This window comes from Patagioenas fasciata, chromosome 1 (assembly GCF_037038585.1).
Source record: "Patagioenas fasciata isolate bPatFas1 chromosome 1, bPatFas1.hap1, whole genome shotgun sequence".
NCBI lineage: Eukaryota > Metazoa > Chordata > Aves > Columbiformes > Columbidae > Patagioenas > Patagioenas fasciata.
This window is the reverse complement of record NC_092520.1, coordinates 158,329,032-158,401,120: the sequence shown is the minus strand read 5'-3', so window position 1 is coordinate 158,401,120 and position 72,089 is coordinate 158,329,032. Positions and strand designations below refer to the sequence as shown.

General features: G+C 43.0%; 1 protein-coding gene across 1 annotated transcript; it reads right to left on the bottom strand.

The window, feature by feature from the left end:
- Positions 1-22,637: 22,637 nt before the first annotated feature.
- On the bottom strand, positions 22,638-49,411 carry ISX (intestine specific homeobox). The gene is made up of 5 exons (XM_065836249.1): positions 49,240-49,411; positions 41,702-41,944; positions 28,272-28,423; positions 23,545-23,661; positions 22,638-22,874 (listed from the first exon to the last, which is right to left on the bottom strand). The coding sequence occupies exons 1-5, from the start codon at positions 49,409-49,411 to the stop codon at positions 22,638-22,640; spliced, it is 921 nt and encodes a 306-aa protein (XP_065692321.1).
- Between the last annotated feature and the right edge of the window lie 22,678 nt (positions 49,412-72,089).

The window sequence follows — 72,089 nt, the reverse complement described above, 5'->3', positions numbered from 1 at the left end:
GGGAGAAGCAGAAATGGCACATAGTGATAGTGCAGAAATGCTGCCTGACCCTTACGCAGGCTCCAGCTGCCAGATGAAAAGGAGTGGGTGCTGTGGAACTGTGGTGATTCTCCAGTCACACTACCCCTCACCACCCCTGTACTGTCTATAAAAAAAAAAAAAACCAAAACCAAAAAACCAAAGCCAGTAGACGTGCACTGTATTTTTGTTATCGATAGTCCTTGCTCAGCCCTGAGACTTCTCAGCGGCAACACGATGATGTTTGGACAGTGCTTGCATTGGAACCAGAGAGCCCTGCTTCTTACACTCCCTCCACTGTCCTTTACCACAAGGGAAAAAAGCCCAAATAAATCTGTTTTTAAAGCAAAGAAATCTGACAGCAGCTGGAGAAAAGCCCAAAAAGTTGAAATCCGCCATCAGTGTGGGAAAGGAACAAAGAGAGAAATTATGGCACACAGTCCTGACAGCTATTTCTTGGCAGGAGATGAGCGCCTGTGCGTCTCAGATAACTTTGCAGAGAAAGTAAACACTATCAGAGCTCAGCGGAGAGGAGCTTGGAGACAAAGGCCTCATCCTTCTGTTGACCCTTGAGGGACAACTAATGTCCTCACTGCCCAGACTGGCACATCTGACCAGCCTCCCCACACTTTCCAAACCTCCCCAGCGGTGGATGAGGAGCTCCGTCTTTCCATCCTGCTGTCTCAGATGGAATCAGTGGCTGCAGGAGGTGATGCCTCTAGGAGCAGAACTGGATCTGACAGCGGTGCCATTGCTTTGCTCCCTGTGCTGCTATCTGATGGTGAGAAATCATGGGCTGGTACGATCAATCCCAGCTGGACATGCAGCCCTACGGTTGTCTTTTCCCGATTTCTAAGTACTTAGTCATATTATCTGAGCATACTTGGTACTTGCCTGATGTGTGTGCCCAGGTCTTTTTCATCCTCAGGCAAGGAAAAAGTTGACATATTGCCTTGACTGTAGATATTAAAAGGGGTCTGCCTTTGGGCAGGAACAAATTCTCAGGAAATCCTTAAAAAAACTCCCAGCAGTGTCAAAAAAGTGAGAAGAGACTGAAGCAAGGGCTTTATAATAGAGTGACTCTTCCAATCAATTGGCATGAGTTAATTAATTAATTGCTGCAGTTGCAATGGCATTCCCTCTGGCTGAGTAATCAGGAAATCAGCCACCTGAGGCTCTTAGGGAGTTAATTGCCTTAAACTTTGTTAAAGCAGAGTGATAATACCATTTTAAAAATGCCATCAATGCACATTTCTTGTCTTTTGGGATCTCACAAACCAATTCTTCATTTTGCAGAGCAAAACCTTTGGAGTTTTACTTGGAACAACAGAGTAATGGAGACAGATGAGGTGGAGAAACAGGGAGCAAACTGTGAAATACAAGTTCTGTACCATCTGAAACAGAAACTGCTGGTGAATTTGAAATACCCTGAAACTCTCCAAACTTTCAGTGTCCATCCAGACTCCTATTCTTTCTTCATTTTTTTTTGTCCAGCAGGGAGTGGAGTTTCCCTACTCTCTTGGAGTCGCTCTTCTCTTTTAGACCCTTTTCTTTCATTCAACCTGATTTTATCTTAGAGAACTGCTGGCAGAAATGAGAGAACTATTCTGGGAAGAGCAGAAACCCTCCTCTCTCCCCTTTCACAGCTACCTATTTCTTAGACTGAAGCTGAGCATCTCTGTACTTCAGACCTCCCTCCCAAGTGAGCTCTTTGAGACGTCTGGAGGACACTTGGTCCTGTGTCAGTGGAAGCGGGTATTTTTGGCTAGAGCCCCTGCAGGTGTTCTTTTAAGGAGGCAAAGCAGAGAGGCCTTTGAAAGATGTCAGGCTATCCCGAGGCTAAGCTGGCCCTGCTCCAGCCCAGTAGTGGCAAAATCACTGTCAGATGAGCAAAGGCTATCCCTGTTGTACCTCTGGCTATCTGCCTCTCGGGCTGTCTGTCTCTTGTGCTTTCTCTGCAGAATCTGCTTGTTTGTCTGTGGCTGTAACACTGTAGTTTGGCCCAGGCAGCTGCCCTCACTCCTGCTGCTCTGGCCTCCCATCTGTACCCTGCAAGGTTTTGACTCCCTGCCAAGTGATGGAGTGGGGAAAATTCCTGCTTGGACTTCAGCACTCTGAGGGCTCCCTAGCCAGAGAAAACTTCACCTTTCTTTGATATTTCTAACTGAAAACAACCCACAAAAAATGAGCTGGAATAAATAAACAAAAGGAGGGAAACAGCATTGTCCCACCAAAGTTCAGCATATGAGAGACAGTGAGTGCATATAGAAAAACAGCCATTGAGAACCCGATGATATCGGTGCCCATCATTTTTATAACAGTTATTTTACGATGATCACAGTTGTTTTATGATGTGGGGTTTTTTGTTTGTTTGTTTTTTTTTTTTTTTTTTCGTTTTTCTTTTTTTTTACTCATAAAGCCCTTTGAGCCTTGCCGTTACAGCATAATCTCAGGGTTTATTAAAAATGAAAAGAGAGCCTAGCCCTTCAGATGATGGGAATTATTAGCCCTACAGCCTCGCAAAAGACAAAGAGACCAAAAGAAACTCATGTATTAATTGATACTTCTCAACTTTCCAGAGATTTTTCTAGGGCCAGATTCTTAATTCTCTTATTTCTTGAGGCTGCCCAAGCTGGTATTTCCTTCCTTTACCAGCATAAAATGTTCCTGGTCTCTGAGGGCCTTCTGGGGAGGTGATGAAGGGTTGGGTGTCTCACATCTCCCCGCTGCAGCCCTGACATGGGGCTCCCAGCACGGGACGCTGCAGTTTTCAGATGCAAACCACCGTTCGTCCCTTCTATCTTATCTAGCAGTCACTTTGTGTGTGAGCGCATACATATATTATTAAATATAAACACAAACCCCAGGCACACGTTTTTATCCTTAAGTAATAAAATCTAATGGAAGAATTTACAGTCATGGGTTATAAAGCAATAATAGTTGTAAAATCATTTAGCAGGGTTCAAATACAGGTGAAAGGAGAAGTTCAGAAGTTCAGCACCTAAATACGTTTCCTGGCAGTTTCCTATGACAAACAGCAAATCCCCTATTGACATGGCACCAGTAATGAAAGGCCAGAACTGTTCTCAGTTGCTCTGCGTGTATTTTCGAGTTCACGGCTTGTTCAGTTTTATTACTCTTTAAGTGCACATCCTACAGGTCAGGTTATTCAGAGGGATGGTAGTGAGGAATGACTGAAATGAGAACAAGAATCCAAATTTCTGTATGGTGCACCTCTAGGCCCAGTTTTCTATTTGAAACATAACACACACAGTGGATCAGAGATGGAGACCATTGACAATACCTGGAGGGAAATGGGTGGTGCAAGCAGGCCTGGGCACTGTTTTTGTTGGCACCTAATGCCCCTCCTAGGTGACTTAGTTGACATTTCCATTAAAATTATTAGGTATATATTGCTTAGGTATATATTGCTTATATTGCAGCTTCTGCCATTTCTAGCAAGTAGCACTTTCCAGCAACTACTGCTTACTACATGTGGCCATTCTAAGTTGGGCAACAGCTTTGCTAAATGTCTTCACCATGCCAAAGCTTCAAATACCTGTTCTGTCCTTAAAGAGACTGAGCCTGTCTTCTTGTGTCTCTGTTGGTTTTTGGTTTAAGAATGAAAGCAACTAAAAATCTAGGCCTTGGAAATTGCATGAAGGGTGTTAGGGGGCTGACTGTAAACTCCAGGTCCCTCTTGTCATGTGGTGCCAGACCAAGGCACTGGGACAGGAATCACGTAGGAACCCCACAGCAGCTGTCAGCTCTGCTTCTGCTGTTGCATTACTTAACATCCTACCTGAACTTCGTCCTAACAATGTAGGCAGATAATAAGTTTTAAGGTTGCTCACTGGATAAGAAGATAACTTTGCCCTATGCTTCATTTCGTAATTATTTTTTCAAAAAGAAATGATAAGAAGGTGTGAGAGGTACTATAATAATAAACAGAGTGTACTTTCAATAAAAAAAGGACTCAGTTTCTTCAGGGAGAATTTCTCAGCAGGCTAGCAGAGAGGAGAGGGCTATGATACGTGCAACACAAGAACTTTAGCATTTCTTGGTCCTTGACACTTTTTAACCTAATTAACCCTGGCAATCTAAACTACTTAGAGAAAATCAAGGTTGTGCTCCCAAACAACCCCCAATTACTGGCATATCTGAAGAAATATTGCCACTTCCTCAAGACCAATCAAACACTCATGTTTTTTCTAAGAATTCAAGAGGTTCCCTGTCGTAATAGGGTGCGTAAAACTTATCTAAATGGCCTATGCCGTTATTGAAACAGGCTGCCATTTTGTTGTGGTATTTCCACACTCTGGGACACTTGCTATGCTGAAGCAGGCAGCCAAACAGCTAATCCCCCAGCAAACATCCAATTAGTCCTTCTGCACATATGAATGCAGTATTATTTCCAGTGTCGTCGTCTGCACTAACATAGCAGAGGGGAATGAGCTGCCAGGAGCAGCTTTCTCATCTGCTGCCGGGGGTTTTAGAGGATGCCATGGCCAGGCAGTGTCTGAGAAAGGTGTGGAAACCTGGGCTGGGAGCAGCTGAAGGGTTTCTCACATGGCCAGGCTGTCCTTGTGTTTGGAAAAACATCAGAGAAAGCTCTAGCTCCGGAGGCAGTTAACACACTGGCAGTTTTACTTTCTTTTGCCTGCTTTGCTCCCTCTGCCTTTCCTCTTCCTTACGTTCTGTGCTGTTTCTTTCTTGCTTTAGTCCTAACTCCTGGTGTGAGTTGTTTTTCATGCCCAGCTCTTCCCTCAAGGATGGGTCACAGAGAATAAGCACAGGGTCACTGGCTGCAGAAAAAGGGCACCACTGAGGATTGCCCCTATGCAGCAGTTGACAAAGACCTTCAGAGAGTTTATGCAGTCTTGGCCACAGACAAATGGTGCTAGTGCAGAGTAAGCTTGCTAGGACTTCTTTGGAAGGCAGGGAAAGTCAGCATTTTGGCTGCCTGGAGGGCCCTGGTGTCTCCCTCTGTGTGCTGTCCTCTGTTATATGTGAGTGCTCCTGGCTGCAGAACCTCTGAGCTGTGTTTGGACAGGATCATCAGCTGAGAAACACACAGACCAAGAACTGCTGCCTGTCTGGGATGGGAGGTGGCTGGGTTGGGCTTCTGGTGCAGCAGGGTAAATCCAGAGAGGAGAGTTTCCTGGGAAAAGGTCCTGTGCCTGGTTTTGAGGGGCGCAGGCAGGCTGAACCTAGTGGGTGCCAACAGAACTGTGCACTTGCAGAGCAACAGAGAGCCTGGCCCTGCATTCAGCAGGGGTCTGATTAACCCCATAACTACTTGCTTCCTGACACTAATTATCTACCCGTGGTTTTGACCTCTTTTTCTCATATATGCCTTTACCCTCTTCCAGTAAAATTTTGCAGATGCTCTAAAACTGTACACTGGGAGAAGAAGACAAGCAAAGCCATCCACAATTTGCATTCCCGCTGGGATCTCCAGGTAGCCTCATTTTCCCGGGGGAACATCTCCACTCTCTATGCACTACTGCATGAGTCAACTGGGACAAAACAGCTCCTGCAGCTCCATAAACAGCCAAGAAGCAGCACCACACGCACGATGGCTCATGCACTCTGGGCACATGTTTATGGAACAAATTTAGCGCCGACTAAAGCAGATTAACAACTGTTTGCAGCATTTTATCCACATCCTCACTGTCCCCCAGGACACCATAAGCCAGTGAGCGAGCTGTTGACAGCACAAGAGATCAGACCTTACAGACTTCGCCATAGCTCTTATCACTGTGAACGTCAGAACCTGCAAGTTGAAATCGGTGGCGTGTGCCAGGACTACCAACGCTGTTGTAAAGGCTTCTGGGGGCTTTAATTCCTAGCCTGGCAGATGCCAGATAGAGGGGGACAACACACTGGCAAGGAGAAAACAAGAAAGTGTTATGGGTGGGAAAGCAGAAATCTAACTGCCTTGTCTGTAAGGCTCTTTGTGGTGGATTCCCAAGGAAGGAATTTGCCATGGGTCAGTTTAGCCTATGAAAATTGGCCCTCCCTGCAATCAGGAGAGACCCTATATGGGGTGGTTTAGAGCAACTGAAAAGGAGCCCATGTCTTTGCAAGACCTGTTGAGGGAGCCTGAAGTTGTATTTAACGGATGAGTTTAAGTGCCGACCACAGCACCTCCAGGGGTACTGGTGTCCCGGATGCTTTAAAACTACAAGGTAAATGAATGCAAATAGCATCACACTTAAAGTAAATGCTAGGAATGCATTATAAAGTGCTGCTTATTAAGGAATTGAAAAAAATTACCCCTTTCTTCATTAAGGAAGACAAGAAAAAGAAATTCTTATTGTGTAGACACAGAAGCAGAAGCTGGAAAAGTTGGTCAGCTGTTCGCACTATATTTTTTGCCCAGGAAAGAGGATGATAAGTGTGGTAATGTTTCTCACTTATCACTGAAATGGAATAGCAGAGGGTCCCATTGAAACACTTGATGGTTAAACCTTTTTATGGGCCACCTTATTTTTCCTTATTTAGCTTCATGCTCCGTTTCAGCCCCACCAACACTCCAACTGGTTTACAACCTCCAGGGGTCTTAGCAGTCATGGTATAATTGTAAATGAGTTAAGCTTAATTGCTGCTGAATGCCTCCATTGTCTTGTACAGATATCAGGAAGGTCTCTCTCTGCTCCCATCTCACGTGTATGGTGCAGGACTGGGGTCATGTAGCAGGTGGCGGATTAAAAAAAATAATGCAAAGGCCACTGGCCTGCATGGTCAGTCAGATATTTATTTCCAGTCTGTGGAGCTAACTGGCTTTCTTGAACATTTTAATAGGTTGATGCTGCTCAGTGGGTTTGGAAGGTGCTCACCTTCAGGAGCAGGGCATGGACACCAGGCACTCCCTCTGGCTTAGTCATGCTCCCCAACCTCTGTGGAAATCCGCATTATTTGCATTTTGCAACCTTAATTTCCTAATACCCTGGCACTGCCAAAGAGCTTTAAGTGCAGTTCCACATGGAGTGTGTGGCACTTGCAGGTCACTGCTAAATTGCACTTTCTAATTAGCACCTGCTCTGTTGGCCACACTGCGAGGGAGCTGGGATCCTCTTGAGCTGGTCCGAGGTAGTAAAGCTTGTGCAATGAGCAATTTGATGAAATGAGCTCCTTGTTCCCCATTTTCTCACCCAATGGGCAGAGCAAGGTAGTGCAGTCAGCTAGAGGAGCAGACATCTCCTGGGGAAGCAGTGGTGCAACAGGATGTCCAGCTCCTGCACTGATCTATATATCTACCCTTTGCACTATAGAGAAATGGTAAAAAATCTGCAAGAGCAAAACAGGGCTCTAAAGTAGGGTCACAGTTTGTAAGTGGTGCTGCTCAAGGAACGCAAAAGGACTGGTGTGGTGTATTATCACACATAATACCATTCCTGGCAGTGCTCAGGGGGTGTGATTTTGCACCAAGCTTCCCCAGTGACTGCCAGTCCCCTATAAATGTCCTACCTCACCAGCTGAGATATTTTGGAACAGCATCTGTTTGGGTCAGGGTGTGTTTGGCATGTGTTTCTTGGTATGCTTGCACTGAAGGACAAATACTAGACTAAACAGCCTTTCAGATGGCAGGAAATTCAAGATGTGGGGCAATAGGTGGTAAAACGTTTATTTTGCAAATGAAAATTCCAACACTTGGAGGATCATGGTTTTGTTTCATTTCTCCGTGGCATTTTTGACTGGCATGTAAGTATTGCCACTGTGGTGGGCAATGCAACCATTGCTTAGAGTAAGTGTTAAAGTTACTGCTTTTTTTTAGTTGAATATTGTCACGGAGGGGAAAAAAAAAAGTGATGTAAACAATAAGATAAAACTTCAGGCAATATTTAGGTTAAACCATATTACCAAAGCAACACTAATTCTGGGTGGGAGAGCTACATGCAGTTGCAGAGCTCAACAATAGGAAGGCAGCTGTGATGCATTCAGTTAATGAACACGTTCCTGCTGTCACTAGCCCAGGTGCTGCCTTTATACTACCCACCTAACAGGGAGAGCAAGGTTGCTTTGAGATTTTAACATAGTTCCTTCCTAATGTGTTGCTTCCATCTGAGTGTGGCTTTGAGCTTCAGGTATTTTTCTAGCCTCAGAAGAATACTCTGGGGTTTTGAAGCCATTCCTGCTTGGGGAAAAGAAGCCATTAGTGCAGTCTTGTATGGGAGCTAGCGTTCATGCAGGGTGGTGGCATCCTGCTTATTGTGATCCTGCGAGATGTGGCAAGATAAATCATCTTAATCACAGAGCCAGCAGAGAACGTTGCTTTCTCCCCTCACATTTCCAGGTGACCCAGGTGTAACAATGAAAGAAATTGAAAGGACTTGTAGCTGTTTCAGCAGCAAGATTTAATACACCATAGGATGGAAATATAAGGGAAGCATCTGTCAATGTGTTGGCATTTTAAACCAAGGAGAGGAAAAAAAGATGAAAAACGACCAACAAAGAAACCTTGAAGTAGACAAAATGGAATCTAGCTGAGAAAGGCTGTACAGAAAGGACATCGCTTTGCTTTTGCTTAGATTTCTTCAGCCATAAACTTGACTTCACAGAATCACAGAATGCCAGGGACTGGAAGGGACTTCGAAAGATCATCTAGTCCAATCCCCCTGCTGGAGCAGGAACACCTGGATGAGGTTACACAGGAAGGCGTCCAGGTGTGTTTTGAATGTCTCCAGATTTGACCCATAGGTCTGTGCTAAGTCCTCATTGCTCCCAGAAGATTTTTGCCTGAAAAGTCAGAGGCCAATTTACAGCTGCGCAATTCCAGGAGGCTTTGTAGGAAACCCTGAAAGTGTCCTGGTGGGTTTCAGGTACTTTGACTATTTTCCTAGGTGAGTCAGCTCTGTGCAGAGAAAAGCTGAGCTGAAGCAGTGCTCTGTAAGAAGACACAGAGGGGTGGGTGTTAGCCCATGGCTGATGTCCTGTGCACCTCCAGGGAGCCTAGATGCTTGGCAAATGCTGTCCCCCATTTTCAAGGATTCTTGCCCACGTAGTGATGTCAGACTGAGATCACCAACAAGTGAAGCAAACATCCAAATTTTGTAAAATACTTCAAAGTTTGCTTATGTGGTTGACTTTCTTGGTGAATGTGGACTGCTCTTCTGGAGGAAAGAGCTGGTGGGTTGCAAATCTTCTCAACATGCCCACCACTCCCTTTCCAAGCCTGGAGCTTGGCTCTCTGGTGAAAGGCTTCCTTGAATAGGGGAATGATGTTCTGTGAAAGTGAACACAACCTATTTAATAAGAATTTAATAGGCTAGAGTAACAGCCAGTTACTTCTTCTTGGAATACACTCAGAGTAACTTGTAACCCTGCAATATCTATATACCAGATACTCATCTCTCGGCCATGTTGGTTGCAGGCATTTCTGGAGAAACTTTCCTTTTCCTAAGCTTATCTAGATGATTTCTTCTGAATCTTCACCCGCAAGCAGGATGCAGGGTGACAAGCCCTGGGACTGAGAAACAAGATTCTTTGGAGATCAGCTAAGCAGAAGGACTTTGATTTCTGTTTGGGAGTTAGTGTGGTTGTATTTATGCAGTGAAACTCATCATTGTCAACAGGGAAACTCTGAGGACTGCCTGACTTTCCCAGAATTTTTTTTGTTGATCTTTATTGGTAAATAGATCTCAAAATTGATGGCCTGTGTAGGGAGAGATTTTATTCTGTTCAAGTATGTGTGAAAGGGGAGTAGGAAAGGGTGTATATGAGACACAGGCACACATGGGCAGTGTCCAGGGAGCTGTCCATGGACCGCTTGAGCCAAGGAGATGGTGCCTTTGCTCAGGTGCAGCTCCTGGGCAGTGCGTCTTTGGCTTCCAGGCCGAACCTGGCTGGTGTCTTGCCAGGGTGTTGCTCTGCATTGGCTAAAACTAAACACTCCTCAGCTATCATGCCAGCTTACTGTGAGGTGACATTTAGCGTGACTCGTGGCCTGTGCTCCACGCTATGTAAAAATGTCAACATGCCATTTGGCTATTTTGGAGCTGGAGGAACAGGTCCTATCCCTGGGAGATGTATTCTGTTTGATTTGTTTATGGACCTGTGCTCCTGCTTTTAATTTTTTTACACTGGGAACTTGTAATGAGTTTAGAGAGTTAAAATCAAATTTTGAAGGGTGGCTCTGCACTGCCAGCAGAAGAGAAAAATCATCAAGAGTTTCTTGTCTACTGCTAGAAAATGCTTTTCATCACCCCCAGGGAACTGTGACTATTGGAGCCCATGAGTGATTCTGGAAGCAGCAGGCAGGCAAATCACTTATTTTATTAGCTATATTTTGCAGCCCAGTATGCTTGTACAGTAAATACATATTTTGCATAAAGTCAATGGCTGATGCTGTGCTTTTTATCATGGACCACTATTTTTTACAGCTGCTCTTTTAAGTGTCAGCACTGAGCATTTGTTGGTGTCATCATCTGCACTTTACATTGCTATGTGTGCTGATATAACTGTTCCAAAGCTTTGTACTGTGACAGGGGTGTCACAGTTATTTGGGAGAGATGGAACCACACTTTGAACATTTTTCACTCTTTGCATGGCCGCATTTATGGTGTTTGTAAAATTCTGTGCGATTTTATGGCACTTGTAAAATAGCGACATTTTATGGCAGTTGGGAAGTGCTGTGAATTCAATGAAAAACGAACTACACTGGTTTCAGTGGAAGAGTTTTCCAGTGCCACTGAGAAACAAAAAACCGCACCTGAACTTTCTGAGCATAGTAGAAGACTCTTTTGAGGACAGCAGCAATTAAAGCATTTTCTGCCTTTGGCATGTAAGTGATTATTCTTCCTGTGGTAAACAGTATTTTATGCTTTGCATGATATGTATGAGCAAAGAGTGCAGCAAGAAAACCTCTGTTGTTAAGAATTTTAATAAAGCAGAACCTCAAGGAAACTATATATTTATATTCACACACATATGTAAAGGAATCATCATGTTCAAAGGCTGCCTAGTCCCTTAAGTTGATAAAGTTAAAATTTAGCTCTGTGCAAAGGGCCAGAGAAGGGGCTTTGGGGCTTGTCTCTGCTTAGTATCCTCCATTTTAATTTGTGTCTATTTGCAGGATGTTAATGCTCCTGTTTGTCAGAATTAAACAGGAATGTCATTAAATACTGCATTCATTTTTATTCTTTGCAGCTGTGTAACCTTCAATAACTGTGGATAACTCCCCCCACCTCACCTCCCCTTCTTACAGGCTTCACTCTTAGCCATAATTGGATAAAAATCCAGACAGGGGCTGGAGGTGAGGTTTGTAAGAGCTGCTAATTAGCTGATGCCATCACATCAGAATTACAATCCAGTTCCTTGGAGGACCCCAAAGCTTTTTCTCCCCAGCTCTGAGACACATTCCGAATTTACCCTCAGAAAACAGGGGCAGATGATTAGTTCTGACACCTTCCAGTTCCCTCACTGAACAGGCTGACACGGGGTGGTTGGTTTAAGGGCCTTGGCTGGGATTAAAGTGTTTTCTTTCTTTTTTTTTTTTTTTTTAAACTTAATTGTATTTGTTATTTTTTATGGTTAAAATGATTCCCAGACTAATTCAACTGAATCTGAAATTTGATGAGGGAAATATCCTCTCCAGAGCTTTTCATTTTGGGAGGAAGGGAAGAACAACAGAAGCTCTGCTGATGATAAAATTTGATTAGAGTTGAACTACCATTGATTGTTTTGATTTCATTTGTGTTTATCTTTTAATTAAGCTGTCTTCATCTGATTTTAATTTTTTAAAATGATTCTTTTGTCCTCTTTCTTTACGTATTATTCAGGACCAGGTGTTCTGTGAGCCTGAATGGAAAGGTGGAGTGCTGCACCCCTTACATACCATTCTGGATGGTGAAAGCAGCCTTCTAGGAAGATAAGTATTGTTAAGAGATATATGTCTCATTGAGGATGGTATCCAGATCATGCATGAGGTAGGCATTGCAGAGCCAATGGTGTAGGTTCGTGGCCACATCTGGGCTTCTTGAATAAGATATTTAGTCTCCCTATATACTCTATGGAGAGATTTAGGTATGCTTGAAGACCAAAAGCCTCTGCATTAATCGTAGAATCATAGAATGCTTTTGGTAGGAAGGGACCTTAGAGATCACTTAGTGCCAACCACTGCCATGGGCAGGGACACATTCCACCGGACCAGGTTGCTCAAAGCCCATCCACCCTGGCCTTGAACACTTTCAGGGATGAGGTATCCACAGCTTATCTGGGCAACCTGTTCCAGTGTCTCACCACCCTCACAGTAAAGAATTTCTTCTTAATATCTAATCTAAATCTGCCCTTTCAGTTTAAAACTGTTACACCTCGTCCTATCACTACACTCTCTGATAAAGAGTCCCCCCCCATCTTTCCTGTAGGATCCCTTTAAATACTTGATGGCCACTATAGGGTCTTCCTGAAGCCTTCTTGAGGCTGAACAACCCCAAATCTCTCAGCCTGTCCTCACAGGCGAGGTGCTCCAGCCCTCTGATCATCTTCATGGCCTCCTCTGGACTCAATCATGGCCAGACCTCAGACCTGTTGGTTACAGCGTTTTTTCACCAGGATGTGAGCCGTAAGTTTTCTCTGCTTGGAGGAAGATGGGATGCACAGCTCTGGTATGGGGTAAGAGGGTAATCCCTTTTCAGGCTGGATCATGGTGCAGGCAGAAACGCAAAGGCTGTGGGACCAGAAGGAAAGTCAACATGAAAGACCCTGACCAGGACCTAGTTAGTGGTCAGGGTGATCTGTTGGGAGAAGCTGGACCAGGGTTTGCCTCCCTGATCAGCATCCTCTCCATGGAAAATGAAGACACAAGATTAATTTTGTTTCTAGTAAATACTTATATTGAGTAAGAACCAGTTATTGCATAACAGCATGATAATACATTTCCTTGGCTAGTGTGTGCTGCAACAGATCCGACAAGAGCTGCAAAGACTTGGCTTCCCAGGAGGAACTAATTTTCATAGCTCCTTCAGCACCATGGTTCACTGTAACATGAGTACAGATTTAACTTTATTAAAGCAGCGTATCTAAGGTAGCTCAGCTAAACACAGAAAATACGAGATGCCACTACACGCTGTTTTTTTCATGAGGACAGAAGCTTTAATATTGGAGAGCAATAAATTGCCTGGAACGACATTATGTCCTGGAATGCTGTGCTAATGCTGATCTGCACTTGAGTAACTCCCAGTGCAACATCAGCGGGCCTCCAGCTGTAGTTTTTTTTCAGTGAATAAGTGTTAAAGTTTTTCCAGCGTACACCGATCTCGCTCTGCCAAAGGCAATGGATGGTTTCCTGTTTTCCTGCTGGTAACAACAGAGATCGAACCAGGCTCTCACAGCTACTCATCATCCTTCCGGATCCATCCCTAGCACCCAGTTGCAAAAAGCTGAACAGCAGATTTTTACAAGGTCCAGATCAGAAGGCAGTGTTTGCTGCAGAGCACCCTAATTGCTTTGTGAGTGGTCATAAGAAATTACTTGTTTTGTGTGTAGTTCATAGGTTTCAAGAGTCAGCAAAGGCTCTTGATGCCTGGGGAGCATTTTGGGTATTTGGGGGTTGAAAATGGATCTGCTTTTTGCATAAGACAGATTGTATCCACCTCAGAATTCAGTCAGTCCTCAAAGAGTCTGGGTGAAAAGTGGGGGAATTGTGACTACCCAGGGAGGCTGGTGTTTCTGCAGGATGAGGACTTATTCTGATTTTTTGTTCTGAAATAGGCGTAGGGAGGAGGCTGTGACTGGAGCCTTTGCACAGAGGAGGAAAAGGATAGTGAAGGTCATGGAGGGTTCTGGTGGCCAGGGAGACATCAGAACTAGGAGATGATGCCAAGGACAGAGAGGTTGCCATTGAGAAATGACAGCCTATAGGGTTGTTTGTATGAGCTGGAAGAATGCACACAACACAATGTGGAGTAGCACATGCTGAAAACATCCAGTGCGGATCATCTGAGCATTCGTTGGTACTGGGCTGGGTGTTCATTTGGGGTTTGATCCAGTGTGGGCAGTTTTGTGTTATTTTGCTCCCAGTTTCTACAAAATAAGCAGTATTATCAGTTGAATTTGTCTTTTGGCCCAGTAGACTCTAAAAAGTTTAATTCAAGAAATGCACATGTACATATGCACCCACATTTGAAAACACACCTACACTCATCAGATATAGCTATGTATATATTATTCTCTTGCTGCCTTTTAGTAACACACAATATAATTAGATAATCAAATACATCCTAGTCTGATCAAGTTCTTTCCATCAGTCAATGAGGGTTCATAGCTCTCTGCTCTGCATGGCACGAAGGATTCTCCTCACCACTCACCCCCTCACCACTGATGCTCCACACAACACCACAGGCAAAAGCTGAATAAAGAAAAAGCTATCAAGGTAGCTAAATTGGACACTGAAAAGGATAGAAAGCCCCAAGAGGGTGGAGTGAATCCTCAGCTTTGCTCCCTTTTGTGCTGGCATTGTGACAAGAGTCCTTAATTAAATGATTGCACAATGCTTTTTTCCCTGCGGGATCAGACTTCATTGAATGCACAGGATGGAAGGACTTACTGAAAAACAGGGCTTAGGTAAGACTTGTTTTATTCTCTTTATTATTAACTGTGAGCTTTCAGGCCTTAGCTGCTGCCTCCTCTGGTATTAGAAGCATTCTCAGCCCACCCGGCTCTCTGCAGTGCTCCACCTTGGGGGTGTCTGGGCCCCACAGACTCGTGTATTGCAGGGGTGTGCAATCCCTATAGTGCAGACAGGAACTGGGGCACAGGCTGGCAAAAGCTTGGAGCACTCTGATCTTGGCATACCACTGTCAGATTTTGGGGATCTCATTTTTGCGGGCAGGCAGTGCCAAGTAGTGTTGCAGTGTGATCCATCTGAGGCAGGCATGAGGAAAAGGAGCCTTGCATGAGAGAAACCTGCAGTTCAAGCCATCAGCTGAGCATCCCATATAAACAGGTAGAGCCAAACCTGCCTCTCAGTCTGCCTCAGATCTGCTCTTTGTCCCTGTGCAGTCCACTGCTCCTCACCCATCCTGGCTCCATGAACTCACTGGCATCACCTCTTGTCACACCTCCCTCGCTCCCCAGCAGCATCTCCTCACCCAGCCAGCCCATTCTGCCTCTGCCAGTCCTTGTCCTATTTTCCCTCTCCAGCCACAACCCCTCCCTGCCACCCTACCTTCTCTGGGGAATTTGGTCCTGCTACTAGGCTTGAGGAGGTTGCTCCACCACCCTGATCCTGTCATTGAGGTGGAGGAGCATTCAGAAACCAGGGGAAGAGGTTCTCTGGTAGCTGCCATGAGAGTCAGGGCCATGTGTTCTTCACAGCAAGCCAAGAACTGAGCTTGTGGGGGAAGCTGTGCTGAACCATGAGGCGTTACTAGGGAGCACCGATTCCACAAGGAATGGAATTGCTATAAGATGAAGGACACAGAATAAGATTAAACCTGTGCAGATCAATACTTTTCAAAGACTTATACTTTGGCCAGACAACAGTAGTTGGTGACAATGATGACAAAGAGCACAATTAACAGAAAAGACCACCTCCATGCGAGATTTCAAGCTCCTTCTCCAAGCGCGGTTCACAGAATCACAGAATGTTAGGGATTGGAAGAGACCTCGAAAGATCATCTAGTCCAATCGCCCTGCCAGAGCAGCAACACTTAGATGAGGCTACACAGGAATGTGTCCAGACGGGTTTTGTTCTCAAAAGGGTACCAGAATTTCATCACCATGAGCAAAAAAGCACACTTTCCCCAGCCTCAGGGCTGAATTGCTTGGATTTAAGACATCGGTCTGAGGCAGACAGATAACACAGAAAAGTGTTAAGATTTGAAAGTTAAAATTTGGTAACATTCAAAGTGTCTGAGTGCAGGGGAATTGCCCTCAGGAGTACTGTAAAATGCCATAAATGAAAGATTGCCCCAACACAGGCTGAGATTTAAGACCCCTTGGTGGGGATCTGCTTTTCCTCAACTATGAGAAGGATAACCCTGGGAATCATATGGCAGACTGTGAACACCCAATGCCTATTTACTCCTCCTCTGGGCAAATGAAGGAGAAAGCCTCTCCTGAGTAGCTTCCTACACCAGCAACCATTTCATGGCATTGAGGGGGTGGTTTGCACCATCTGGTGCCCCTGAAGGAGTGCACAACTATTCCTGCCTGGGAAATCCTGGCAGCATTGTATCAGACAGCCCTAAATTCGGAGCAGCAAAGAGATTAGTAATTTTTCTGTTAATGCATGGAGGAGACAAAGGAGAAGGTGAATAGCAAGGCTTCGGAGAGTGGAAAATTAGTGGCAGGCAAGGTTGATATTGCTGAGAGCCCTAAACGTTTTCCTAGCTTCAGCAGACACAAACAAAGCAAAAGGTACCATCCCAGAGTCAGGAACATGCTTCCTGCAGAGAAAGAAAGAAGTGTTCAATTGGCTTTTCCTATTGTTGAGGAGCAGACGAAATGGCTCTTTTCTGCTATCGGAAGCATTTGAAACCATTAAAAGCTGACAAGGGCTGGGGTCTGCAAGGCTGTAAATAGCAGCATCTATATTTAATCAAAGATGATGAAGGATTCAGTGAATTTCTGTCCCATAAGTTTGACATCAGCTGTGTGACAAAGACAGGGAATGCAATGGCAGAGAATGTGACTATGGGAGTTTTGAAATGCAGAAAAAGGGGCAGCTGCTATGAATTCCTGGCACGCAGTTCCTGGCTGGTACTCTTTAATTCTTTAACAGCCTGCAGATTGTTCAGGTGGCCAACACGTACCGCTCGATGTGCTGTCCCAGTAAGGGTTATAGCGTCAACGTGAGCTACTCCATGAGGGGACATCCTCTCCCTGAAATGCCTATGAAAATGGCTGTCTGAATAATGAATAATTGGCTACTTTGAGACATAGATTTTTTTTCTTTGAGCTGATTAATAAAAAATCTGTTTGGGTTTACTTTTAAAGCATTTAATCTAAACCCCCCTTGTGGCTTTGACACGAGGTTCATTTTTGATCAAACTCTGGAGTCCTTTCAGAAGCTCCAGATCTGAAGAGCTGGAATGAAAGGCACTTTGCCTTCCCACCCTCTCCACTCTGCTGGGGTTCAGGAGGTCAGGGGCTCAGTTTTTATTGCTAGCTACTTGAAAATAAAATTAATCTGTACAAGTATCTTTGCATAGACACTGTAAATGATGGATTTCAGCAAAAGCAAGAACATGTCATGGAATGGCATAAAAACTGGCCCAGGAACAGAGCAGGTTTGCATGAAGACACAAGCAAGGAGGAAGTTCCACAAGAGGCCTTCTAGGAAGAGCCAAGATTTCCTGGTTAGATAAAAACCCACCTGAATTATTTCACCAACCATTTATATTTTGAATTAAGCCCTTATTTACACCCAGTCTTGGTTGATCTCCCTGAGATGCACCAGATGCACCAGATGGGCTCATTTGGTCCCTGAGCTAGAAGTGATAGCATTTTCTCATAACACAAAAATACACCAAGCTCCAAAGGGCAAAAAGGGCAAAAAAACAGAGCAAGAAAATAGAAGCAGGCATTTACATGAGACCTGTAGTCCAGGCTAAGGGGAGATGTGAGGTAGCAGGGGAAGGATACTTTGCAGTTGCTTTGCAAAGTCAGGTCAGAGCACAGAGTGGGAAAATGATGGAGAACGTGGTCAACAAGCATGAAGAACCAGATGTTTGGCTGCTTTAAATCACAGCTTTTTTGACCCAAGGTCTAGTGTATACCTGTTTGGAATTGCACAGCAGGCAGCAACGTCTCTGCATGCTCTCCTTCTGACTGTGATCAGAACACGTGGTAATCGCAGGGGAAAAAAAAAAAGAAAAAAGGAACCTTTAAAAGTAAACAACCCCCTCCAAACCCCAGTTCTCTTTTCTAGCCGCCCCCACAAAACAACAGCAGCAACAATAACAGAAAAGCTTTCTAGAAGCTCCTGCGCTCTCTTACCGTGATACAGTTAAAAGCCATCCAATCTGGAAACTCCAAATAAGATTAAAAAAAAAACCCCATATGAGCTTTTCATCAGAAGAGCAATCATTGCACACGTGTCTTCTTGCTCTGCCCACTGGTATGCATTTCAGTTTGATATGTAGCAAATTTTCTGCAATAAATTGTCTAAATAAGAGTCAGATAGCCTCATATCCATTTTTTTATGTGGGACCCTTTTCTAAAGCCCAGATTTCTTCCTGTCATGCCCTCCTCCCCTTCAGTACCACAGGGCCCCTTCTCCCAGGTGTCTGATACGTGGACAAAGCTGTTCCCAACCCTGCCAACTTGCCACCCTCTCCATTGCCATCTCTTTGGACTTTGTCTCAGTCTCCGCCCTCTTGATTGGTGCTAATTTATGTCGGTTCTCGGACCTTGGTCATCCATCTAATTGTTTTGAATCCAATTGAGAATTTTGCCCTCAATATCTATCTCCCAGAGGGATTTACAAGGAAAGTTTAAGGACATCAGATAGGAAGGTGAGCTAAAGGACAAGCCAGGGCAGTCTGAGGGCTCAGAGGTTTCTGTGGTGTACAAACATCATCAGCAGGATTGTGACTTCCTCGTGTTGAAGAGGACTAATTTCCCTGAAATTGGTGGCATGGCTCACTGATAAAAGTCAGTGTGAAAATGGAAATTGGGGCCATGAACCAGGGGGAGGAATTGGTCAGGTTACAAAGGGTTTTATGGGGGATTAAAAGATGAAATTGCCATATGGAAAATGCAAGTGGAACATCATGGAGATCTGTGAGACTGCAGAAGGGTCTCTTCTGAGGGGTCTGTAAGCCCTGTGGTTTAAGTCACTTGAAATCAGGTGAGGCAACACCTCTAAGGATCTACCATAAAAATGGATCTTCATTTTTGTCAGGGACTGAGACAGGGGCTCTCCTGACACTCATTTCTGAGATTTTATTAGGCTAATGTGATCTGATCCAGCACACTGTGGCAACAGCTCTCCAGGATGTCCATCAATGGGGACCACGTAGCTCCATGCTGTCACCTCTCATTGCCGCTGCCTTGGAGAAGTGACTCAGGTCCACCAAGGGAACTAAATGCTATCAAGACTGGATTTGAGGCTGAGCTCTCTGTCAGGTCCTTTGAATAGAGATGACAAACACACATTTTCATTTGAGAAGTGGGACGAGTCTGCTGAGAGGTGGTCAGGGTGTTTCTGGCTGGGACAAGTGCAGCTTGTATGCTGGGATATCTCATGGACTGGTTCTCTCTGAGGCAGCACAGCCAGAGCCATATGCTGGTTGTGAGAAGTGTGATTCCTTTTTACCCCAGCCACCTACTCATGGGATACCACAGACTATTACTCTGAAGTTAGGATAAAACTAGGACTGTGTTACTATCTGCAGGTCCTGCTAGTGTGTGATCAGCTTCCTTGGATGACTTGTTCCTTCAGCAACCCTTTGACAGGTTTAAGATATATTTAGGCCCAAAGCAATCCTATATGTCTGAAGGATCGTGTTTAGTGTTTCTCAAAGACTGGTGTGTCCAACCTGGCATTTTCTGGAAACATCACGGCATAAACCAATGCAAAAATAGCATCCTGAGGACCAGAATAGCCATAAAACAAGTGGATAGGTAGGGGGTGCAGAGGAAGGAAAATATACAACTATTAGATGAGATGGGGTGAAAGTGGAAGAATAGGAGATGTTGGAGTTTAATAAGATGCCAATGCCAGAAACTGCCCCACTCCATGCTAATTTCTTCTTCATTGCACCTCAGAATAAAATTAAGAAATTGATGAAAACCATGGTAATAGTATTAAGTTTCTCTGGGATTTGTCCAGCTGCATATGGATAGAGATGCTACACTTACCCTGAAACCTAAATTTGCTGTTCAATGGGAAACTCTGAAACTTCATAAATAAACAAGAAAGCCCAAGCAAAAATGTTCTACATCAAAACAAACCCTCCAAGTACTGAACCTGCTAGCAAAAGAGGAATTCTAAGGCTTTGATTTTACAAGATTAAGTTGGTGAAGTTTGCTCAGCAGCTCTTCTTCTCACCCCTTTGTTTCAAAACAGGGCTTCTAAAGGACCTCAGAGGCATGAAGCAGAGCTTCCAGATTCGTGGCAGTCATCATAATACGTAGAAACCCTGGGCATGGAGTTATCAGACAAACATGTGGAGTGGACAGAAAGTAAGCAATAACCCTGGAAAGCTGCTTGGTTTCTATTAAGAGATTGGTGAAACCCAAATACACCTTGACCAAGAAAAATCATTACGTTATGATCATCTCAGAATCCTCCTCTATGCCACACAAATATTCCTGCGGGATAAGCTGTCCCAATGCAGGTGCTGGCTTGCAGCCCTTGTGCAGAGTCATGCCCCCGTAGCTTTACATGCCAGTGTATATATTAGAGGTAATCAGTGCACAGGGGCAATTCACACCCTGGAAACGGTACTGACACGTGGACTTCACTTAGCCTAGAATTCTTATTGTGATCACTTTTTCTTCTTTAAAGGGAGCCCAGGGTACTCAATTCAGGAGTGCGTGGCTGCATCGTAGTCACCTAGAGTCGCATGAGGTGAACACTGTAGATAATTCCTGTTGATTTTAATCAGTTAGGTGCTTAAAGCCCTTTGTCGGAGCTGAAATTTAGTCCTTATCTGACCGGACTGTCCTTCAGATGACAGATGACAGGGATGAAGAGGATATAGAAACCCAAGCAGTTGTAGTGAAAAGGTCTTGTGTAAGACCTATAGGAGGAAGAACATGGTATATCTGTCTGCTGCTGAACAGTTATACAGTCATAGAATTATAAATTGTCCTGAGTTGGAAGGGACCCACAAGGATCATCAAGTCCAACTCCTGTCCCTGCGTATGACAACCCCACAGTTCACACCTTGTGTCTGAGGGCTTGTCCAGTCTCTACTTGAACACTGTCAAGCGTGGGGCCATGACACCTGCCTGGGGAGCCTGTTCCAGTGCTCCACCACCCTCTGAATGAAGAACCTTTTCCTAATGTTGAACCTAAACCTCCCCTGGCACATCTTTCTGCCATTCCCTCGGGTTCTGTCTTTGGTCACTAAAGAGTTCAGCGTCTGCTCTTCCTCCTCCTCATGTGAGGTACCCATAGACCACAATGAGGTCTCCCCTCAGTCTCCTTTTCTCCAGGCTGAACAAACCAAGTGACTTTATTTGTGGCCTGGAGAAATGAAATCCATATAGGGTAGAATTTATCTTTTCCCGTACAGCAACCAGCTACTCTCTAGCTTACAGGTCTCCCAAACATGAAGTACATGGAAAGCTGGTACTAGCCAGACAACAAGACAGCTATTGACTCACTGCAATCTATTATGTAACTAACAATTAGCAGCTAGAAGAAGTCTGAAGTCCTGGCAACTACAGTCCGGCCAGAGGGATTTCTTAAGTAAGCAACCTGTTCAGAGTCATTAACCTACCTGCACTCCAATGTGCACAGGACAGCCTCCCCAGCAAGCCTTTGGGTCACTATTTGCTTTAATTTTGGACTCTGTCATGCATGGCCACCCTTGTAAGTGATATGCCTGGGAGGAAGAGCACATTTTAATGGTTTAGCTCAGTGGCTTCCCTTGTCAGTGTGTAGTATGTGCTGTGGCTGCAAGACAGAAGATGGTGCAACCCTTTAAACGGTGCTTTCCAACATTGCTTCTCATGAAAGTCAGGGGAAACATTAATGGAAGCATGGAAAAAAAAGCACCATATGTCAGAAGGAGATGAATATTATGTAAACAATGAGGCATACAGACATTTTGTAAGTGGGCAAGCAGATCTCATTATTGATCTACAATTAAACTAAACTGTGGGGTCATACCATCCTATTATCTCTTGCAGATTAAACTCAGGCTGTCTCTTTTCATTATTGTTTCTGGTGGGGTTTTTGAGTGTTCTTAATTCAGGTCAAAAAATGAGAGGCTTCCTCATAAGCATTTTAATTAACCAGATGAAGAACTCTTCCCCCAGAGACTCATGATACCAAATCCAGGGCTCAGCACTGCTACCCCTTTCAGATTGTTGTATTTCAGCTCAAATTGTATTTGTGCCCCTTTGTTCAACTCAAAACCACAGACAGCAGATCAAACCCAACCCCCTCCCTCATTGACTACTTGGGAAAAAAAGTATCTTGAAAGTTTGATTTTTTGACCTAAACATGTGCTTTGCACCCCGCAGCACATGAGGACCAGAATGTATGAGGAAAGCGACCTAAACCTGCGGAGGAAAGACCTTTTGGCTGTACCTTGGGGCTACACACACCTCATTGCAGGCATCTTGCCTGCCCAAAGCCACCAGGTCAATAGGGTCATCCAGCGTTGTCTCAGGGCTGAGTAAAACCCTAGTCCTTTTGCAGGGCTGTTCGGTGCTCCGTCCTCCCAGGGAGAGGATCTTAGTTGATCGGCTGGGTTTCTACAGAGCACGCTGCTCCTTGGGCAGATGGAAAGCTCCTTCCCAGTCCATGGTGACTCTTGCCCATGTTTGCCAGGCTGTGGTGACTTGTGGTGGCACTCCTGCAGCAAGCTGACCTCACACCACAGGCCACCCATCGTCCCAGGAGGCTTGTTCGAGGAGAGGAACTGCACACTTCCAAAATAGTCACGAGTGAGAAAAGCATGCCCCCAAAGTTTCCCACTCCCCCATATCCTCCTCTATGTGGAACTGGCGCAGATACTGCTCCTTTCCAAATTGTGGGGTAGTGGTGTGCCGTCAGAGGGGAGGACATTGAAGAGCAAGTACGGTTTTGGGAAAGGTAGCAGCTCCAAGTGATGGGGGACGAAGGAGAACGTGCTGGGGAGCCAGGCAGTTGTCAGCTGCCCTTGCGGTGGTGAGGAGTATCCCACGGCAGGGATGGTAGCAGTGAGCTTTCTTGGCATCAAGCTAGGAGCCTTTCAAGAATAAAAATGAAGTCTCAGGTGAATCAATACAGACTTTTAGTTAGATACAATTTACGACCAACCTTGTTTGTTTCCCTGGTGCTCGGTAATTAAGAAGGAAAGTTTAGAATAGACTCCCTAAAACCTGGTGACATGCTGTCACCCAGGAAGCAGGGTGAAATACCTTTTATTTTAGCCACGGAAAAACTCCTGACAGGGAAGAGTCTGTGTGCCAGATAACATTAACTGCCCTAGACTTAGCAAGGACATGGATCAAGGGCAAAAAGCACTGATCAGCCTGACAAGGCTGGACATTGTAAAGAAATACTGACTGTCTATAAAGAAGTATGGCTTTATAGTTGCAAATGTGATATTTCTTCCTGTTCAGGAAATTTCTGGTGGTAAAGATTTTGATCCAAAGTGTGATTCATGGTAAAATGGGGAAGGATCATCTGCAATAGAAACCCCATGTCATATTCACAGAATAGGTTTCATTTCATGAGAAACACTTATTCCTAAAAGTGTGTTATTTGACTGAATTTTCTGTGATTTATCTTCATTGTGTTGCCATTTTTCTCTTTTCCAGTCCTCCTTGTCTGGCATAGTCCCATGTGAAGAGGTGACCTGATGCAGGATACCGCTTTCTCCCTCAGTGGCTTTATATGTAGCTTCTGATACTCACTGTGATATCTGACTTTGGAGCAGGAATGAAGTCAGCTTCTGTCAGACGCTGAAGGCCACCAAAGTTGCCAAATTTTTCATGTTTCCTCCACTTTGCTCGCTGGTTCTGGAACCAGATCTGGATACAGGCAAGAAAGAAAAGGCTCAGAAATGAACAGGAGATGAAGGAGGAACCGCTCACATCCAGCTACTTTCCCTACTGCGTAAGTGAGCATCAGAAAACATTGACCTCCAGTTCAGCAGAGCCAGGGACTGAACCTGAAGGGAAACATTGGGTTCAACACAGCACCTTCGCATAGCTTGTGGGATCTCTGCACTATCACGACAGCCTCTTTTCTCTTGCAGCTCACAGAGAAGCTAGGATCTCCTTGTTCAAGGAAAGACAGTGGGATGTGGTGCAGCAGCTCTTCCAGGGCTCTCCTGGGAAAGCAGACCCTTTTGTGGTCAAAGCTTTGCAGCAGTCAAGGCACATGACATTCTGCTTTCCCTAGGAAGTGTGATTTGTTGCAAGATAGGACTCTTTCAACCTGTTTCCCAAGACTGGGAAAAGAACCACCAAGATGTTTTGCATCATTCATGGAAATGTAGTAACAGGATTCTTCCTATATTTAGCTGGTAACATTTTGAAATTCATGTAGGGAATCTAAGCAAAAGACCCAAGGAGATGCCACCTTCTAAATCACTCAGTAGTCTGAATATGTTATCTGCGATCTCTTTTGCACTGGAAAACACATAACTAATTTTCTCAAGGGAGTTTCTTTCATATGGCAGCTGATTTGACCTGTCTGGTTTCTGGGTGAGGCGCTCAAGTATTTATTGTGCAGCCACAGTAGTGCATCTTGTTGCACTGTTGTGAAAAGTTGAATCCCCCTTTCATTGTAGTTTTTAGCTGGCTTAGGAACTTACTGTTTGAATGCAAAAATTTCTTCCTAGGTGAGTGATTCACATGAACACAAGGTGCTATTGATTGAAACCAGCTGCTGCTGGATGTAAATATGTATGTATCTTAAACCCAGTAATGAGCAGCTCAATTATTTCTTCAACTCTTGCCTAGGAAGTAATGGGAATGTCAGGAGCCCTCTGTTATATTGCTGGTAGTTAGCAGTATCTGAGGTTACTGAAAGGACAGTCCTGTTTATCTGGCTTCGCATGTGTTTGAAAACTGCTTAATCTGTATGAACTGCTCCATTCCCTTTCTACCATGCAGGATGAAACAGCAGCATAAAAATGACTCTTCAACACCAACAAAGTTATTGAGGGCAGAGGGGGGACTGAAGCCAAAATTCACCCTCTGAAGTGCACCTTCCAAAGTCGGCACATGGAACAAGTCCTCACTTCAGGGATTTATTTTTTTTTTAATAAAGGAAAAGCTGTGTTTACAGACCAAAATGCTCTTTTTTGCTCAATCAGATCTCCAGCACCCTTACCCCTAAAATGATTTCTTGATGCCTGCTCTGAATTTCTTTTACTGGGATTTAAAACTATTCCTCCATGCTCTGTCTGCCACAGATAACAGGGTACTGATATACTTTATTGTCTGCATGCTACTAATCTCCATTTTTCCAGTGTTCCTGAGCTACAGCACTGAGACAGAGCACAGTATTCCAACGTGTGTTCAAGAAAGTCACACCAGTACTTAAACCAGGGACAAGTGCTTGCTTAATCCTTCCTGAGACTTCACAAAGCCTCCTTTCTCCTCCCAGTAGTCAGCAGGTTGTCCAAGGAAACAAGAACCAAAATAGAGTGCAGAGGCAGGCTGGTGTGCCCCATTGTTGTAGGAACTGCCTCCATTTTTTGCTCTGTAAGATTGCACCTTTGCTGTTCTCTTGCAGACACATAACCAATGATTCGGAACTTGCTGTACTAAAGAGTCAGCCTTTCAGTTATTTTCCAGTCCCATAATCTTCTTACCATTTCATTGCACTACCATTAAAGATTTTACTGATTATGTAGTCCAAATTCACCTTTGTGTCGGTAAATGGTTCCTGTGAGACATCACCTTTGAAATGTCCTCGTTTGCAGTTGGACACCTGTTGCAGACCTAGTGTTTTGTCTACTAGCATGTGCCATCTTCATCTGCTCTGTTTTCTTGATCCAAGGCAAGGTCCTTACAGTCACATGCCATCGATGTTATTACTTTTGTCAACCAAATACACAGGAACATAGAACCATAGAATCATAAAATTATTTGGGCTGGAAAGGACCTTTTATAGATCGTCTAGTCCAACCCCTCCTGACATTGGCAGGAACATCTTTCCCTAGATCAGGTTTCTCAAAGCTCCGTGCAACCTGACCTTAAACACTTCCAGTGACAGGACACGCACAGCTTCTCTGGCTAACCTGTTGCAGTGTCTTGCCACCCTCATTGTAAAGAATTTCTTCCTTATAATCAATCTAAATCTATCCTTTTTCAGTTTAAAGCTGTCGCCAATAATCTCATCATAAAAACATGAGTTTAACGACATCTATTTTCCATACGTCAGTGTTGATAAGAAATATATTACCCTTTATTTAATTATTTGTTTACTGAGACTCATATCAGATTTATCACTGCTTTGCCAGAAATCCATGTTTGGCTGACAGGCCAGTCATTATCTGGTCATCCTGTTTACCCTTTAAATACTGACATAACATTAACTTTCTTCAAGGCCCCTCGAACTTCTCTTGTGCTCCAGGACTACTAAATATCAACACTGATGACCCAAAGTGCTTCTCAGGCAGCTTTTTAAGAACTGCTAGAAGCAAGTCACCTAGATATCTGGGTTTAAATATATCTGTCTGTAGCAGCTGCTGTTCAACATTGTCCTTATGGAAAGTGATACTACCACCTTACTTGACATATTTCCAAGGATAGAGCAGAAATTATGACTGAACTGCTCTGCCATTTCTACATTATCCTTGACAACCTTACTGTTTCTATAAAGTAACAAATATAAATATAGTTGTTCACTTTTTTTTTTTCTGTTCTTAATGGACTTTTATTGAATTTCTGATGGTCCTTAGTTTTTCTTACCAAAGCTTTGACCTGTATTCTGCTGCTTTGCTTACTCATTTTATATATATATATATATTTTTTTTTTTTTTCCTAACATTTACTCATCCATCTTTCTTCATTTTGTGTTGCATGTAGGCATGCACACATGCAGGGATATAATTCCATCTACCCACTTAAACTATTTCACAGCAATCATAGCTTTCTTTCTTGATTGGAGGACACAATCTTTTTGTACAGTTATGGAACATTTCACTTGGGTTGCCCAAGGGCTGCTCACTTGTTTTTTTTTTTTATTCAGTTAAATTATCTCACTGAAGTAATTTGACTTATACTGCTTTTTTCTTTGTCAAAACTATTATTTCAAAGTACCAAGAGCATATACAAATTCTCTGCACTCTATTTCATTTATATTTGACAAATGCAATCAATTAAAATACAAAAAATTGCAACTTGTACCATAGCCACTATTAATTTTTAGTTCTGTGGTCAATTTATCAGCCAAGATGAGGTCAAATGCAGAATTCCCTATGTCGTGCATAACACTGTCTGAATTGGGTATTTGCCAACTGCAATTCATACACAAGGTGCTTTTAACTTCCTTTGTGTATATCTCAGGTTGATGTTATGTTTCCCATGATAACTCTTTTTCTTTTTTTTTTTTTTTTTCCCACTTCAGATCATAAATTACTTTTTAAACAGAAGATTGTCCTTGTCCTGTTCTTTCATGTGGTTTGCTGTTCTCTTTGGAACACTGACTGATAATCCAGACTGTGCTTTATATCATTGGAAATGCATTGTGGGTGCACTGATATCACTAATGGGCATATTATGGGTATGCTGTTCCAGTTTTCCCTGTCACCTAAGTATGAGGCAATATCACCATAGTTAGTTAATTGTCCCAGGCATGTCATAGTCAATAAACTGCTCTATGTTGAACTTTGATTCTTAGAGTGGGATATGTGCATAGAAGTACACCGATGACTCTAGCATTACGGCAAGGATAGAAACAGCCTTGTGCAAAAATAATCAGAACAGTGCCTAGTAAACAACACCAAGTCCCAATACACAGTTATGTATAGATATCTATCTATATATGTCTATATAGATATCTATCTATATAGATATATAGATATGTCAATGTAGCAGATTTCTTGCGCAATGAACATTTGAGGTCAATTTTGAGCTCAGTCAGCAAGACTACATTACAGCTGGGGGGAACTGGATTAGTTTTCATGCACTGAAATTACAGCCAGGGCATTTATAGTCTCTGATATCAAAATACAGAACAGTAAGCAAACCTCTTCATTTGGGCAGTTATTTTCACCTTTTTTGAGACCCTGTAGAAGATAGATGTGGATGACAGTTTGTACTGGATGTACATTAGTCTATGAAAGGTTGATAAACGATTAATAAATATATTCATAAATGGCCACTCTGTCACTACAGAGTCCAACAGGTTGCTCATAACCATCTGAAACTCATATTTTCTCTGCATTTAGTATGTTTAGAGCTCCTGTTAACCCTTTGATGGATCCCATTTGACTAGTTCCAGCTGGGTGACAAATACTTTTTTCCCTATGTGTAAAAGGAGAGCAGTGATACTAGCTCCTTCTGTAAGGTAACGGAGAGGTCACATATTTCATTACCATTGTCACCAAAGCATAAACTGTTAAGAGCATACTCTGAATAAAGAGTTGGTACAGTAAGCGTAGACTTTTGGAGACACAATATACCTGAACTCTGGCTTCTGGGAGGTTTATCTTTGCTGCCAGTTGATTGCGAACGTGGATATCTGGGTAGTGAGTCACCTGGAAAATCTTCTCCAGTTCCTGGAGCTGCTCTGCTGTGAATGTTGTCCGAATTCTCCGTTTCCCTTTCCTCTCAACTGTGGAAAAAAGGAAAGATGTATCACATTTTTTAGGAAAAGGCCACAGGGCCACAAGAAGGTTCAGATATCCAGCATTTTCTCTAAATTGCTATGCAGCTGGAATGGCACCTCCAACACCTTCTAGAAATCTACTTAACATAGGTGACTGTCTCCTGACCCAGAAGTGAATGTGAATGAATTCCTTTATCATTCAACGAGTGAGTCAACAGTGCCCATTTACCCCATTAATGCACTGTGTGTCAACAACTATGAAACCCGATGTATTTTAATTTTAACCACACTAGCCCTGCAATGGGTTTGTCATCAATGTCTTTTATTGTTGGACCAATCATTGACCCCTTTTTGCTCTTGTCTGTCACATGTACACATCTGTTGTGATTTATAATCACTTATTAACTATTTGTGAAGAAACCCTTAGCGTAAATGAAATGAACGAGAAGATACTCCATTCTGTCTTGGTGCTGTTCTCATGCCTATAATGAATCACCATTTTTATTCAGCTCATAAATTTTCCATCCCTATCTTTTCATGTCATACTGTTCTTACTAAGCTTTCCTCAAGCTCTAAGGTATTATCATATTCCATTGTCACTCTATAGATTTTGACAAATTTACTCCTCCTCTATGCCAGCAAGATCAAAGAGTACCCAAAACGTGTGACCGCTGTGGAGCGAAGCCAACCATTCCAGCCTGACTGACTGCTGCTCTCTTCCCATACCTTCCTTTAACAGTATTTAGGGGTAGCCAGCAGTTTCACTGCAGTGTGACAATGGTGTTAAAAATGTTACCTTACAAAGAAAAGTCACGGTACTCTCCTGACTGCACCGTTGTGGTGTAGGGATTTTCTAAACAAGCTTAACCTTAAGAGCTACAAGGCCTTAAAACAAATGGATCAGAATATGGGGAACTTTGGGTGCTGTGAATTCCTAAGGGGGGTCTTAAATTGCTCCATTCTTTCACCTACTGTGAAGCAGAATATAGTCTTCCTTCAGCAGTCTTACACTGTTTTGAAAATGCCCTCCTAGATCAGGGTATTTTATTTAGATCCTGAACTCTTTAGGCCACTTGGTGTAAGTTAGAATAAGGTCTAGATTGCTCTGAAATGATGCTGAAGGGCTGATGTCTTGGAAAAAGGAGGAGAAAGGAACAGCAGAAGTGGCAGCTGTGGTAGCTGATCTGCAGAACATGGAGTTCAGCCTTGTCCCACGGCTGAAATACTCTCTGGTGGACATATGGAGTATCTGCCAGCTGACACTGAATGACCAGTGCTAAAAGCCATGGCCCAAGCATTCTGAGTCACAGGGCTTTTTTCTACTGGCTTGTAAAACTGCAGTCTGATCGGAGCACAAAAATTCTAATATCAGTAATGACTAGGATAAGCTTGCTACTCAGTGACCTAAAGTAATTGGCAATGACACGATGTTGCTCAAGAAAATTACTTTTTGGTCTTCACGGTCTGATGACAACTACCAATTCATAGTATGTAACTAGATGCATATGCTTCCTAATAGGAACAGTTAACAAGAGGTTAGCTTAGTCCCTCAAAGAGACTTGATACTTTTCCCCCACCTTTTGTTCAACCATTAGCATAAACTTTTCCTTTTGGGGGCTGAATCAGTGAAAAAAAGTAATTAAACACCCTGGCCAGTATAAACTGGGCTCTGTGCCAACCAGAAAATGACATTCTTCATTCTGTAATCAAAACCTCATTGTGACTCTGTTGACACAGAAAATAAGGACTAAAAAACTCTGTCCACTGTCTTGCTAGGAAGACGCCTAGGACACAATATCTGGGGACCAGTAAGTGAATATATTCCATTGTGAATATCTCATCTTTTCTAAACCTTGCTAGTACTTTGAAATGAAACCAGCCATGCAAGAATAACTGAGGAATGTCATTTATCGTAAACACTGTCAATACTCCCATGCCTCAGAAACAGCCTAATAAAGATGATGTCCAACACAATTAAATCCATGCCATTAAACTCTTCACCAGCTTATCAAAGTACTACTCATCAGACTGCAGCACCGGCTTCAGCCCCAAAGGAAAAATGTTATTTACATTGACTCTTGCTGGCACTACTGGGGCAGAGAGCTGAAATGAGAAATATTTTTGTGTGCTTATGCTGAAGATAGCAATGAGCATTGTCTCCTAAGAAGCCATGATTTCAAAATTGCATCTACTTGAACATTCCCAAAAGATGACTGTAAGGGGGATTTATTGTTACGTGGATTAAGAGGAAAATATCAGTGCTGAGAATATGAATCTCAGAACAATACATCCCCTGTAGATATGGTAAAGCTAATGGTTCGTAATTGTGTCTCTTGTCTGGAATATTTTCTCCTCACACCTTTCTGTGGGGGCTGGCCTCCGTATCTTCCTGGGAGATGCTGCAGACAGGTGAGATTGAGTACCAAGGTGATATCTTGTTGAGCATATCATGTTCTGTCATACATTAATGAATCTCTCTGCTATATTTGTATCATTGCAACAGATGGCATTTATATTTCTCTAGCACAGGGCAATTCATATAGCAGATCCCAGTAACAAGTGAAGTTTGACCTGACTTTGTCACACTCTCAGAAAATGGAGGCGTCCCTGAGATGTCCTGTCTCCCTGAACACTGAGCTGAGCTCTTGCTTCGATCTAGGATAGAAGACCAGCTCCAAAAATCTGGGAGAAGGTGCAGTTCACCTCCAAAATTTCTTGAGTGGAGCAAGAGATCCAAGCTCAAACCATGACCACATCCCTGTTCCTGTGGTCCCAACTGTATATCAACACTCAGGATGCTGTCAGGGTTCTTGTTCTGCCATGTTTTCTGTGCCCAGGAAGTTTGTGTACCTTCTAGCAATCAGAAAGCCTCCAGGAGAAAGAGAACAAACCTACCTACCTCCTGGAAGATTTCTGAATTAGCAAAAAAAGCCCCATAATTTTTCTAAAATTGATTAGATTAATGAACTGAAATATAGTTTCATGACTATGCAAAGCAAGAAAGAAACTGTCCACATTTTAAAATCTCAGAGGTCACATCAGAGATTTTTTTTTTAAAGTGTATTTTAGTATTCTATCAGAGTATAGCAAATAATGATTTAGCTCAGTATAAACTCTTCCGTCTCATACATTAAATAGACTCCAGAGAAATGGTATGACTGAAGTGGACCATGATGAGATTGAAGTGAATGTCAAAGACCAACCGTATCAGATGTCATGGCAATAGGCACCATACAAACAGCGATCATTAGTTCTTGCCTATGAGCACAGAAGATGACAGCCATCATCTCCTCTTCATAATGTGGAATCAAAGCCAAGGCCAAGACTTTTAGTGCCTAAACCAGAGAATACTACCTGGGTTAGAAAGGAGTGGTTTGAATTATTAGGTCATATTAGCTGCAGGACTTCTCCATAGACAATATGTTCATACATACTGGAGACAGAGATGATAAAGTGGGTATCTGTCCTTGGCTACCAGCTTAACTAGTTGTGGGTGCTGGCAGCACACTTAGTGCAGAGTCCATTGGATTAGTCAGCCTAGATAGACTGAAGAAATCAGCTGTTACAAACCATGCAATACCATCTCTACAGGGCCAAAGTGTGGTACACATTCAGTAGCCAAGATCATGAGTCTAGAAGGAGCTGCATTGTCTATCCTACAAAGAACACAGCTGGTATAAGTTTGGGAAGAAACTTTTAGTTGAGCTGGGTCATCTTATGGTACCTGAGAGCCAGATCCATTGCCAGGCCCAGTTTTGCTGGAGAGGGGATGGGGACTGGGTCTGCCAGATCTTACTGTACTGTGTCCACTGGCAGCTAAGAAGTGTCCAGGATTAGAGAGCATGGCTTCAGAGAAAATCAAACTTGTGAGGTTCTGGTGTCTCATACCAGCTTCTTCGGTATGAAAATGACCCAGAAAACTTGGTGATAGGCAAAATAAACTCCTTATCAGTTCACTCTTACATCCTTCACATTTTTCCTTCTTGAGAGGTGAACTGTTTTATAGACAAAACTCTTATGTAAGGGAAGGATCTACACAGTGCTCAGAAGTGTCAATCTTACTGAAACCAGATTTTTCAAAGCTGAAACTCATCATATTAAACAAAATATAACAACATGAGGTCAGCTATGGGCCAGTAGAGACTGAAGGACAGGCTTTGATTTCAACTGGAAATGAAATTAAATTGCTGACAAAATAGACTCCTGTGACCTAATCAAGGGTTTGCCAGTAGGAAATGTAAAAGAGCACTTTTTTTCTGTAAGTAATGAGTAACTCTATTTTTTTCCCCAAAAAAAATCTATGAAAAAATACAAAAAATCTAGGGCTGTATATTAACATTTTCCCTTGCAAGATGAAACTTTCTCTGACTGTAGCTTTGATACTTCCCTTTGCCTTGGGACCTTAGCTTAGAGATCCCATAGCAAACAACAGCATTCAGAATTGCAGTCTAATAAAGAATGTGGGTGGAAGATATAAGGCTAGAAAGTGTTGGAAGTGTAACATTGGCTTTACAAACATGGCTCTATAGTCTCTGGGGAAATAAGACTCTGTCTGAGTTTCCTGAGCTATTTTCTATGTAAAAGCTGGGGATATTCAAGTGTGCTTTTATGCTCTGTGGAAGTCATTTGCAGGTTAGCTGACTGCTGAAACCAAGCCTGAAAATACCAGGCAGCTACATATGTCAGCATTTGCAGATGCTTAGAGATACAGCTGTCTATACATTGCCTTACTGTTGGCATTGGAAGGGCCAGATTCTTCATGTACATAAGGCAGTATAGCTCCTTTAAATTCAGTAACAGGTTCCATTTGTCCTCTGCAGATCTAGCTTTATTACTAGGTCAGACCTGGAGAAAGTTGAAACATTGGAACTTTGTAGAATTACAGATTCTTCTTGAAGGTGTGCAGTGAAAGGATGAGATCAATGGTTACAAGTTGCAGCAAGGAAAACTCTGATTACATAATAGGAAAAAAAGTTTTCACCATGAAGGTAGTCTGACGTGGTCCTGGAGAGGCTAAGTCTCCATCCTTGATATTCTAAACTTGACTGGACAGAGGCTTAAGCAACCTGATTTAAGCATTCCTGCTTGGTCTGGCTTAGAGTTGGGGTTGGACAAGATGGTCTCCAGAGTGCCCTCCTAACTTACTTTATTATGTGACCTCTAATCCCCAAATATCTGCATGGTCTGAAGGTGCCTCATAATTCCTTTCCTAAAAAAGGGAATTTAAGCTCAGAGACCTTGATTTTCAATTGCTCATTTACACAGTTTTAGCTTAGCACATTAAAACTTATTTCCACTGTCCAATATAACACAATCACAAGATATTAGAGGCATGAGCAAATCAATATTGAAGACTACTGCTTGTACCTGAGTTTGCTATGTAAAACATACCCAGCTTCAGCAATGCCATACTTGGGCAAATTAAATCTGGACTGTATTTTGTTGTAGTCAAATAATAAAATCATAGAATCATTTTGGTTGGAAAAGAACTTTAAGATCATCAAGTCCAACTGTTAACCTGACACTGTCAAGTCTGCCTCTAAACCATGTCTCTAAAAACCTCATCTACATGTCTTTTAAATACCTCCAGGGATGGTGCCTCAACCACTTCCCTGGGCAGCCTGTTCCAATGCCTGACAACCCTTTCTGTGAAGAAATTTTTCCTAATATCCAATCTGAACCTTCCCTGGCGCAACCTGAGGCCATTTCCCCTCATCCTATCACTTACTATTCAGGAGAAGAGACCAACACCTTCCATGCTACAACCTCCTTTCAGGTAGTTGTGGAGAGTGAGAAGGTCTCTCCTTAGGCTCCTTTTCTCCAGGCTAAATAGGCTATGGTACACCTTGCAGGCCTGTTTTTCAGCTGCCCACTGTACCTGAACCAGTAGACAAATGCTACCTTGGTGAGATCTCTGCAATTGCATCTCCCATTTGCACTTTGCCTATTGTCAGGCTAAGACTCTATGAAGCTCGCTTGGTGTCATTGCAAAGGTGCATACACTGGAGGAATAAGGAACTAAAAACCCAAGAGAAGGGCTGGAAGTCAGTGCTGGCACATATTTGGAGTATGTAATCTAGGTAGTTGAAAACTAGTGGGATACGTTTATCTTGCTGCAATTCTCTTTGTCATTTCTGGGCAGACACCCTCTCATGGTATGCGGTAACTAGATCCAAAGATTTTGCTTCTTCTTTGACAAGAAGAGAGAATCCAGTCATCTAAGCAAGTGGCTTTAGCTACATAATCTCAGAAAAATATTTTTCTCTGTGTAACAAAGTTGACTGTACCATTTGTTTCTCAGAAAGAAACTCACGGGAATTGAAAAAGAGCCTCATTATATCTGGTTAAGTTCTGTTTTTCCCTTTTAGCCCCTTTAAAAGAAGTTCCTCTCTCCTTTTTAATGCAACCAATTACAGGTATGTGGGTATCCCAGGCAGTTCCTTCCCGTGGCTTTTTTGAATATTATTCTGTTGTGGTGATATTCTGCTCATGGCAGCCAAGCCCACAGCAAAAACAATTGCAACTTTATCAAAGAATTATTATAGAGTGCTGATGGCATTAGGACAAAACATGCTTGTCTGTATATAGAGATATGCCCATGGAAGTCCCTCTCATAGTTAAAGAGATGGCTCCCAGTTTGCAAAAGAGCTTCTGCGTCAATATTTAGGTGGGAATGTGGCAGTGTGGCTAATCTTTATTAAAGTGGTTTTCCAGCCTTTGTTAAGAAGGACTGGCATAACCAGCAAGACTGATCCTGCTTTGAAGGGTACAATGTGCTCTGGATAGACCCTCCTGCTAGCCTAATGCAGCATTTAGCATCCAGCTGCTGGCCACTCAGGCATTGTAGAAGTTAAGACACAGCGGCATGACTCGAACTTTTAAAGGCTTGTCTCCCATCCCTTCAGTCCAAAACTCCTTGATGGAGAGTTGCTTCCACCCTGGTGCAGAGTTCAGTGCCTCATCGCCTGACAACAAGGCTGAAATGCAGAGAAGCACAGACTTGAGGCAGTGTGAGCAGGAATGCTAAAAATACCAGGCCAGAAACCTGTTAAAGCAAGCTGTGTGGCAGTGGCCAGGGGAATTTCTTAGTCTGCTTGTCAGAGGAATCGTCAAGGAGTAGATGGTATGTATCAAATCATTCATGTGGACAGTTTGTTGCGGAGGAGGGTGCTCACCATCAACCTGATGAATATAACCCTTCCTAACTGCCAGGAGAGAGATAAGAGTTTTTGCAAATGGTGCTGTCCTGAAACGGTGGTGTGCATAACTGGCACAGCCAGTGATCTGCAAAATATCTGGAGGAAGAAGCATGAAGGGCATGGTTTGAGGGACCCCAACTGACATGGGCCTGTGTTAGTCTCCATCACCTGATATCTGATCTGTACTCAGGCTAAATGACCTGCACCTTCATGAACTCCTTCAGGTCAAAGTGGATTTGGTGTAGGTGTATGTGTAGTTTCCCCATTCAGCTAAATCTCGTGCTCGAAACTTACTGTCTGTGAACGTTCATCCGCTGCCCAACTTCACCTTAAACATGAGAGAGCAGTGACCAGCCTAATCCAATAACGGTTTACACTGAAGAAAACAGGGTCCCCACCACTCTCCCTGTGCTCTCTAGTCAACCAGCTTTGTCAGAAAACAACCATTTGCCTATGGAGAAAGCTGAGATTATTGCAGGTTGCACAGACAGCTTGTTTTCTACTTATTTCCTGCTCTTTGTGGTTATTTGTTCCTGCAAACCTCTAGACATCAATCAGGCGTGCTTGTTTACATCCCTGGCTCAGAGTCTGTGCTCCCTCCAAGAAAGCATAATTCCATAATTACTTTAGTGTGTAGTCTCTGCTATTTCCCATTTCAGCATAAAGTGCTTGCTAATACAATAGGTAAAAGGTCTGCCCTCAATTTTAAAGAACAGTAATCAAAAGTACCAAATCTCAGAGGTGTAATGAAAGTTCGCAGACAATTTAGGAGAAGCCAGTAAGTACTTGGAAGACCTTTGAAATAAGCTTATCAAGACATGCCATCAACTTTACAAGTGATCACATTACACAGATTTGACTATAAAGAACAAACTAACCTCTGGGTTCTGTGTAAATTACCCTTTGGATCCAAAATTCCCAGGAAAGAAGGGGCTGCTGGAAGAAAGCGTTGAATGCTAATATTTGCTTTAAAAATATAAAAAATGAAGAAGCAACAGAAACAGAATTTATGATAGTTCCCCCCAACTGCTGACAGCTTTGCTTTCTTCAGTGCTTACATCAGTGAGACTTTGTGTGAACATAGTCTGAAGGGTGGGAGTAAAGGAAGTGGGTTTCATGCTTTTCATTTAATATCCAGGGTATGATTATAAGCAGACATTCCTCAAAGGAGAAAAACAAAGAACCAGCCTTCAACAATGCCCCAGATAAACCCACCAAAACAAGGTCAATGGTTTGCTGCATTTCTAAATGTATATAGCAATACTGCACTTCAGAGACACAGGGCTGCAGAGACTATTCACACTGACAAACAGAAGACTGCTAAGACAGCTAATGGCAGCAAAATTATATATATAGGCATTTATTTTTTTCCTCCTGCTTTCCCTTTTCATTTGTTATTGCTTCCTTTTGTTATGCAGGACAATGGGATGCTTGTGCCCTTTCTCTCAGTCCCACTAGCATATTCTGGGCAGCCGATATTTATCTGGGACTGTGATTATACAGTGCTTCATTGTCTCATGGGTGTTTTATAAATGCATTAAAGTAAGCCAGCATATTGGGGAAAAGACTGGTCTGCAAGAGATAAACCATTCTGTTTCACAGGGATACATGGATTTGACCATATTGTCCGCAAATGAACAGTACAAATGAATTTATGGCTTCAGAGAAAACATAAACACTAAGCTAAATATGCCTGCAACTGGCATCAATACAGAGGGGACATGACTTATGCTGGAAATTCTCCAGGACTGAGACTACCTCTATATTTCCTGTTGTCTTCATGATAATTGCCACCAGAATTTGTTAATATGCTTTGGGATCAAAGATACTATAATAATTATAAAACTATTAGATTAATAACAAGATCCTCGAGCTCTCAGTCAGCAATGTGCAGAGGATTTCTGCTATGGAAATATTTGGATGATGTTGACTCATTATGGCAGTCTCCTCTACAGTAAATAATGGAGGTATGAACTTCAAGAAACAACATTGTCCAGTTGTTTCTACGGCCTGAAAACCCCAGTTTCTGGTGGAACTACTAGACAGATCCATTTGTGGAATCCTGATCTACCTTGCCCTTGAATTACTGTCCAGAGAAGAAATCCCACAAGATGTGGCATCTGCTGGTGTCTTAAGGTGATGCTGCTATCTGGCTTCTCCAGGGCACTGACTACTCCCTTGCTGGAGCAAGGGACTGGAACCATGACCCACGTGCAATGCTGGGCACACTTATCCACTGCTTTTGGATGTAAATCATTACGGTGCACACACACAGCCTCCAGTCCTCAGCTCTCATGAACTGGTCAAGTCCCAAGGGCATCACACAGAACGGAGAGAAGGAATTAAAAGGAAAGTGAGAGGTCAATACTTAATTTGCAGGTTTACATGGATGTGTTGCCGTGATGTCAGCAGTGGGTCCAGTCTTGTTTAACCTATTTATCAATGACCTGGATGAAGAGACTGAGTGTATCATCAGCAAGTTCGTTGATGATACGAAACTGGGAGGACTGGTTGATACAGCAGAAGGCTGTGCTGCCATTCAGCATAATCCGGACAGGCTGGAGGACTGGGCAGAGAACAACCTGATGAAATTCAACAAGGGCAAGTGTAGGGTCTTGCACCTAGGGAGGAATAACCCCAGGCACCAGTACAGGTTAGGGGTTGACCTGCTGGAAAGCAGCATTAGCTGAGGTTCTGGTTGACAACAGGTTGACCATGAGTAAGCAATGTGCCCTGTGGCCAAGAAGGCAAATGGTATCCTAGGGTGCATTAGGGAAAGTGTGACTAGCAGGTCGAGGGAGTTTATCCTCCCCCTCTACTCTGCCCTGATGAGGCGGCATCTGGAGTATGGCATCCAGTTCTGGGCTCCCCCGTTTAAGAAGGACAAGGAATTACCAGAGAGTGTCCAGCAGAGGGCTGCAAAGGTGAGTAGGGGTCTGGAGCATCTTTCTTATGAGGAGAGACTGAGAGAACTGGGTCTGTTCAGCCTGGAGAAGGTTGAGAGGGGATCTCATCAACGTTTATAAATATCTCAATGGTGGGTGTCAAGAGGATGGGACCAGACTCCTTTCAGTGGTGTCCAACGACAGGATGAGGGGCAACAGGCACAAACTGAAGCACAGGAGGTTCCATCTGAGTGTGAGGACAAACTTATTTACTTTGAGGGTGCCAGAGCCCTGGAACAGGCTGCCCAGAGAGGCTGTGGAGTCTCCGTCTCTGGAGACATTCAAAATCCACCTGGACACATTCCTGTGCGATCTGCTCTGGGTGAACCAGCTTTAGCAGGTGGGTTGGACTTGATGATCTCCAGAAAGCACGCAACATTCAGAACAAGGACTTGGAAATTCAAATGGGGACTTAGCAAAATTAAATGTTACTTTCAGCATATCTCTAGGGCTTTTTTTTTTTTTTCTTTTTGCTTGCAATGCAGCCTGTAAGTTCAAAGTGCAAGAGGCATTGCTTCCTGTAACTGATTTGTGATAAGGGCATAAATCTATTTAGTTTAAATGACACTACATTTCTAAACTGCTTAGTCACAGAAGCTGATTTGTGGGAAAATCAAGCTTTTAGGAACACTACAGTGTTACTGGCTTGCCTGGAAATATGCTCCAAATAGACACTCAAAGTCACAGTCAGGTGCTCTCAGTATCTCAATATGCCCATAAAGGGCATATTGTCATGGCCTTCTCATCATCTTTCTGCTCCTATCCAAAAAAGCACAAGACAAACCCCAGCCCTCCTGCCTTCAAGGTGATTGCATAGCACGCTTGATTTCTTCTGCTCCCTGACAACTATATAGATGTGTATGCTTAGTCAGAGCCCTTCCTCACAAATTATGTAGGTGTTTTAGATAGATGGACGAAGTCTGTGAGAAAGGAATGAGGGAACACCCAGCCAATTATTTCTGGTGTCTTTCATATCAGAAAGCTCTCTCATCGCTGAGGTTTGTGTCATTTCTCTGGGTGCATGTTGAAGGCATCCTCAGTGTGGGCATGATGAGGTCTTGGGGACACCTCCATGGCAAATGTTGTGGGCATTTGGCACTGCCTGGGTGCCTCATTAGAGAACCCACAACTGTCCCATAGCCATCATGCAGAAAGTACCTCTGAAGCACTGCAGAGTTGATGGACATGGGAACGTAAGTTCATTTGCTACCAGCTCGAGCTATAAGGTTTACAGACTGCTCCCAAGGATGGTGCCAGTCTACCTCTCCTGCAGGCACTGCTGCCAGCCTTGTCCTGGAAAGGTGACACCAGCCACAGCCAGAGGCAGGAGAAAAAGAGATGCCAGCTCTTCTCCTCTAACACAAAGTGGAGGAAGAAAGCTGAAGCTTATGATGTTGGAAAGGATTTTAAACCCAGGCCTCTCGCTCTCTGCTAAGAATGACACAGTGCATGAACAGGATCTGAAACATCATTGTTTGTGCACTGTGGGGAAAACGCCAGTCCAGTGCTTTAGGATCCTCCCCCCTCCTTCAGCCAGTTTCTATCAAAGGCTCAGCAACTGCGGGAACCGGTAGCCTAGAAAATGGCAGATCATTAAACCTCTGCTTGGTTTCAAAACCCCACTGCCACCAGGGAACAGAGGGATTTTGTTTAAAATGCCTTTAAAATATAAGTTGTCGTTGAAAGCACCTGCTCGGCTCAGCTCAGTTTTGTGCAGATAATTACATTTCCTTCCCTGCTTTGCTGATGAGGCTGGTATCGACCACTGTGCTGGTCAATGAGGCTAAGTGCTGAGTTGGGACAACCACCTCCCTCCTCTGTCACCCTGGGAAAGCCACCTCCCATCTCTGGTGCAATCTCTGGTGTGACTCCCTCCTGCATGAAATATATTCCTTTCTAGCACTCACAGGCAGCTCTGACTACCAGACAAATACTGCCTTGGCTCTTCTGCAAAGAGCCACCGTGATACTGCCCAGCTGCCATCAGCTGCCTGCAGCTTACAGGGCAGAGATAGGCTAAAATGTACAGTTATCTTACAAGGCTTCTCTCTGCATCAAGACAGAAAAAATCTCCTGCAGGAGGAGGTGGCAGCAGCCTGTCACAAGGCTCATGTATACTATAGCAGCAGCAGGAACAAGGCTTTTGTTTCAAATGTATTTCCTCTGCCAACTTGCAGAGTATGGGCCAATTTAGAGGTGTGGATCACAGTGAAACCAGCTGAGTAACCCTGCATCTGCGGTCACATGAGCCCATTAGGACTCTTCAATGGACTTAATTGAAATAGCTTTTTTTTTTTTTTTTTTCAAAATGAAGTAAATAATAACAAAGTATGCAGGAAACACCTTACTGCTGCTGCTGAGAACCTGTTTTCTGGAGTGTAGTACAATTGTCTCTATTAGCCTTTCCTAAAAGTCCAAGTACTTACAGCAGTTTTTGTCACATGCTACTAATAAATTGCAATCTGTCTATTAGGAACTTGTCTTATTCAGGTACCATGCATCCTTCTTAGCTCAAAGTCTCTGTGCAACATATTGGCAAAGTATGCTTATATTGTCCTTTGCTTTGGCTAAGCAATAGACTGCTGTTTATTGGTGCTTGTGACTAATGAAATTAGCACATCTATCAACATGGCCAGGCTCTAAAATTGTGCCTGATGCATCCTGCGTGCCAGACCTACTGCGCTTCAACAGTTTGCCTGTACGCATGCTCATGACCTCTTCATCACCTGTGCAGCGAGTCCAAGGGGTACTGAACACATCGAGCTGATTTGGCATGTTCAGCAGCCTCACTGCCCAGGTTGTGCAATGCCCGTTTCCTGTTAAATTGGCATTGCACAACACAGGGACCAAGGCTGCTGAACATGGTAACTCCATAGATTGCCACCCCTAGTGGCAGGGCAATAAACACCCAAAGCAGTCTCTATCACTAAAATTGGTAGGGTTGACAGGCTTGAGCTAGATCTTTGGCTCAAAGGGTGAGTCTCCATGTTTTTGATGGTGTGATTGAAGAACCATCCCTGTGACGCAGCCAGGAGCTTAGCAGTAGAAATATTTGTGATGTCTGCTGACAGGTATTGCCATGTACACCACTGTAAGATACCAGCTGTGTTTTTTGATACTCTGGGATACAGAGGCACTCACTGTGAGGTGGATGGTCCACTGGGAAACTGCACAGCTGATCTTCCTCTTCCTCATGTTTTCTTTTGCCTTCCAAGTGTTCATGTCCTGTGTCCTCACTCAGGAGGGAAGCTGAGCTGTCACTAGGTCTCCTGCAGTGAGCTGCCTGCCCTTTCTTTGCCCCGACCGTGGGTGTAGCACACATGGCAGGGAGAAGCATCTTGGCTGAAGGTAACTCACAGTCTAACTGACTCCTGCTGCTGGAATCTGCAAAGGACACAGCACAAGACAGCTTTGGATAAAGCAACTGTTGTTTAGCACACCTTTCATTTTGTCTGAAAAAAGAAGCACAGGTGTGGTCTAGACACTTTAACATTCAAACCTGATCATATGTAAAATGGCCTTAAACCTTCTGTGCTGTGCATCAATGCCAGGATGACCCCATGTTGCAGGGGCAAGATCCCCAAAATCTAGCCTGTTCTCTGCTTCCTTCCACTGTAAAACTTTGAATGGTCCTTGTGGGAGATTTTCAAAAAAGGACCACAGAGGTAAGGAGACACAATCAAATGATCAAGAAAGCTCAACTTCTCTGTCAGTATCCAAATTGATGGCTGCCTCTTCTGAAGAACTCAGAAGGATAGTAGATGTGGAGCTGCTCTGAAAATCTGTGGTAAGATCACTGTGGAATTTGCTGGATCCCAAATGCTTTTAAAAATCTGTTCCTTTCTTAAATATCCCTGTAGGTACATCTATCCTATAGGAAGATAGGCCAGAGAATAGGCTAAAAGTCAGTGTCTTCCCTGATTCAGGTCCATTTGTTTTTCTACATCTGCACTGCCTGATGCTCAGATTTAGGCACTAGGTAATTTTAAAGGCAGCCTTTTCCCAGGCTGTCAACACCTCCCATCTGCCTTTGTGACAGGTGACATTGGTGTTATCTAGGAGGGTACTGACAGCCAACTCATCTTCATGAAATTACCTGCACACTCTTGTTGACAGGACAAACATAAGACAAGTGCATATTGGCCCATTTTAATGAAGTGCAACCATAACATTAGTTTAGATTTGAGCATGGACATTATAAACCATCTCACTGGGAGCTGAAAGTCACCTTAGCAGTAACCAGTGGTGACATGTGCTAGGACATCTGGCCCTGCGTGGTGATGAAATTGGTCACAGAAGCCTTGACCACTCTTCTGCCATGCTTATTACTAACACCATCATCTCCGTGTGTAGCAGGGGCATAGAAAAGATTTTTCAGATTAGTTTTCTGCCCTCATGAATATAGTATGAGTCCTTACTCTTCCTTATAAAGGTAAGCAGACCTTGTGAAGACATGCACTGAAGTATAACATGCTGGGAAGCCTCGTGGTTTAAGGCAGTGGGTTGTCTGTGGCTTTTTGCATCCCAGGAGAGGTATACCAAATACTCCCATTCTCCTACCCACTCTTTTCTACATTAAAACCTCACCATAAGCCCCAATTCTGAGTGCTTTATGCTCTGCCTTTGGTAGATGCAATCAAGGCTCAGGCTTGATTCTTCAGAGACAAGATAATTGGGTCTATGCTGCTTCAATGGCAAACCTGGAATTCAATCTAGTTTTCTTTCGTGCCTGGATTTCTTTACTTGGGAAGGTGGAGTAAGAGGCAACACATAAGCATAATCAACCCACTGGGGAATGTAGGTTCCATGGTTAGCATTACCCCGAAGAAAATGTAACAGCACAGGTTTCTCTGCTATTGTGACCAAAGAACATGAGAATCTTAACGCAAGAATGGACTGCACTCCTGAGCAGCCACCCACATTTAGGCTCTGGGATTTGCAGCACCTGTGGCTGCCCCCGTTTCCCCTCTCTTTTCTAAATAGCAGTAGGGGTTCACTACAACGGGTTGTAGTGAAATACACTCAATTTTTTTTAACATATATTTTACTTCTGGTGCAGTATCTAGAATTGGCAAAGCATTTAACTTTTTAGGCTTGTCAGAGTTTTATTTTCTGAAGAAATAACAAGTTCTATTTGTAACCAGCCTTGGAGCAATGATAATTATAACATCTGGAGACAAAGTTCACTATTCTGCCCTCAGTAAAAGCCCACACAACAGGATTTTTATGGAGGGTTGACACTGACATCAAGAAAATGCAGCTATGAAAGCTCTGGAAATTAGCCAAAGCCTCATGCCAATAAAAGATGGTTGTTCAAGTGTTATCTTTTCAAATTATCGCCAATCATTGTGTAAACTTTTAAACACAATTGCATGTGTCCAGCCATGCTGACCTTAAAAAAACTGGTATGAGGTCTACCTCTGTGTTTGAGACATATTGTGCAAAATGAAACACATTTAATTTCTTTAGGATCAACTGGGTTTGAGTTTTCTGGTGGGAAAACAGGTGAGGTTTTGAACAACATTTGTGGGATAAAAGAGGAGGACAGATAGAGTGGTTACTAGCATGGGGCTGGGGTTAAATGATTTGCTCAAGAACTCAGAGGGCACCAGTTTTGGCATAGGTTCTCAGCCTGGGATTTCTATCTCAATCCCCCATCTGTAATTTAAGGACTAGTTGCGCTGCCTTGTTAGATGGGAACCTGCAAAGATGAATGTGTTACAGAACTGATGGTGCTTATATCCTGAAGTAATGTTTGCATTGCAGCCTGCTCTATTGGTTGCTGTCCTGAACAAGCAAGGACACCGTCTGAAGTGGTAGTTCTTTAGGCCAGCCACTTTTTTTTTAGTGCCTATCCATGTGACTCTGGCAGAGAACTCTAAAAAATACCTATGAATTGCCAGCTGGTAAAATTTCCTCCAGGGAATGCAGGTTTTTTTTTGTTTTGTTTTTTCAGGGATGGCAATGACATTTCAGCCTGGCACAACATGAGATATTTGTTACTATTGTGCATAGAAATGACTTTGGCTTGTAGCTCAAAACGGTCTTTTTGGCTTGACCTTCAATTGCGTAGGAAAGCATGGAAAGTTTCGGGCAAGATAGGAAGATTTCTTTTTGGAAGCAAGAGGTTATTTGAAATGACCTAAGTTCCATTTAAACCTTTTTGTGCAATCACTGGAGAGAGACAGACCTATTGTAGGCATAAGGCTTATGATTTTTAGGGTATTACTAAGGCTGTGAACAGAATATGTCACTGTGAAGTGCAAACAACTTTTTATTGTGCTGTTTTTCCCTTGCTTCCCTTTTTTTTTTTTTAAGGTGGGTTGTTTTCCATTGTAATAGGTGGGGTAAATTGGTGATATCAGCCAGGTGGTATCTGTTCAGTTATATTCTTTCAGCAGTTTCGTCTTTTGCAATAAAGCTGGGTGGGGTGTTGCTAAAGGTGAAGTAAACAATCACCATATCGACATTAGTGTGTGAAGTAGCAGTTATATTCCTATTAATTTGCATATCCTTAACATAATGAGGCATAACACAGGCAGAGTGACAAAATGTCTGTATCTGTTACTGCTTTTGCTATTAATTTCCCAGGTGTAACTTCCTCATCCCAAGCTCTTCTTGACTTGATAAAGGACTTCCTGTTGGTGGAACCTCACTGGCAGAAACTGGGGGAGTAATGAACAATCATTTCAGATGTACTTTCAAGCACATTAAAATCAAGTTCCCAGGGATTTCAGAAGAAGTAGTTCTTCTAAAATAGGGTTGCTAGTCTTCTCTATTTAAAATGAAAGAGTTGGCACTAGGGAGATCAGCACTTGCTGGGTGTTTATTTGTGTCCCTTGTAAAGGCCATGGTTATCCTTTCTAGGGACTGTGACAACAAGAAGAGAGGGGAAAGCATAGACTGAATACTAATATGTCTGCTTGTTCAGTATTCTTTTTTTTTTTAGCTTGGTAAGAGTCTTTCAAAAACGTGGAAACTTCAGTAGACTTCAGATAAACAGCTGTAGTTCCAGGTCGTCTGGTAGTTGTGTTTGTGCAGTAAACTCACAAATGGCTGACGCTGCAACTGTGAAGTTGCACACTCCTGAGAAGCCTGCACACTCCTATTCCAAGTCCCACTGGATTTACACTCCCAAAAACCTGTGGCCTTAGGAGTCAGACCCAGAAATCTTTTCATACACAATCAAGTCCTGTTTCAGCTTTCCGTGAAAGACTGGCACTGTACACAACATTTTTTTGGGTTGGTTTGTTTGTTTTTGTTAAAGTGTCATAAAATAATGCAGGTTAGAAGCAACTTCTAGAAGTTATCTGATCCAGCATCCCTGGGTTTTCTTGGGAAAAGACTCCAGGCTAAGTTTTGTCTCTGTCCCTCATTTCTGATAATCTGCATCTTCTGGATCTCTGGTCCTACCTATCGCCTCAGCACTTAATGGCTAGATTTAGACTTCAGGACAATCATGATCTTGGTATATAGACTGCCTAGATCAGTAGATGAGCTGGATGATAATTTCTGGCCTGGGTATCCAACTTATGGTAGTCATGAGTATGTGTGAGGTACCAGGTCTTGCTCTCATATGTATCATACCTTGGCTCAGATACATACCCTATTGGATGTGGAAAATGTTCTTAAAATCTGTAGTAAGATATAACTCAGCCTTGACCTGTAGTACTTCCTTCTTTGCTGCTGCTGAACTGTTCTGGGAAAGAAGCTGAATTTGTGGCCCATCCTGGAATTTCCAACAAGTTCCCTAGCTCATTTCTGTTCACTGACTGAGCCAAATTAGATATGGCTGACTATTTACTCAACTTGTTTAATGCCAGTGTTATATGGCATGAAGTTGCATGACTTTGATGAAATGCAGCAATTATCCCAAGATGTACAGCATAGGGTATTGCACTTCTGAAATAAATAAACCTTATCTGCAAAAATTGGCAGTTCTGCTGAGAAAGTAAAGGGTAATAAACTTAGGTATCTCTTTGGTGTTAGTAAGAACCCAACAGCAAAAAACCTTCATTTTCATTCTCTTTTTTAAACATTCTTGATCAATGGCAAAAGCAACACACAACGACATTTTGGAGTATTTCTGTGGCTTTCCTGTTCTCCCAGCTCTACTGACAGTTCGGTGATCCTCCATACTATTTTCATTAGTTAACATTTTACATTGCCTTAAGTATATTAATCCAACCTTGCTTTCTAGCAGGGGAGAGAAGAGTCACTATATTCCCTTGCTACAGCTACAGTCTTTCTCTGGCTAGGTGATGAAGTCAAAGGCAAGGCTTGGCTGTTCCGCCTGCATCGCTTTCAAGGTGAAAAACTGACTGTACTCTCAGGTGGAGCAATTTGGGATGAGACAGCACTAGCAGTGCAGTAATGCAATCCTAGGAACCTGCCACATCCTGCATTCAGATTTGTCAGGCCTTGTGCTTGGAGCAGCACGCTTAGCTGAGACACGCAGTGAAACAGGGCTTCAACATATTGATCGCAAAACAGACTTAATCTAAATAGGTCCTATCTCTGCCACGCTTCTCTGTTCCCAGAGAAGAGTCTCCTGTTGTTGAAATGCAGCTATATGGTCCATGATATGAACAACAGTGACTTCATTTACAATGGTGTTATCTGTCTCACTTTGGATCCAATGGCACAAAATAACTGCTGTGGGCTCTCTGGAAAGGACTTTCAGCTCACAAAAGCTCACTCCCACAGAGCTCACACCAGCATTTTCCCCCCTTGGCAACCTGGCACCTGGGCTCCATTGGCACATGGGCCCCACTACGCTTGCACCAGCATCAGCTATGTCCTTGTCTGCCTCTACGAACTACCAAGTGCTCTCTTGTTTCAGGACTGTATTCGAAACATGGCCTGGGTCTTCTGCTGTTCAGGTGCAATCTGCACTGGCAGCTTTAGGAAACCTCTAAATGCTGCAGTCCTTCAATAGGACTAGGGGTGAAAGAGCCAAACACCACTAGCTGTGGCCTTCAGCAACCTTGGCTATCACTGAAACTGCCCTTTCTTTGAGCAATGGGCTGGACTTCCAGATGACCTCGAGAGGTCCCATCCAGCCTCAGTTATCCTACGTTTCTGCGAAAATTCATCATCACACTGTCCCTTTTCCTCATACACATGTTTCTGTGCAAAGTCACAGGTACTGGCACAAAGGCAGTGCTTGCATGCTCAGCCCCAGTGCTTGGGGCTCCCACGGCTGTGAGATGTGCTGTGGGCTGACTCTGCCCCCTGGTCAGGAAACAAGCTCCCTACAGAGCAACTGAAGTTACTCTGCATCCGAGGTGAACAAGCAAGTGCAAATCTTGTGCAAAGCATGGCTGAGAGGCAGCGTTAGAGGGATAGGGCTCAGGCCCAGCTGGTGACTAATGTTATACTGGTGAGTGTGGTGCTCACTTCACTGTAGTTTCCTGACCAGTTTAGGTTTTGCTTCCCAGTCCAGGTTGGTATCCAGTTTGGACATAAAAAGATCTGAAACTATCCAAATAAGCAATGGCTACTTGGACTGCCAGGTTTTTGCAAAAAGGCTCTCTCCCTTACTACTGGATGGTTCATCCAGTCTCCTGGGAAATGGGGTCCTGATCTACGAAAACATGTCTCTGTGCTACGAAAAATAAAGTGTAGCATTAAGTTTTGTTAAAAGCAGTTGAGTGAGAGGTAAGCAAAAATTTTCTGTCAAAACTACAGGTCATGTTTCAGTTAAGTGGATGTGTTTACATACATAAGTGACCTCATTTTCATGAAAGATGTAGATTAAAAAAGAAGAAATACTAGATTTGGAAAATTTTGGCTATTGATCTTTGTTTAACAAAAGACAGAGACAATTTCTGTGAGGGTAAAAGTTCACTCAGGGCTGAAGTAACTAAACTGAGGAAACTGAAGTCAAAAAGGCTAATGTACTTACTGGTTTGCTAAGACTGAAGATATGCTAGTTTTCTACTATATGGTTTTATTTAGTTCATGAAAGGACCTAGTGTCCCTGATGATAAGGAGAAATGACTAAACACAAATGCTTTCTCTTTTCTTGTTCCAGCAATTGAGTTCTAATGCTCCTTAGCTACCGTTACCCTTACAGATCATTTCTCCTGCTTGAGGATGAATGGTCAAATTTATCAGCAAATGGTGGTGATATGAGATTTGGCTGTAATTCCAGACAACGGTCAGCTCTTAATATAAGTGAAACTGCAACAACTTCATTATGTTGAAGCAGTTTTAGAACTGCTTCCTGAATTTAAATGCCTGTCCTTCCTTATGACAGGTTGTTGTTGTTGTTATTATTATTATTTTTATTATTATTAAATAACTAGAGTGTTGTTTTTAAAAGGGAAAGACACCAGGATGTTGTATTTGTTTACAGTACGCACTTCTCACTGTTACTGGAGAGCTACCTGCAATAACATTTCAGATTGCATACCCGCAACTCCAATGACACTGGGGCTTCGTAATGTACAAAATGCCACCAAAGGCTGGCAGCAGAGTCCAGTCTACTGCGAGGTTGAAAGCGAATTATTTGTAAAGATTATTTCTGTAGATATAATGACTGATTTGTACCTGCTAAGGGAAATCCCAGGCTTTTACAAAAGCTAAAGTCTAAAAATTCTACATAATCATGTGGGATAGCTTTAGGAGTTAAAAAGAAAGGAGCATTTTAACTAAGTGTTATAACTCGTACTTACCAAAGGCCAATGGTGACCCTGCTTTTAGGGTTGGAGGTCTCTCAGCGTGGTTACTTCTGTTCCTGGTTTCACTGCTCAGGGCGGTGCTGGCAGAAGGTTTCTTTAAGATTTCCTCAATGGAAAAGGACAGGCTGGGCTTCCTCTGGCCAGCACGTGCCTGAGGGTCTGTCATCTTCCTGCCAAAGTGGCCACGGGGCAGACAGTCCTCTGCTCCTGCTCTCCTGGCTCTTGGCTCTTGGTGCACCCCAAGAAACATGCAGCTGGGAAAGTGCGTGTCTCCCCCCACCCGTGCCCGGTTGACCTGCAGGAGCACCAGGAGGAGAAACAAAGGCAATCCACGAGTGAGCACACACGTCTGCTCCTCTCTGCTGATCAAGACCTGTGGTCCCGTGTCTGGGGAAGGCAGCACTAGAAGTGGGGGTGAAAAGTCCTATCAACCCCACCCACTGCCAAACATCCCCTGGCCAGCGCAGATTTGCGGAACTCTGAACAATCGCATGGCCATCCCAGGAGGAGGTGTGCTCTTCACAGACCCAAGTGAAAAATGCCCTGGGAAAGGTTGCTTCTTGTTGGCAAATCCTGTTTGTGGGGCAGTTATCCTCCTTTTCTGCTGTCAAGCTGAAATCTGTGGCAAACCCTCTGGATTTGTACTATTATGGAATTAAGAAAATAATTGGCAGGATGAATACTTGTCCCTCATGCCATTTACTAGCAAGAGAGACACCATGTAAACGTCTCTCACATACAAGGAGGTGTCATACATGGAAACCTCCCTCAGCAGCAATTTCCCGGTTATCCTTCAGCCATCCTCTCCAGCCATCAGCTTTACTTCAGATTCTCTTTTCTTCTACTTTGGAAACCCTTTGAACTGTCCAAACAGGTGCTTTTCAACATCATGCCATCTTATCAGTCACAAGAGAAAAAGAGATGACCCTTGCAACATACTTAGGAATAGGAATTAATGCCCTCTACCCCCCACCTATCCTCCTAAAGATAAAACATTTTCTTTCTCTCCTGAGCTATGAGGCAAGCTAGCTTGATAATCATCCCACCAGTCGCTAGAGCCTCCCAGGCAGGCGTCAACTGCAGGGGGACATGATTTCCTGGATAATTTGGATGAATACCAGTGATTCCTCTCCTGAGCCACTTTTATCCTCTCGTTAATTTTTAGTTTGGGAAGAATGTGTGGTTAGACGTGCTCCCGTTCCTTCCCTCTCCCTCCCCCCACTGGCACTTCTTGCCGCCTTCTGGGATTGCCCCATACCTTTTAAATTGCTATGGTTGTGTCTCCCTCTCCTGCTGGTTCTGCTCTGCGCCTTCCTTATCGGGCTCTCATAATTGTATTGGCAGGCCCTGCCTTATTTGTCCAATGAACTGACAATTCTTGAGCTGATATCCCATCATATGACCTCTTCATGGACCGGAGACCAAAATTACTGTGTAACCAGGGTGCAATAAACCACACCTGATAAGATGAAAGGCTTTCGGCATTTTCTGAGTTTGAGATACTGGAAAAGTGCTGGGGGCGGTGGAGGAAAGAACAATGAAAAAGGTAAGAAATAGTGCAGCCAGTCGTGATGAAGAATATTTAATTCCCTGATTTTATTAATCAAGCTTCTCCGCAGGTGACAGGGTAGACAAGTGAGTGTCTTTCACACTGATGAAATGCATGGGGTAGAGAGTGGGAAGCACTTTTCTTTGTTCTCTTTGCATCCCTCGGCCCAGTGGTTCAATGGAGCCCTTTGTGTAAGGGAGAATCTCATGCCTCCCTGGTTGTGTGATGAGGCGGCAGCTGTTGTGTGGGTGGAGAAGGTCTTGTAGACCTCTCCATGAGCAGAGGACAGCTTGCCATTTCAATCGATACATGCAGTGGGATGCCGCTCTGGCCAACCCGCCCTCTCCTGCTTTGCTGCCAGTGTCTGTAATTCTGTCTGCACACTGAGAGGGATGTCCTCTCCTTTTCTTAGGTAGAAGGAGAGAGCTGGTATTTCACAGATTGAGAAGTGTGTCATCTGTATGTGAAGGGAAGGGAAAGAAAGTTGTTCTGAATCTACACCCTTAGTGAAATCTGCCTATTTAATAACAACACTCCTCTTTTTGCTTACAATTTTTTGATTCAAAAACCAATTTTGAATTTCATGGAAGATGATGAAAAAGCAAAAGGACAAACCTGGTGCATTCTCTTACAAACACCTTATTTTCCCTACTCAGTTTGCCTAAGGTACTAAAAAGGGGCCACTTTTCTTGCTTTTACTGGCTTTTTTTTTTTTTTTACTTGCTCGCTTCTCAGATGTCATGAGTTGAATGTGCTTGATCCAGCATATATGACAATGTCTGGACTCTATATTTACTGTGCTACCTTTTATGTGGAAACTTTAAGGCACAGGGTAGCCAGCTCTAGGGACTGGGAGCCTCTGTATTTTAAGCCTCCTCTGCTGTCCATTTTTCCAAAGGCTCTGTATAAGTGCAGGAGTGAAGTCCATGGATTTATCTGCTTCAGTTTTCAAGTGAAGCCCAAGAGAGAACACATTTTTCCTTTGCTGTGGAAAGCTTTAGCCCCTTTGTGTTCGAGCAGCTAATTTCTTGCTGTGGAGGAAGGAGATGGATTTCATGGGAAAGTCTGATGGATCCCAACACTCCTTATGAGAGGACTCATATCTTTTGTGGGCAGTGGCTGGGTAAGTCAGCCTAGAGACTCTCAGGGGAAAAAATACACCTCTCATCCCTCCTCTGCTCCAGCTCCATTTTTGCTGAGTTACGCACTGTTCTGAAAGGAAGAAATGTAGACTCCCGGCAGTTATGTCTCTATGAACGTTCACACGAGCTCCCAAAGAAAGCTATGTGCCTCCACATTATGAATTTTCTGAAGAGAGCTGAGGCAGGCACACTCTAAGTTGTCATCTTGGTGAAAAACCTTTATTCAGCGACCACACTGACAACACGTACCAAGCGAAACCAGAGCATCTCTGCCTTCAGAGAGTATGTGCTGCCTGTCTTTGCTGCCACCAACTTTGCTCTGGGTAGACACCTGCTGAGACGATGCTGTAGTCCCATGTCACAAAATCAAACAGTGCATGTTTGTATAACTATTCTGTCTTTGTGACTTTAAACCTTCCTGCTGCTCGCAGGGACAAGTTGATTTTCTGTGTGTGTTTAAATGAGATGTGCGCATGCAAATTTACAACTTGAGAGCTTCCTTGAGAAGGCTTTATTTTTGTTCTGTCTTGTTGTATTGTACTTTTTATTAAAACTGAAGGCAATGCCAACTGAGAAATATATTTTTGTTCTTCTACACAGAAAAACACAACAAGCACTAAAATAGGAAATAGGATGAATAAGTGACAACTCTTGAAAGGGAATTAGAAAGCAGTAGTGTAATGATGCATAAATCTCATGTTTTGTGTACAAAAGTTTCTTCAGAAAAAATCTAGATTTGATATTACAATGTTTAAGTAATATCAAAAGACTTGAACATTTTAGTAATTTTTTAAATACAATATAATACATAATACACTATTTCACTAACTAAAAAAATTAAATACTTTCCTTAGAATGACTGCTAGTTTGGAATTTCTTTGCTTTGTATTATGTTACAATAAAGATGAGTGACAAAAAAAATAAAAGCATAGAAGCTTGAAACGCAAATAAACATTTTGCAAATTAAAGTAGTTCAGTTGACCCCCTTTTTCAAATGATTGACTTGCTGAAATGTAACAAATTATTTATGTTCAAAACAAGAAATGCTTTACTTCTAAATTACCACAGAATGAAGAAGTTATTTTTCTGTCAGGTTCTAAAATGATGGCTTTTGTAGGGTAGTTTGGGGATATTTTTACATTTCTGCTTGACCTGGAAATGCAGATGACTCTCATTTGTTACAATTATTGTCCTACCTGTCTATTTAGTCTATGAATTCCCCGAGGCAGGAAACACATCTTCCCTTGGGGTTGCTGAGCTCTGAAGGCAACTCTTTACACCAGAAGGCAGCTGTCTAGAACACAATCATGCCATGTTGATTTTCTCAACTCGATCTGCCTGTGCCAGGCAACATTAGTGGTCCACAAAGCCTGTGAGGTTTTTAAAATACAGTGTGCTTTCAGAAAGTAAAAAACCCTGGACTTGAAATCAACCTGGGATCAATACTTGGGAGTTTTTTGTCCTATATTGCCTGTCTTGAGGAGGAAGAAGAATTGTATTTATGCTGTCAGTTGGGAAGCACGACTGTTCCTGCCCCACTGGTCTCTTCCTCCAAATAAAGACGATAAGGGGATGATATTCCACCCAATGTCTCTGAAACATCTCCTTTAAGCTCCCACTTTCATATGAGACTCAGTGTCAGAGCTCTCCAGTGTTTATGCACAGGCTGGATGCTGCAGCTCTCAACGCCTCATCTCCAAGGGCTTGTGCTTTGCCAGATATTCTGAGCAAGTCTATGTGCTCAGGCACTCAGAGGCACCAGTACGTAGGTGCACCAGCTGCTGCCAGTGATGATGCAGCTGCAAATTGCCCACATCACCCCTGGAGCTTCATGTCCTTGTACATAGTCTTCTTTCCCTTCCGCCTTACTGGACTGTGACATTGTCCCCAGTGACAGCTGAGCTGCTCTGATCTTCTGAAAGTTCAACAGCTGGCAATGATCTAACAGGAAGTCCATGCAGCCTGCCTTCTGGAGTCCTTTTAACCTCAGATTTATTAGCCCTGTTTTCTCTGCAGATTTCTCAAGAACCTCATAAATTAGAAATATTAATAAAAGGGACACTGTAGGTTTAAACTGATAACATTTATTATGGGGTTTTTATGGCACAATTATTATCAATTGACATTTAAAATGGCATCATAATCCATCAAGGTGAAATGGATTCAGAAATATATTTCTCCCAGGCCAAAAATAATAACAGCAGCAACAGCAGGACTGCAAGAGAGAAAGCACACAAACAGGTCACTGATTAGATACTTTGGAGGTGGTTTTTAGCAACTTCTCCGTCTGTTTAATCCATTCTTGTATTTCATAATGCTTCTTTTCCCCTGGCAGGCCCCTAAAGCCCTTTGTAGAGATTTTTCTATTAAAAATCTTTAGTTAATCCATGATGAGGAGCCATGGGAAGCTTCAAACAGAGCAGAAGCTGTTATAGGTGGGAAGGGCTTGAGAGATGAAAGGTTGCCCTTTTCATAGCAATTCAGGCATCTGAGCAGCAATTGCCATGGATAACTGTCCAGCATGGCTATAAACTGGCTTTGATCCATCTGCTGTTTGTCTGATGGAAAGCTAAAAATAAAGAAGGAATGTGCTTAATGTAGCCCATCCTGCAAACACGGGGAAAACAATTCTCTCCCCACCTGCTGAAGAAGGCTACAGAGGCTACATGTACATAAGTAAAAACAATCATCTAGGGGAAAAAAAAATAAAGAGTTCCAGGAATCAATAACAGAGTAAAACAGAAAGTCCGTGACCCCTAGCTCATTATTTCAAACTGGTCATAGTTTGGTAGTGAATAAATGTCCATAGTGATGCATGAAAATGAACTTCCTGTATCCCAGAATGGTTCTTCATCACCCAGATGTGGAGAAGGCATGAAATCCTCCCATGAATAACTAGCACACCAGCTGGACTGCTGGTGTTTTGTAGTGGTATCTGCAATTAAAGAATTAGCTCTTTACTGCATTTTCCATTATGGAGACGCCCAGCAGAAGATAATCTTTTAAGCAGTATTGTGGTAAGCAGTCTCATTTGCCAGCTGGGAGGAGATTGGCAATATGAAATGGGTAATTCAAGGTGTTCCCAACCTCCCTCAGGAAGCACTTGTCTCTCCACATTTTCAAGAGGGAAAGGCTCAAGAGGTAGTTTAGATTCATTATCATAGCTAGCTGCCTAGAGTATGGTAAGCTCCCCTCACTTCAAATCAACCATGCAATGCAGAGATTGGGAATGTGAGACCGACCTTTTTTGTCCTGTGTTCTTAATCACGTGTGCACTGGACTGTTTTGTTTTGGTAGACAGCTTTTTTTCAATATGCTCATGTGAAATACAGTGCACATGAAGAAAGTGAGCCTTGCAGTAGAGAGAAGCCAGTGAGGTTGAGCTGATCATCAACGCCTTGGGTGTATGGGAAAAGTTTATGCTATACTAATGGGATGGAGGTGCCAGGTATTGTCTCACTCCTGAGAAGACTGGTCTAACATCATTCACCTCCTGGATACAGCTTCATGGGAAGTAGCCTTCCCATGCTGGGAGTATTTTGAGATTTCAAAAGATGCTCTTACACTAAATCAGAACAAAAAGTCAAACTCTCAAGGACTCAAAAAACAACAACAACAAAAATTCAGTTCATTAGCCCCAGCTCAATAAAAACTCTACATTTTGATGACAGTAAAATGTGTTGTCTTGCTCTGGAATTTCCAATTATCTTTTTAATCATAATTAATTTCTTTTCAGATAAAGAAGTAATCTCAAACATAGAAAAACAACCTTTAAAAACTGTTGGAACAACATGTTTCAAGAATTCAGAAATGTTTTCAGAATTTATTTATTTGGAATAAAAAGTGAATCCAAACAACATGAGCCTGGTGATGTAGCACATTGTGTGTGCAGAGCAAATGCATGTGTTTGCTGCTGACCCAGTTTCCCAGTCTCCTGGATGCAACTGGAAAATCAGTAGTTTTCCAAAAAACATGCAGGAAAAGTGATGTTATGTATGCTTTTTCCTAAGTCTGCTGTCTATCCTGATTAACAGGAAGCATAGTTAACTACCTAGTCATATTATTCAACCCACTCTTTTCAAAGGCTTTTTCTCAACTTCCATAGCTATTTTTCTCAAATCCAGCAGCCCAGCCTGTGAATTATCCTGTAAAACAGTTACTGCATAAGTAATTTCTGTGGGAATAAAGAAATTCTATAGTGCATGCATAACAAGGCTTTCATCTGTCTGGGATGGTCCAAGATTTCAGTGTGTACAAATTTTCCAACCTTACCTTTCTGTAAATCTGCTTTGATTTCCACAAGAAAAAAGCATAACTGTGTCATAAAGTTCCCAGCTGGCTCTGACACCCTGCATAGATTTCAACCGGTCAACACCTTTCACACGATAGTCTTTGCAAACAGTATTATGAAACAGCGCCTTAGTTACCAGTAATTAATTCAACATTAGGGCTGACAGAGCCAGTATTAGGTGATCACTGTTTCAACCATTTCTGCTTCTCAAAGCCAAGGATGAGAGGGCAATGTGTCCTGTGGGGCAGCACACTGGGGCTGCAACAGCCCAGGTGGGAAAGTGAAAATTGACTTACACCCTTGCCTTCCACTTTGAGTTATCCCCATGGTGAAAAGATGTCACAGAATGTGAAATGATAGTCTTACTCACCTGATTTCCACGCAGATTCCCCTGCAGTTACTTGACACAGAAGACCCTATGGTTTACAAGCCCAGAGCAATCTTCATTTTTTTTTGCATATCCAGGCTTCTGCAGCTTTGCAGGGTGGGAAAGAATTACAGAAATAGACTAGACTAGACTAGACTAGAAAAGAATAATTTCAGTTGGAAGGGACCTATAACAATCATTTAGTCCAACAGCCTGACCACTTCAAGGCTGACCAAAAGTTAAAGCATTGTCCAAATGCCTCTTAAACACTAACAGGCTTTGGACATTGACCACCTCTGCAGGAAGCCTGTTCCAGTGTTAAACCACCCTCTCAGTAAAGAAATGTTCACTAATGTGCAGTCTAAACCTCTCCGGCTCAGCCTTGAACCACTCCCATGCATCCTATCACTGGATACCAGGGAGAAGATCATCACCTCCCTCTCCACTTCCGCTCCTCAGGAAGCTGGGCATACAAAATCTATAAAGAAAGCCAATAAATTCAAACCAGTTAAAGGATGGTCACTAAAGCCCTTTTCTTCAGGTGACTTATTCTAGAAAGCACAGGAGAAGCTGATGGCTGTCCTGTCTTTAAAATTCAGACTTCCCGGTACCTAGACATGCAATTTTAAAGAAATTAATAATAGGAAAACTGAAAATCGTTTATGCTTTTTTTCTGCCAAACACCCCAAGCCCTACTTATCCTACAAAGTGTAGGGAGTGGACTGGTTCCGATCCAGGCCCTGCTGGGCCAAACAACCTCTTGCCTGACAAGACCTTAAGTACGATTTCAGGATGAGCTGGCAGCTGGGGTGGTTTGTATTATTGAATTTCTCTGTAGCTCCTGAACAGGAATGGCAGGAGGGTGTGAAAATGTGTCCTCAGAGCCATACAAAAGAAGTCCCAAGAGGAGAATAAACTCTTTGTTGACAGAGAATTGGGTACGAGCAAGACACATCAGCAGAGCAGACTAGGAGATATTATCCTTGCAACCTGTCCTGTCAACACATCATCTTTGTCAGTGCTAAAATTCAGGTCAAACTCCGTGAAGAGAGAGTAAAAGAGATCGCACAGTAGTGATTCATTAGCTATGCTTAGAAAACCTGGGGAAAATGTCAGTTCCAAATTTAGACAATACATCAAAAATTCAACCTCTGCCAGGGACAGTCATGTCACGCTGGCCAGATGGCAGAATGGCAAAACAAGCAAACTGTCCACTGAGGGCCTGCAAAACCTTGGGAGAGCACAAGATATTTGTGTACAGACTAGAGAAGAAAAAATATCACCTGCAGGCACACAAAGGAGATGTTCATCCACTTGCTGAGGAGATATGAGCCCCTCTCTCTTGGCAGTGCCCTCCCCTCCTGAGCCAGCCCTCTCCCAGGGCCCTTACCTCCACTTCGGTAACATTGCAACTTTCCCCGTCCACTCCCTGGGGATCCTGAGAAAATGATGAAGTACACAATATTCCTAGGCTTTCAGCATTTTGTTTTGTTTAATGGGCTCCAGTGGGAGCTCCTATTAATCCACTCTAGAGAGAAGAGCTTTTTTGTTGTTGTTGCTGCTGGTGTTGTTTGCCCTCTTCTGCCTGAGGCAGGTCATGAATTATGTGCCTGATGTTCTTCCTCACTCCTGGACTTCCCTGTGATGTCCCGTGGGGGCCCATTAAGAGCTTCCTTGTTGCATCCCTCCAGAAAAAGGCCAAATGCTGAAGAAAGAGACTCTTGTGGCTCAGAGAATTACAGGATCTTTGGAAGGGAGCAGCAAGTCACTGTTAGGGTTTGGATGAGGGCAGGGACATCTCAAAAGCCATATGGGCGTGTGGGGGTCTACTGGGGGTCGAGTTGCATACTAGGATAAATTGTTTGATTACAGGGCAAAATTATAGTTTGCGTGTTTTTCCTTCTTAAGTTACCCTCTGAGTTGTAGCATTTCCACTCATGGAGTGGCACAAGAACTTCAGGGAAATGGACATTTCTGACTTGCAGCTGGCTGCAGGTCCCCGTGGTCTGGTCCACAAACTACACGTTTGAGCCAAAGGTTCGCTCCAGCTGCTAAAGTTTCCTATGCCTTTGGGTCAGAAAAGGCCTAGTTTATTTCCCCTAGATGACACCTAACATATCTGTTTTCATGCATTTCAAATAAATTTCCTGCAAGAAGCCATACCGTGTTTTTATAACCACAGACTTTTTAAACATATTTCTGTATTTTCTGATGTGCCACTGACACAGGCTGTAAGAACTCTTTGGACTATATAGTAATTTTTTTTTTCCCCTTGCAGTTTGTAGTTGGAAAGCAACTTTTCCGTAGTTGTGTGCCAACCTGGCTGCTCTTCAAGTGCACTGTCTGCTTTTTATCCATAAAATCACGTACCAGAAAGTCCATCTACGGAACATCATTAGCTGAGGCTGCAGAGTCAAGTACTGGAAAGCTAAGGCAATGCCAGGCTTCACATTGCTTCTGCTCATACATTAAGAGACAGATGCATTAGGACATACTAAAAGCTTTTCTAGATGGTCAGGCTTCTGAAAAAGGTGTGAGGATCTGTCTCACAGCCAGGATGGATGAATTACCTGAAAAGCAACTCATTTGCATGAACTCTCCCTCAACCATGGCCCCCATCCCCCTTCCCTCTGATGATTTTGGTCCATTGTCTGTGTCCTCCACAACTTCCAGTAGGTACTAAAACCATGGTGGCTGTGGCACATGCCATGGCATTCTGCTGCAAACAGGGGGAGAGGAGGAGAAGGAGGCAGAGGAGCATTGCCTGGCTCAGACAACCTCTGAGAGGGATGAAAGGGTATTTTTCAGCCCAGAATGCAAGAGAAGGGTTTTGAGGCTAATACTTGTATCCAGGATCTTCTAGGTAGATCGCTTCTCTCTGTGGTTTGTTCCTGACTCTTTCAGCCTTTTTTGGTGATGAGTTGTCAGTCACTGCTGGCCAGGCACTGAAAAAGGGATACAAAATAGTGCTGTTTTCTGATCCAGTAAATTTTGATGAAATTTGTGAAAATGGTATTTTTAAAAAAGAAAAATATTTTCTGTATTATTTATTTATTTAAGGAAAAAAAGTCCCTGTTTTTTCACTTTAGCTTTAGGTACAGCCCTTCCCTCTGCTGGATGCTGGCAGCAGATTCAAGCAGATGTTGCTCTACCTGTGACATGGCAGGTCACCATTTCCAGCTTTCCTTCATGGCCAGGAGGGCTAAAAGCATTTTTCAATAATGAAAACAGAGTTGTTGTTGTTCTCAAAGCAGAGCTAGAGCCCCAGACATGTGCCTGTGCATTAATCTGTCCTGGGCATCATGTACCTTTGTTCCTCTGGCTCTGCAAAAGCAGGTACAGCCTTGTATATGTGCTTTATCCACAGGGACTCCCTGCAGACACCATATACTAATTGCCATCCTTATGCTGTTGACATAACTGGGTGAATACACAAGAAAGTCACTGTCAGCTTTGGTGGTTTTTTTTCGTAAATACTTTTCTAAATTTCATTTATGTGTTAGTACACTAATGGTAGAGATGAAATGAGGTTAAGCATCAGTTTATAATTACCCATCACTTCCTATTTTAAATAACAAGTACGTTTTACTCTTTTGAGGAGCTATGAAGGATATGGGGTGGTAACTCACAGTGTTTTTACATCTCCAAATCTGTCACCTTTAAATCAGTGCTCAGCTAACAATACATGTAATATGTCACTTGACTAACAATAGTGGTACAGAAAGTATGTCTAGATCCCATTTCATATTCTAGTATTGGTTATTTAGAACTTGTACTAAATAAACAAAACTCTACTGCCAAGGAATCTGAATGCCACATTCAAGCATCCTCCTGCTTATATTACAGCTGAAGATTTATAATTTCACTTAAACATTTAAAAGAAGTTAAAACGTGTTTTTGGGGCCCAACTTGATTCCCATCAAATCAAATAAAAAGTTCATTTGAGTGAAATGGTGGCCAGATCAAGCTTGCAACATGTTTATGCTTTTTCATTAACACACAAGTGTTAGAACTACTAAATGCATCTGAAATATAATTTTTCTGAGACTGTATTTTAAATTCAACAGTTCTGAAGATGCACATTTTGGACTCGGAGCTTATAGTTTATAATAGAAATATCACATTCCAATAAAAATCTACCTCAGGCATAACAAGCTAAATGACTAAATATTCAGGTGCCTCTACCTTAATACATCACAGCTGCACAGCAGTAAAAAAATTGCCCAGGCACACGTAAACACACAGTCATATGTAGCTAAGGACTGTTTTCTTCCAATAATGCAAGGTAATAGTGATACAGATGGTATAACACAATTCACAAAAAGCAGTAAGACAGTTGGCATTGAAAACATTTGAAATAGTGTAGAGAACATACAGGGAGGATGCAATAGAGAAAAGGGTGCAGTGAGAGACTATGTCAGTGCTCACACATTCAAGCCAATGTCCAGCAGACACAATGTCCCACTTGGGACCATAAGCACCATGCCGATGTCCTCTTCGGATGTGGAAATAGCATAGGTGTTCATATGGAGCATCCACGGTGACTCTGCACAGTTACTATGCAGTCGGGATAATGGTGATACAGAGAACCAAGGAGCGCTGCAGCATGATCTTATTTCCTGATTTACCCTCAAAAAGACAGCTCCTGCCTTTTGCAAAAATCTTTCCATTAAGAACTTTTCACCATGTGTAACTGAACTACTAAAATCCCGGATACTCCATCCCAAAGAGAGTGCAAGGGTCTTTAGCAGACCCTGCCAGACTCCACCTTTTTATAGCAGATTAATCCAGCTTGTGTATCCCTTCTATTTGCAGCTGGAGCAGGGACAAAGATGGGGAAACATCTTAAACCTCATGTACAACCTGGTTGCTTAACCTGACTCATGCCTGCCCAGTTTGCAGTTGCTCTTTAATCCTAATGGTCAGCTTCTCCTCCCGTTTATCTCCACAGTGAATTGCTGAAAAATCTTCCTATTGACCTTTTAAATGACTGAATACATAGAGAGTGTCTTAAATACAGAGAGAGAGAGGGAGAGAGTGCATAGGCTTGTGTCTGTGGTGGGGAAGCTGTGATGAGTGCAGCTTGGGAGTATTTTTATTTGCTTCCTATGAGAGAAAGAGAATGACAACAAGCATTTTCTTAGCCACCTTCTGCATGACAGAACATGATCAACAAATGATCTGTGTGCTTTTCATGATCTGCACAGTCAAGATTCTTGCCTAGGGTGCTGGTTGAGTATCCCTGGACCACAGCTCAAGTACTGGACTTCAAATGCACTAGAGACCTTTACATGTGGAGGAGATAAGGTTAATGCACTATGTTGTCAAGCACTGGAACAGGCTGCCCAGGGAAGTGATTGAGTCACCATCTCTGGAGATGTTTAAAAGACACGTAGATGAGGTTCTTAGGGACATAGTTTAGTACCAGAGTTAGGTTATGGTTGGACTCAATGATCTTTAAGGTCTTTTCCAATCAAAATGAATCTATGATTCTGTGATTCTATGAATCTGCATTGCTCATATAGGCTTAGTTCATGGTTGAGAGAAGCACTAGGGTTTGGCTCACACTAATACAGTGCAGTGGAAGTGTTTGGAGGAACACAGACAAAAGGAGTGAAGCCATTTGCAATTTGTGCAATGTACCTGATTCACATGTTCGCTGGCTTAGAATATTGATCAGAGGAGGTTTTGTTTTTTGGCTTACAATTACAAATATTGCAAAGCTTTCTGACTGAAGATGATTTAATGCTTCATTTGGCACCTGAAGTTTCACCCAGACTGAATACTAAGTCAGAGGAAAACAGAATGGTTCTGTGTCTTCACAGGCCCTCCTTCACATCATGGCTGCATTCAGTCTTGCAGTGAGTCCTCTCCATGCAGATTCCAAGCATGTAACCTTCAGATCAGTGGTATGCAGTCATAAATAAAGATTGGGCTTGAAAACATGTTCCAAACTGATGCCATTTTCTACTAATGTGGGGATTGTAGTCATATTATTCACTGAGCTTGCCATCTGTGTTCATTTAATTCTCAAAAATGTAGCTTCCACTTGGACTTTTCAAGGCACTAGACTGTGTTGACAGCTCACCTCTCTTTTAGCACCTAAGAACCCCCTTGTTCTAGGTGCTGGAAAAGTGCAGAAAAAGCAGATGTTTCTGTGTGCAAGACAAGAGGTGCCCAATTAATACAGTGATCTCATGAAAACAAAAATGCTACAAAAATCTTACGTCTTCATGCTGCCCTTGGTAGAAAGGGTTGTAGTGAGAAGAACTAAACCATGGCTGTTGTTTAAGCATTTGTATCTGAACTTCCTTCTAGGTGCAACACCATGCAATGCAGAGATGCACAGGCTAGTTTCAAACATGCTGGTTACTCCAGGTGGGATTGTGCTGAACTTTGCTGTGCTGAGATGTTGTTTCTAAGACCCATGGTACTATCTCAGTTAAGAGAGAGTCCCAAAAAGGCTATTTAGTCCTGTTCCATGGCATGAGCCTGATGAAGCAGTTATCTTTTACAGCACTGGCTTTTGCACTGACACACAGTGCTGTCCAGAATGATAGAGATGAACACTTCATTCTCAGTGCTCTCTCTCTGAGCAAGCAAAAAATTAACTAGAAAGCTACTTCTTTCTTAGCTTTTCTCAGTCTGCACTGCACAGCACAGACAGCTGGTCTGCCAGTAGCTAGTGGCATGCTAACAAAAACACTGAACTCTGAGTTACGGCATGTAAATTCCTGGGTGAGAAGTACTACCCCAGCAAGGTCCTGGGCTCCCTGTTCATTAGTTATTCCTCTTCAAGAGCTTCAGTTTAATTTTCTTATCCCATCTGCCTTTGAGCAAGATGTGAACAGAACAGAACAGAAAGAGGATTTTTTTTTTTTTCCCCCCTGTAAAAGCATTCATCTTCCACTGTTGCTGGGACCCACATAAATTCTAAAGTGCTGTGACAGTGCTATGGCTTGGGAAAGACTATGGCAGTGAGCGCAGCAGGGAATGACTGACACTGCTAGCAGGGAACAGGGACTGTAGCACTAACAAACTCCTCTCCGAAAGCTTCAGACTTCTGGAGTGCTGCCTGCTCTTCCGGTGGAACCTTGGAAATTATAATGTAGTACCTCTTAGCCACAGGCCTGGCAGTCTCCCTGCCTCCTTCCTGCCGAGTAATCTTGTTCCCTGCTCGCTCCGTGCGGCGGCGGTGCCCGTGCCGACCCGGCCGAGAGTCGCGCCGGGCAGCCATGCGGGCCGGCCGCCGCCAGAGGGAGCCGTGTGCACGGCCGGCCGGGGCGCTGCCGATGGGCTGCTCGACGCCACGCCGCGCCGGCCAAGGGCAGGGGGGCTCGGCAGGAACGGGGAGCTGCGCCCGTGCCAGGGGATGGATGAACTTCTTCGGGGAGCCGAAGAGGGAAGCAAACTATGGCTGTGTTCCTCGTCTCTCCCCGCAGAGCTGGGACTAGGAGGCCTGGTTCTGGGAATGAACAAAGGGAGTCTTAGTATGGGAAGAAGCTGTAGATGAGCATGGCTCTCCAGAAGGCAGAGGGGAAAGCCACGTGGCCTGGGTACCCCTGAGATAGAGCGCAGCCTGGAGACCTTAGAAGGTACAGGCAGTTTCACAGAAGAGGGAGGTTGTTCGTGCTGCTCCACAGGCCCAGCACGACTCTACATACTCTGTTTGGAAAAGAGGTCAATAGAGAATTGGCATAGCCAGCTGCTGACATCACATTATTTACAGCAGTCGAAGTTAAAATTGTTTGTGAAGGCTTTCAGAAGGTGCTGGAGAAACTGAGTGATTGGGTAATAAAATGGCAGATGAAATTCACTGTCAATAAATGCAAAGTAATGCACATGGAGGAAAACAACCTTAACTATATGTTCACAATGATGGACTCTAAATGAGCTATTACCACTTAGAAGACAGATTTGGGAATCATTACACATAATTCTTCAAAAACACCAGTTCAAAGCTGGCAGTGGTCAAAAAAACAAATGGAATGTTAGAAGAAGGAAATAGAGAACGTGATAAAATCATATTTTTTGTTACCGTGCAAACTTATGCTGTGCTCACAGCTTGAATGCTGTCTGCAGTTCCAGTCTTCTGATGGAATGAAAAAAAAAAGAAGAAGTATGAGGTAGATATGGAAAATATAGTACTAGAAACTTCATGAAGAAGATGACAAGGTTCACTGGAGGGAGGGTGCAATTTATTAGACAGCAGGTTTAAAAGAAGAACCATAAGAAGTCAAGATAGAACGGCACTGTGGAACTCGTTGCCACAGGAAATCTCGAGAGCTGAAATGTAATGAAACTAAAACAATAACATTTAAATAAAGCTGTTGGCACTGGGCCAAAGATCGTATTTTTTTGAGTGATGTAGACACAGCTACAAGCTCATGAAATAACAGTTTCTAGCTGCTGGAAAGGCATATGGGGATGGGGATAATCACTCTATCCTAGCTTTGCTTCTAACACTCTTTTTTTTTTAAATCTGTTGGGCTGCACAGACCTTTGCTTTCAACCAGCAAGGCCATACTCATATCGTTATGCTAAAAATAAAGAAATATTTTGATCCTAAGGAAAATCAGTGGCAGAATTCATTGATTTAAAGAACAGGGAAATCAGCTCTGCCTCTAGCTAGGTCATGTCTCACTGTGCGAGGTGTTGCATTGATTGAAGCAAGACTGCTGGCGCAGCATGAGCAGCTTATAACAGGTAGCTTTAAGCTTACTGGAAAGTAGCAGTGACTACATGTGGGATTCATTTCAGCTAACTTTAGCGGGTGTGGAGAACTAGCTGCTTATTCTTCAGGCAACTGAGGTACTTCTTACTGTCGCAGTGTTTCCACAGTACCAGGTTTGCCAGAGGAAACAAGGACAAAATACATATCGTGTTCCCAGAAAAAAAAAAAGAAAAAAAAAAAGGCAACTAAAACATCAGTGGCATAAGCCACCTTGCCTGCTTTTCAGCACCTGAAATAGGAAGTGAAGATGAGGGTTTTTGGACACCTTGAGGTTAAGACATGAGTTGAGAACTTAATTTCCCTGAGGAAAATAAGTGTGATACTGTTTGCCTTTGGAACATAGCAGAGTATCCATACTTTTCAGGTATCTCAGCAACAGAACGAATGAGCAAAATGCAGAAACTGTATTTGCATCAGAAGTGTAAATATTTCTGTTTGGTGCAGGATTATTGAATAGGCATTAAGCCATTAGTGAACTGCTGCAGAGCTCTAACTGCTTTGTCTAGTCAAGGTTTCATCCCTTTCTATCAGAGAAAGATCTCCCAGTCATGAAGCATCACTCCTCAGAACTGGTCCTGTCTACTGGTGCAAGCATGCTTTCGATTAATAGGCAAAACCAGAGCAGAATACTGCAGAAGGCAATACAAATGAATGAATAATTTAAGCTGTATATTTTAGGAAGGCAGGAAGAAGGGGACTAGGTTTGGAGCAATCTGTTCCGGGGATACAGATTATCTCTCTCCTTTTTTTTTTTTTTTTTTTTTCCCCTTTAATTGCTTCTGTAGCAGCTGATCCCCTTGCACTGAGTGTTTTTCTGTTTTCAAGAGAAAAGCTTAATGGATCAGAGACTTGACCAGCATTGAAAACCTAGCATGTTTGCTCCAGAAATAATTTTAAAAATGGAAGACACCATTTTAAAAGCCTGAAAATTTTGTGGGTTAGGATGCATTCTCTCTATTCTCTCCAGATGTCAAACCTTATAGATCTTATTTTGTAAATGGTCAATCACCAACATTTTTCTGTGGAAAAGAAATATGTATATGCACTCATGTATGTATTTATAAGCAGAGAGAAAAATAAAGGGCTAATCATCTTTTCAAAAGTGGCTCATTGGGCCTGCCAGTCAGCTGGTGTCTTTGGTATACACCATTAATTCATATTAATTATCATGTATTGCAGTGGTGCTTAGCAGCTGCCACTGAAACTGAAGCTCCCCTGTGCTGTATCTGCACAAACACTAGGGAAGAGTTCCAGCCTTGAAGCCATCAGTGCTTAACTAGACAAGAGAAGCCATGGCAAGAAAGATATGTCTCTCCTGTTTAATTGCTCTTCCTATCCTCATAATTTCTAAAGGAACATTTACCCAAAGCAGTGTTTGATTAGAGATCCCTGGCCAAGCTAGTGCCTTGAGATGTCCCAGGACAGGGATGTGCAGAGACCCTAGAACAAACCCCTGGTCCAGAAAAGCCTCGTGGATGGGGTTCTGTGCCTGTACCGAAGTCCCTCCTCTGACCCAGCTTGGTGAGGGAGAGCTGACAGCCTGGAGTGGCGTCCACCTCCCCAGCAAGTCTGGGAAGCATTGGCAGAAGAGGCATCACTCATCTTGCCTTCAACGACAAATGCACCTGAAGTGACTTAGCTGAGGTAACACAGAGAGGCAGCTCTAGAATAAATTGCAGACCTGCCTAAATCTTCCAAATGAAGAGCTCCTGATCCAGCAAACCATATCCACAAGTGTGATCACATCTAATTCCATGCTCTTTACTATACTGTGCATGGCACATCATCTCTGGGAAGAAATAATAGGTTTTCGCAGTGTGCGTCAGTTTTGGTTACACCTACTATTTCAATGTGTTTTCTGGGTAATGCCTTGCTTTTTATTTGTAAAGAAAACTAAATTAAAAAATAGTTGCCATCAGCTCTCAGTGCTATTTCAATATGATGGCAACATGTACATTAAAAATGCATAGGTAGATTAGCTATTTAACATTCAGTTGGAGTTCTGGCACAGTCTGAGGGCATGAACTGTGGCCAAGGATATATGGATTCTTAAAACTGTTTCCTGTGCTAAATCTCAGCATCAGCCTGTCCATAAGTAATGAGGAGAAGGATGATGTAAAATAATGGTATTGCTAAAATACTGTCACCTCTCCCTCCCCCACATTTTTTAAAGAAATATATTGCAAAAAATTCATAATGCACCTGGCCATATTTCTCATGTCTTTCTTCCTCATCCTGATGGAATCAGTGCTTTATATTACTCTTTAGATTCAAGAGATTATGGCAATCTTCTCTGTTTTTCCTTAGTTGAGCTGATTCTATGCAAAGGCTGTTTAAGATTCATGAGTGATTTTGCCTCTGCAAAGAACAGGAATGCAGCTGAGGAGAAAAAAAGGAAAGGTTTCCAACATTCTAGTCTGACTATAGGATACTGATGCAAAATATGCACACCATTAACTTGAAATAAAACACAAAAATGTCTTCTTTCAAGACTACCCCCACAAAAGGAGGTGTGCCTGGCTTACTGCATCCAAACCATTTCCATCCTCCCTCTTGTGCAGACTGATGTTGCAAAGGCATGCTCCTGCTTCACCGTGTCTCTGCAGAGCCATAAACTCCCAACAATTATCAAAGATTTTCCTCAGTCTAGGAACCTTGAGGTCTGTGGTTTCTGTGGCCAGACCCCATTGCTTCAGACAAGTGTTATTTTCTCACACCAGAAGGCTTGCAGATGGGGCAAATCACATTCTGTTGATCATTCGTCTTGAGAAACTGGAGAGGGACAAATTCCCTCTCTGCCCACAGACCAGCTGCATAAGCCATCGTGCCTGGGGCACGTTGCATGGGTGCTTGAGCAACCCGCCAGACCATGACAAAGGGTGAACTTGCGCTTAGATAATTCCTAGGCTCCACAGCTGCCTGTAGTTCCCACTTCACAGTGGATGTAGGGATCATTTTAACTTAGTAATTTTAGGCTAATTGTCATAGATCTCACAGGAAGATAAGCAGAACTACCCCGTTTCCCCCAAAATAAGACACAGTTTTATGTTAAATTTTGCTCCAAAAGATGCTAACTTTTTTACATGTATAGCTGCCTGGACACTATTTAAATCGGCTTTTTAAATGAACTGTAACTAGCGCTTATTTTTGGAGTAGGGCTTATATTTTGGACATCCTCAGAAATCCTGAAAAATCATGCTAGGGCTTATTTTCAGGGTAGGTCTTATTTTCGGGGAAACAGGATAATAACAGGTCCCCTGCTCCCGTTGTTTTTATCAGCTCTTCCACACCGGGATCTGTTTGTCAAACATATTTGCAAAACCCCCCCGTTTCCCTTCCTGGCTTTCCCAACCTGTTTCTGCAAGGTACTTGGAGCAGGAGAATGGTGTTGAACATGAGGAAGTCTGAAGAATTACCTTCAGGCTTATGTTTAGACACACGTGCTTCATTATTTTCTTGGATCAGGGCCTTAGCACCCTGCAGCCACCAAGTGAACAACCCTAATGTGAAGCCAATGCCAACTTTGAGTGGCTAAGAAACAGAACTGGCACACTGTATTGATTCTATCTTCTTCATTAAGAAAGATGATTCAAATATCATTATTTCTTGAAAAGCATCCAGCCTGTGAAAAGATTCAGGCACTGTTGATCAAGTTACCATGGATTTCTTTTGAGACACTGAAGCTATTAAGAGCAGAAGTGTTTTGTCTGAAATGCTCTACAGAAACCTACTGAAAGAAATAATCACTTATTAGTTGTTACCTTTCTTCTTTTGTACATGGGTAGAAGTTTACTATGTTCCTAATTACAGTGAATTAGATGAATTTGTCCCAGAAAATCAGGCTGTTCAGAGTGTGAACATTTTCTGGAAAGGAAAGAGCAAAAAAGACTTCAAACAATGAGTCCAGAAAAGCTTGTGGAGATGGGCAGCCATGAGTCATAAGGAGGGATACTTTGGGTGACCTTCATACCTCTGCTGTATGTTTTTTTATTCTTGCACCAAGGAAATCAGTAACATTGTACACAGACAGCTGAACATCTTCAGCTGAAGATTTAATTTATTTGAGCTTATAAAGAACCATATAATTTCATATTAGGGGTACAGAAGCCTTCGTGGCACTCTGGAACATACAGGATCTATTCACCACAAGAAGATGATTTCTGCCCTATAATCCCTCTCTAGAAATTTTTCAGGATGAAATCTGTAACACAACCGTGAACATGGATCTGAAAAAATGTATATGGCCTTTTGTTCTCATTTACAGGAAGGTATTTTTACAAATTTTGGTAGAGTTGAGTGAAACGTGACCACAATCTAAGAAAGTGGGAAAAGAGGAGCAGCCACTCCCCAGCCTGTGGCTAAGAATATGCATGGCATCCAGTACATGCTGTAAGCAGAGCTACAGCCCCATCACCCCTTCTCCATATAAATCTATCCCTGATGGAAGGAAAAAATTGTACAAAAATAATGTTTACTTTCACCTTAAGGTCCCACACCATTGTAGAGGTAGTGGAAATAAGAATCAGTGTCTCTATACATGAAGTGTTACTTGTTACCAGAAGGCTTTGCCCTGTCTTCCTCAGGGTTACAAAGAATAACTGTGCCTGGTACCACAATTGCAGAATCTCTCTCTGAAGCTGTCTGAGGTTTAAAATTGTTTAAATCTTCCTCCAGTGTATGAGAAAAGTTAACACAAATAACTCCTCTTTAATTTTTAATCCAGAGAACACTGAAACTGAGAGAAGCCTAGATTTTGCTCACCTCTCTCAATGCAGCTAGCTCTGGGGCAACATACAGTCACTTTTTAACAGCCTCTATCACAACCATATAATTGGCTGGGGCAGGACAGGAGGTGATCGAAAATGTAAGACAAGCTCCTTGGTGGATGCTCCCTCCTCCTGTGTGTGCTGGGGAAGAATCTATAAGTTCACTGCAGTTCCTTGGGAATCAAACAGCTGCAAAGGACAAGCTGTGAAGGAGAAAGGTGTGATGTTACTGTACCTCACAAAGGAGACTTTGAAATTCATGATTTAAGCTCTTATGTTAAGCTCTTATGACCTGTCCTCAGTGAGAGCAAGGTGACTTCAGTTAATCCTTTCTTGATTTCTCATGGACTACACTGCCTCCCACACCCCAGCTCTCCCACCTGATCTGCTGGTTTGGGATTCCCAACTTGTCTGCAGCTGAGCTTCACTTGAGGAGAAAGTTGCTTGGATGCTTCATGCACCACTAGGCAAAACTTCCCAAAGACCGGGGTGAGGAGATTGGGCTGTGTCTCGCATGGGTGCTACTGTTCTGTCATGTCACCATTTTGACACATTAGTATTAATTATTAGCAAACACCGCATGGCAGCATCTTCAAACAGCTGAGGATGGGCAAGAGGGGAAAAGTCAGGCTTAATCATCTCCTAAGTGAGAAGGGCTACAGGATTTGCTGTTCAGAGTCACAGACTGAAAGATGTGTTGCAAGTGCAAATGCTGCATCCCCAAGCATAGTACCACCAAGGCTTTACGGGACCAGTCAAGCTTTCTGGGTTATGTGGTCCATCCAGGTAATGCTGCCACATTTATCATCAGGGTTTCCTGACCACGTTAAGAGCTAGAAACTCCCCGGCTGCATCACAGCTGCTAAGTGTGAATCTCGAAGGCAGTGAATCCACTTCTTTCTGGACTGATTGTGCTAAGCAATGATACTTGACTAGCAATGTTTGTCTGAATCCCTGAAAAATATTAAATAAACAAGGATCTCAAAGGTAGAGAATTTACAGGCAGAGGAATGTGATATGTGCTCCGGGTACTACGGATGGATGGCAGCCATACTTGAACAGTGTATTTCCATTCATGGCAGATGAGATACCTCAGAACATGGGAGAAGCTGGAAAACCAGATATACAGGATAGCATGAGATCAGAAAGTTCAGCCTATGGGAGTGAACAGTGCATATAGTCCAACTTTTTTTTTTTTTCCCCTTTTGTTTTTCACCAGCACCACAAAAGGATTAATTCGATCTGAACTGGTACTTTACCTTTGTTCTGCACCTGAGTTTCTTTGTTCTCTCCATCAGCTCCGAGGCTGTTGCCCACTGGCCATTCATCCTTTCCTTACTGCCCAAAGACTGGTGCCTATCAGGGCTACAGTCACCACTGCCACCTCCTATTTAAACCAATTACATTAACCTGGATGAATTTACTTGTCACAAACAAAGGAATGCTGACACAAACTGCTGTGCAGGCTGGTTCAAAAGGGTGCTTAGCACTAGGGGAGGGAAGGGGTGGGAAGTGGAAGACAGGGGATGCCACAGATGAGGAGCTACAGTAGGAACATCCAGCAGCACAGGTGGATCTGAAGGAGGATGTTTGTCCACAGCCTCTGAAAGCAATTAGACTGGAGCCTTGGGTGGTCTGGTACATCTGAGAATAAGTGCTACTTATTTTGTTAACTAAATAGGGATTTTGATGTTTGTCCTTATTTCTAGATTGTGATATTCATGGACTTGTGTGTACTGTGCAAGTGTTGAAGATTTGGCTGCTTTAATTACTAGTAGCAGCCCCTCCATTAAATGCTGTGTATTACATGAGAGGATTATGATGCTGATTTCTAAGGTGAAGTAGGGGGAAGGTTAGTTCTGCTGCAAATTCCATCAGTCCACAGGGTGCCTTTTATTCCAAATAGGGCTGTTTAAACTCAAGATGACAAAAAAAATTCTGAAAAATTAATCTTTGGGGATGTGCTTTTTTCTGGTTTCTGCATTGCTTTCCTAA

Bases quoted from the DNA above. Each gene is read 5' to 3' on its own strand.
- ISX (XM_065836249.1), bottom strand. From the start codon at position 49,411: ATGACAGACCCTCAGGCACGTGCTGGCCAGAGGAAGCCCAGCCTGTCC. The intron at 23,662-28,271 runs GTATATTGTGTC...GCCTGTATCCAG, and splicing joins TCCCAGAAGCCAGAGTTCAG to ATCTGGTTCCAGAACCAGCG. The intron at 22,875-23,544 runs GTGAGTATCAGA...TATTCTTGAAAG, and splicing joins CTCCAAAGTCAGATATCACA to GCTCCTAGCTTGATGCCAAG.